This window comes from Pomacea canaliculata, linkage group LG12, assembly GCF_003073045.1.
Source record: "Pomacea canaliculata isolate SZHN2017 linkage group LG12, ASM307304v1, whole genome shotgun sequence".
Classification (NCBI taxonomy): Eukaryota; Metazoa; Mollusca; class Gastropoda; order Architaenioglossa; family Ampullariidae; genus Pomacea; species Pomacea canaliculata.
The window spans coordinates 12,787,937-12,854,896 of record NC_037601.1 but is presented as its reverse complement, the minus strand read 5'-3'; the positions used below and the strand labels follow the sequence as shown (position 1 = coordinate 12,854,896).

The following is a 66,960-nucleotide window of genomic DNA, read 5'->3' as shown; positions in this document are numbered from 1 at the left end:
TATTTTTTCGGGGCGGCAACGTAAGACAGGCCCACCATGGGACCAAGAGTTCTTTCAAAAATGTGTTGGTCTAGGAAGGGGTTGGGCAGCACCTTGTGGTACTGTCAGCAATCAACCTGTCTACATCGAAACGATACATTATCAATACAGGGGGGGCCAAAAGCATATAATCTTGCCCTCCTTCATTTTTACAGGTGTGGGCATGTTCAGACACAAGGGGTAGCAATTAAACAAAAAAGGTAGGCAAACACGAGGCCTGATTTTATTAGCAAACTTGCCAGCAGCTCTCGGAAAGTACTTTCTCCATACTACTCCAAGCTAAAGGAATGGGATGTCAATTGCATAAGGACAGCAATATACTGGCTCAAGGGAATCATACCTTGATGTGCGTAAAGTTGCCCTTGATGACCATTTGGTAAGTGTGTGGATTTTAAGACTGTCACAAAACAAGAAACAAGGTGTGGAGTGGCTCAAGGTGCTGCAAGCTTCATTACCAAAGTACTGAGACACCAGGGTAATGAACTCACAGCATGCTCTTTTAATCCTCAACCTCAAAGGGCAGCAAAATTAACTCAGGACTAAAACAAGCATCATTGAAATATATATAAACAAGGTATTTTGAATTTAGTATATGTTACTATATATGTGAATTTATATCGAGATTCAAAAGCTTAATTTAAAATAGGGAAAGTTTCTTAAGCGTATGAAGAATAACTGTACCTTCTGAGACATGTTGCAAGAGAAAGGTTGTGACTATAAAGAACGTACTGTTGAAGAGGCTCGGTGGCGACATATTTTCGTTCCATTGTTCCGCTAACAGCGACAATGTGTTCATGGCAAAGGAAGTGAGAGCAGGGGGGGGGGGGGGGGAGGAAAAACAGACAAAAAACAGTGGAGCTTTTACATGGATTTTCATGTGACTGATTAGTTTTAAATGTGCTCTTTTCAATAATTAGGCATGTTTTTTTGCTATTAATTTACCTGCATTCCCTCCAACTCCTAGCATACATAAGGCATGATACGCACATGCACACTGAATGCAGCAATAAATCCAAACGCTTCAACTTTAAGCCAAGAACACTAAAATCCAGGCCACTTACGTCAATGAGGGAAAAAGAAAGTAGTAAGACTGACCACGGAGAACTGAATAACATCCCACTGTTCTTAAAGTCGCACCAACCATCAGAAAGAAACAGATGATACGATAGTCTTTAGAAGGCTCATAGCTTGGTGGTACCAGTGGATGCAGTTGCAGCTCTGCTGCGCTCTGCATTGGAGCCTGTGAAGCCTGAGCCTGAGATCAGACACCTGACAGGAGCAGACAGGGCTGCAGCAAGGGGCCACCAAGGACCTTGGGCCCAGCTGCCTGTGCAGAGTAGACCTCGATGCCCGATGGTCAATTGGGGGGGGGGGGGGGGGGGGGTCGCGTGGAGGTGATCTGACAGACCCGCCGGAAGCCATGGAAGCTGGATGGCCGCATCTGTGAAGTGCCTGAGGTGCGTCTTGTCCTAGCTCATATTCAAAATGTACGAAAAGTCAGGCAGGATATAGTCTCACGCTGCACAAACTAAGACAGTACACTACAAAAAATAAGTGAGCGTGAAACCTCAAGCAATCTAAAATATAAGGTTCTAACCACTTAGTAGTGTCGGGTGGAAAAAATACATTAGCCCACATCTTCTGAACTCATTCATAAAAAGGGTCTTGCAATCTGCAGAAGCCAAGAGTTAGTTTTAAGTGTAGGAAACAAAAAAGAAACAAAAAAGACAAAGCAAGAAGTAACAAAGAAGTCATAGCGGATTTGAAGAACAGAATCTACTCAACAGTGACAGGAAACTGTTAAAGATGGCTGAGATGCTGAAAGAAATGTGATCCTCTCAACCTAAATCATTCATAATGTAGAAATAAATTTGTAATCTTCCAGCTTCCTCAGGCTACTATTACAGAATATGTCGGTTCTATCTCTTTCCTACCAGTCTTTAAATGATGATGATAATTTCACTATACCTCAAAGTGTAATGCTCGCTTTAGTCCACTTACGGCCGCATGTTAACCAATAATATTTTAGACTATTTTTTAATATTCTTGCGTCATATGATAGCATCAACTTAGTTGTGACCGTCCAAGAGCATAATCGCAAAAAATACATGTTGCTTCCAGGTTTCTACGGCAGATGCTCCAAAATTACCGTAAGCATACCAGATCCAGTCGATAACAATCAGGAATCCAGCTTAAAGGACAGAATGCTTTCAATTTATACGACCTTAATGAAAAATACACCATTAGCCTGTCGTATAGAACTTTCCCACTTTCACATTCTTGGTTCAACCCAATGCCAAAAATAAGAAATAAGTTGATCATTGAGGAGTACGAACGCTTTTGCTAACATTGGTGAATCCAAGCATTTGTATTTCTGTTGCTTTAGTGGGCGAGGCACAAGTGTTTATAACAGTGATTAGTAACGGGAACTTTTCTCTTGCTGTGAGAAATTATAGGGACAGCAATGGTTGAAATGTGCAGATGAAGGTCAATCTGCAAATACAACTTTGTATTGATAAAATATTCCTACTGAATATTTTGAACAAATCATGGTCACCAAGTATCCTGTTTATGTTCAGTGCCCACCGCAAGCAAAGTTTCCGACTTCTCTGGAATGTGTGAAAGTTATATGGAGAGCATCTGATATCAAATTTAAGACAATCATTAGACTGGATGCAAGAGACGGGTAACAATAGTGACTTCAAGCTCAAAGTCGTTCTGTCCTGATACATGATATTGTTACAACCAACATGCATGGTGATTCCCAGACCAAACGTTAAAGAACAATTTGCAAAAGCCTTTGCATTACCATAAACAAGTATATTTTTGAAATGTCATAACAATATAATACCATACTCCACTTTTTAAGGCAGAACAGATTACAGTAATGTTAGGCACTTTGTAAACTGTGTCTTTGTACCGTTCACATTATGCTGCGGGGAGGAAAAGGAAATAATGTGGCCCAAACAACTTAATTATAACTCAAAATAAACTACACACATAGATTTGCTACTCTGAATAAAGCAAGGTGTTTCACAATGATAAAGAATTACAACAAATGGTACAAGATCTTAATTTTACCCCTTAAGCTGTTCAAAACAAAAGCTGGACTTACGTGACAATCCTTGGGCTAAATGCCCCAAACAAAAGCTTAATTTGAAGTCACGCAGGATAATTGGTAAGAAACGAACTCTTTCAAACATGCGCAGCAGCATGCGATACCACCTGTAAGAAAAATTCAGTACACAGCACGAAAAATGATTCATCAAATAACTCACTATTCTTCTCATTATAATAGTCATAAAAGAGCTATAGCAGATAATATTAGGAGACACATTAACGACAGCTATTAACACCCTGCGACCGCATACTATATATACTAAGAGCAATATGTTTAAGTGTCCTTACCTTTCCATCTGTCTGGGTCTTGAAGCGACTAAGCATTTCAAGAACTTGTCAAGGATTGGAGATGAGGCTGTTATAATTGTTGAAAATAAGCTATGCCCCGATTCTCACTCTATACTGAGCTGCTGCAGTTCTGGGAAAATGCGACATATCTCTGCTGATTGTGTGTAAAAAAAGTCACAAAAAAATGCAAGAGCTGAAAATATATAGTACCTGCTGATGGTGTTTTGTGGCAAGAAAAAGTCAGACATGTCATTGTAACATGAAGTAACGCAACAGCACGAGAGATTCACGAAGCCACTGTCGAGTGCCAAGAGCGCATTAGGAACAGGAGTCTGAGGCAACCTGAAGCTTATACGTAGCAAGGAGTTGACAGGATTTCGTGGTGGTCCCATGCTTGATGTATTTTGAAACAAGTTCACAAATAATAAAAGACTTGTGATAAAGAACAAAGCAAGCTCAGTCTCAAACAAGTATACTCGACCATAAAACAAAAAAATTGTTAATAAAAACGATAGATATGGCAGGATGTTTAAACAGGGCTCTCTTGACGCAAAAATGTCGTACTACGCACTAAAAGTTCGGAGGGACTTCAATTTGTCAATGGGATCCTCAAATTGGGCGAAGAAAGGACCTTAAAAAAATCTGAAAAGGTCCCTCGGACCCAAAGAATTTAGCCTTACAAACCCTGTTAAAGTGAATAAAAACGTTTTAAAACCTTCGCTTACCTGAACTGGGAACTTAAAGCTGGCATGTTAGCGGTTGACCAATTGGCCTGGAGGCATCCTGGAAAGAGGGCAGTACCAGGGTGCTGGATAAGGATGGCACATTTTGTAGAAACCCTCCCCAGGTGAGCAGACCCCCACAACAGAGGTTGCTGCGGCCTATGAAGGTCCATGTTCATGCTCGTCTTCAAACAAAAATCCACAACATTCCTCAGACATTACTAATGGTTAATAATTAAAAATTTGAAACATACCACATGCATAAAATTAATGCAAAAATACTAGATTCCAGACTTTAACAGCAAAAAACCATATAACAAAATGTGGACACCAAACAGCCTCCTACTTGAAGAGTTTTTGTCGAGGGATCGCCACTTAAAGTACACACCATAATCAGCAATCATAATATAATCGCATAGAAATAGATCAACAACAGCAAGCAGTTCTTTCTACCTGTAACCAGCTAGGAAAGCTGGTGGTGTTGCTACCCGAAGCCCAGAAGGCTTCGATCTTGAAATGTACCTGGTGCATTGTGTAACATCGGTGAATAGGTTCCGAAAGTTTGTGACATGACTAAACAGATCAAATCCTGCATGACCACAGTGCAAGAGGGAGGCTATTATCTCTCACCCACTCCAAAAAAAAACTAATATAAAAAATTCAACCAAAATCATCTTAAATGCAGCAAAAACGAGCTGCATATAAGTGCCAGCAAAAATCCACAGTAATTAAAAATTGTTTATGAATATACCATCAATAAGTCTTCACTGCTGCACCAATAAAGAAACAGCCAAAGATAGATATAAGCAAGCTAATAGGTCTGCCAACAGCAGCTGCATAAGATGAAAAAGGTCTTGACTTCTTTCCAAACCCAAAGTTTTAAATGGGCAAGTTGAGAATGATTATATCTCATGGAAGAAACAAGATTTTTGGCACTCTCTCTATTAATTACATTCATGCAGACACATACCCAACAAAGGCTTTAGACAGATTGTACAGATGATGAAGTTGGGTGCAGTTTGACCTGCTGGTTGCTCTTTCTTTACCCATGCCCTATCAGCTGTGGACACGCTTAAGGAAAACACATGCTGGATGAAAGTCCGAAATATAAACTCAAATTAGTCAAATGTCACAACCCATAAATATTTGCCAGGCATTTCTTTTTTTCACTCATTGATACAACTGCAGCTACCATAGTCATCATCTTTATAATTTTTGAGGTAAAGTACTCCACTTCCTTTGATAATACATCCTATAAATTCTCAACAAGCAAGAGTGGGGTGGTGGGGTGAATATCAATTTTTTGGAAAACACAATGTTTCTTTGCCAGGTATTTTGTTTTTTTCCATCCATTTGATACATGCTGTTCAGTCACCATTAGTTAACACTTTTTTTAATGGGCCAATGAAGGTGAATAATTATATCTCACCTTTGAAGCTCTTAATTTCCACAGAAACATGATATGGGAGTGTGGGGAGTTGGGGTGGAATTATTGATTTTCTTCAAAACACTTTTAATTTCTTGGATTATAGTTGGCAGGACATGTGGAAGAGATTGCGAACCTACAGAGAGATGACAGTGATAACAGGTATGATTGTAGTGCGGTCGTAAACAACGAGAACTGGAATTGTGGATGAACAGGAGAGATGTGAGGATTGGTAAATCCTATAATGTGAGTATTTGACTAAGATGAGGAATCGGAGCGCGCTAGGTAACAAGTATGTAGTAAGCGTGTGCGCGATAGAGATTGTGTTGAGTGCGAGTTAATTATTGATGCATAGGTTTTGTAATTTGTAAAGTCTGAGCCAATTCAACCCTTATACATGATGGGCACCTCAGGCATCGTTTCTGTGCTTGAAGAAGGCGTTATTGTTTGTGTGGTTGGACAGACCAGAGCCGGGAAAATACAACAGCAAAAAAAAAATGTAAGAACATGCAGTCCGCACACATTCATACCTTATGCTCATTGATTTTGTCGCCCAGCCACTTGTCTAGCTTCAGATATTCACGACGTGACGCAGACAGCAAGGGAAGGTCACCCCAAAGTCTATGGGGGTGTAGAATTCAACAACATGGACAGAGACTGGAATAAACAAATAATTATTATAAAGGTGAATGTTTAAAGTCCTGACTCATTGCTTGCATTGGTAAGCATAGATGCTTTTCTCTCGCATCAACAATTGGAAAGAAGCATTGCTTAGCTCTCTTCTTCCATTTAAGACAATCTAGATGCATGAGGTAAAAAGAAGGGAAAATCAAGGACAGTCACAAGTGACACGAACTTTGTGGATCTTGCGCTACAGTCAGATGCGAGGAGAGGCGCTGGCAGGGGGCTCTCCGCATGTACCACTCAGCCATGGAGTGCATAATCAGGGTGCGAATGGTGGAGGAGTGACCCTAAAATTCACCAAGAATTAAACGTCAAAACTTGTCCTACATGAAATCTCCAGACACTAACCTGCAAGACGACTAAATGGGAACGTTTTGTGGCGTTTTTAAAATGTTTCACTGTGCGAGGGAAGGAGGAGTACACGGTGCTGACTTTTAAGAGTTGGCAGTTCTCCGCTAGATTGCTGTGGCTGATCCCATTGAGGCAGGGTGGAGATACGGATGAAAAATAACAAGTAATAAATGTTTTCTCTGCCAAGTACTGCTGCGCGTTTAAAGCTGAGTTTAAACGGTTGCAGTGAACATACTTCAGGGTTAGGATGACAATGAATGTAGTCTCATAAACAGGAGAGAACCATAGGAGGAAAAAGATGACAGAAATGACTATAGGTCTTCTTTATCCTAAGGGATGATAAGCAACGATTTTCAGTTCATGTGGATGTCCTCTGGTGACTGACATAAAGTACATCTGTGTGGGTGCAAGTTGGTACTTACAAAATGGGCAGAATTCACGTGTATGACACGGGCCATTACACATCTATCAATAGCGACCCTACGGTCATGTTGTGGTTGGTTGAGCAGAAAAGGTGAAGGACATTGTAGATCGTTCAAATCCGTGCACTCTCTTCACCAAGTGAAGATTCCAAAAATGGGTGGATATGTTGCTGATCAGTCTGGGTTTTGTAAGGACATCATATAGTGTATCAGTAACTGGCTGCGCGATCGTATATAAGAAATTTGCTAGTTGCCAATTGTAGGACATTAATGAGGTACGTATTTGAGAAAATGAAACGGCGGATCTGCAGTCATTGACTTCTTGAGCACGAGTTCGTTCGGCTAGTTACTGAAGAACGTTTCCTCTGACGGTGGGGATCATGTGATGAAGATGCAAAGGCATCGCATTGTCTATGCCGTCTTGTGAAGTGAATATAATCAAATCATGTATGCTGGTTTACTGAGAAAGAAGATATGAGTATCTAGAGTAAGAAAACAGCATAAATATTGAAGTTGAAGCATTCAAGTTGTGTTATGTGTGTGTCATTCACGCTGTTCATGGCCTTCTCTCCTTAGGAATTAGTTGTTTTGTTTGTTTGGTAAGATAATAGGTCGTACGACATGAATTATGGTCGATTGAAGTCGTTACACTCACTTCAAGAATCTATCAGCAAGGTTTCTGGTTGGGAGAGGGAAGAATTCTTTGCAAGTCAGTGCCGTGTGCTGGATGTTACCCCGATTGTCTGGGGTATAATGGTAGACGACTGGTGCTAGCAGTGTCTGCACTTGGTATACTCACCGTTCTGTTGCACGTGCGATTACTATTGCGCTTATGCAGGAGGAAAACATGTCAGCTTTTGTAGGAACATTAAGTATTAGATATCAGCAAAGAGACAATCATCTATCTAATCGATGAAATCGAAGAGTCAATGGTGGCAGAGTATATCGGTGACCTATTGGCCATTCACTTCACTCAAACAGCTTACTTGATGATGGCTATCGATGTATGAAGGCCCAGCGAGAATGTGGGGTTGGCTGTCCAAAAACAGACAGGATCAAGCTGGAGATTCACTCGCTGCTCATGTTTCCAGGTGGGCTAAACAATGTGAAAATAAAGATACAGTAATATTTGGCTCTAGAAAAATGTGAGAAATGAACATCATAAATATAACTTTAAAAATGCTGTTGCAAAGAAAGTTAGGTGCAGAAAGACAAGAGGGCTTTCATGCATGCATGCTTGTGTGCACACACACACACACATATAACCCATCACACAAGCACAGAGCAGTTAGGAAACGCTACACCACTGTTACTTACTTTTGACTGCAGTAATGCCAACACCAAAATGTCTGGGCATCTATTCTAAGGCACTTAATGTTCGTACTACTGTTGTAGTGAAAGGACCTCGACGTACGCAACATAAAACTCCATTGGTTGTCTAACAGATGATTTCCTGGGAGGTAAAACAGATGATGAACAAAAGGTGCTATGTCTATTTTATAGTGTGTGTGTGAAATCCTATTTGCAAGGACACATTCTAGCTGGACAAATGAACAGATTTGTAGGTAGTACAAATTAGCTGAATCTATGCTTGATGTCCATTATTCCATCACATAATACCCACTAGTAAGAAAGATGATAATTTTTACCAAGTAGCCACCTCCCTGTCTTCGTCATTAGATGAGATAAAGCTCTGTAATACAGTTAGATAATCAAGCAAAACACATCATTGTGTGTTAGGAATTAAATGAAAATGACGCTAAAAAGGAAAGATTTGGCAGACATAAATAAGCAGTTTTATCACACATGTCCTACGTCAATAGGAAATCCACTGCTCTAAATTGCGTTCGACCAATATTCGTTTGAAGTAGCAAAAGGTTAAAATAGATAAACTATTTTTAGCACGGCCTTTTATACTCAGTAGGTTGAGTTGGGAGAGAATGCTGATTCCAATGGTGTTAAACATGTTGGGATTAGCGCATTCCTCATAAGCTTAACCAAGATTTAAACGAGCCATTTTCTGTTTTAGCAAGAGGCACCAAATTAGGCAAGGGTAGGTGTGAAAATGATTTTATTCAGCATCAAAACACACACTTTTAACAAAAAATACATTGGAACCTGTTCTATTTTGTCAAAGTATGCAAATCTGGCATTAACTCAAAGTGACCATGCTCCCCAAAATCGATATTTTCCTGAGCCTAAGAACATCTTAATCGCCACAGACATAAGAGAAGCTTGTACACTGACCTGTCCCTCTGTGTTATTCCAGGTCTGGAAAATATTCTGAATGGGAAAAGGTTCCTGTTGAAGACCCCGGAACAAGGCCTGAACAAGCAGCTGTAGCCCCTTCTTGCCAACAATATGGAATCCTGGGTGATCCAACTGCTGTACCACTTCCTTCCAGTTCAAACTAGGTACCTACGAAAAAGACAATTTCATTCACAAGAAATTTTTACAATTCATTCTGCCAAAAATACAGGTTGGGAGAAAGTCCAAAAAATGTCTAGTATGTTGTAAAACAAGTGTACTCTCTCTGTGTGTGTGTTTTTGGGTGAGTGGGAGGGAGGGGAAATAAGTAAAAGCATTTAAGGACTTATCACACAGTCTGTCACATCGCTTTTACAATCATGAATTTTAAAGAATATGTAGATTGAATATTTTGCATTATTTTTACAAAAATCATTAGGAACAGTTGTTACTAGCACATTATCTCACCATTCAAATGCATAAAATTTTCCAAACACTAGCTTTTTGTTTTTGTTTTTTGTTTTTTTTTTGGGGGGGGGGAAGGGGCTATGTAGTCACTGCATATTGATTTTGCAACTTCTGAAAAAATTTCCAAGCAAGATTTATTCTTTTCACTCATAAATCAACAAATTTTAACCACTTTGCTGATGACTGAAGTTCTCACTACTAGAGGTATGAGCCAATCAAATCACATTTCAAAATTTTAACTGGAAACTACCCAGTAAATCAACAGCCATGAATTTGAATAAAGCTGATGCAGGAGACCTGAAAACAGATTCATAACTATTAACACCTAGGTCTTCACACATACAGCGAGGTGGGGGAAAGAACGACGATTCCAACAATTGCGCTTTGCACATTCATCGCACATGTAGCTAAAGCTTAAATAAAAGTCCCTTCTGCGACTGGTGTAAGGCTTTACAAGAAAAATGGTGAGGTTAGGTGTGAAGAAAGGTTCTTCATCACAATACATACTTTTTAAAAGCAGAAGAGCTTTATTCATATATCAAAGTATTTAAATTTATTTCATATTTGACCAGGCAACCCCATATTTTCTTGACTCTCTTTTTTTGCCTTACAGATACAATTTTTTTCATGACTTGCATTTCATAAAATGTGACTTGTGATCCCTGATAAATTGGAGATGTAGAAGGGAGCATAATACCACAACTTACCATCTCTTGAATTGTCTGAACAAACACTTCCACATTCCATGTCGACACTCCAGGAGTTTCTGGCCTGTCTCCCCATCCACCACTCTGAAAATGAAGTCAATTTTACTTCACAAGCATATCTTTTCCTTAATGCATCTATTTTTACACATATTGTCCTAGACAGCTCTGTCTAAAGGGTATGATTGCATTCCATAGACGGTAAGGGATTGCTCAAAAAGACAAATATTTTCCAACAGTCAAACTATTATTAAGAAGTAGATATAAAGAAAGAAATGTAAAATTAAAAAAGAGAAACTATGAATGAAAAGCAGAAATGCCGAAAAAACATATCAAGTACCTATCTGAATACACTTAAAAAAAGAAAATGTTTTGCTAATCACACATATTGTTAAACATTAAGAAAAGTTATTACCTGGGCCTGCTGGTTTTGATCTCCAACGCCTGTAGGTGTTTTGGCCATCATGCCAATGACGAAGGCAACCGATGAAGTGGTAAGCTCTCGTATCCCAACTTGTCCTACCACACCACGGCATTCTTCCAAACTGTTACAGAAAATATGAGTTGTCCTCTTATATTTTTTTACGTTACAGGATGTGCAAGGTTGTGTTTTACCCCCTACCAGCAGCTAAGCCTATATCATGCACAAACGGTATAACAAACATTGAACCCTGCTGCAAGTGCCCTAAAAACGCGAATGTACAAATTAAATGTCAAGCATGATGAAGAAGTTAGTCTAAAATACAATTATCAGTTTCTAAGGATGCAACAGAAATGGTACAGACAAGACAAATTGACTGTGAAAATATCAGACTCATGCACATAAACAGAGAAAATCAAAGATGAAAAATATGGGAAATATATCACACCAGTTAATAATTAGGATTTGTGTATGGCAGAATCCCAGCACGGAAAAATGTAGTCCCCTACCCCAAGCTTTCACAATGCCTGCACTCACAATTTCTCACATTAACACACCCAGTCACACACATCTTAACCACAAGCAGTGCAGATAGGTTTTACTGAAGCAGCTATTTCCAGAGCTTTATGAGTTCTCCTCTTTATTGTATGAAGCATGAAATTGACTAGAATCATATGAACAGAGAATACTGTAAGTTCCAGCATATAAGAACACTCACTTGTCAAAACTTTTGGTTAAGAGGGCTGGTTTAATGCAAGTGTAAGAAAATTGAGATACACATCACTCACATGGGAGGGGGACAACCCACCATTCTAATGAGATTTTACCTGGAGGTACAGCTATAGCCAGCTTCCAGCAACAGGTCTGCCAAAGAAGTCTCCATCTGAAAAATAAAATCAAATGACAGAGATCAAATCTGCCCAGCTCAAAATCTAGACATGCAATCTGTTGTTTTATACATATAAATATAAAAATTCAGTATTGACATATCTAAATTGATGAGTCAGCTCAACGTTTTGAAAAAAGACGTGTTTTTGCTTTTGGAAGCTCAACTCTATTTTTTAGTAAAATAATTAAATACATTAACTTACAAGTGAGTGAGGCATGTTGGTAAAATCTGTCAGTTTGGACAGAGGAATGTCTTCAATTTCCGAGTAGAGAAAAGGGCTTAAAACTGCAGGCACACGATTTGGTGGAAAGTCTGCAAAGGACACTTCAAGTTCTGAAATTTCAACATCATGTAAAAAGCTACAAAACCTCCAATTCACCCATGTGCATATTCAATCATAAAAATTAGCATCCACGATGCAATAGTGCAAAATTTTACATCATAATAATAAGATTGTGCAAGATATTAAAAAAGTTGTTGAAGTTAAGAACTTCAACATAAGGAAGCATTCACAAGTGTACAACAGGTGATAGATAAATGAGGGACAAGACTTCTTGTAGCTTGTCCTTTTCGATCATTAGCTATACTTCATTCAAAATCCAAATGATGCACTTTTGTGATTAAAATCTAAATGTTTCCTTACGAAGTGAAAACTGCTACAATCTACCTCGTCGAAGGGTCTTAAGAAGTGCTTCCTTTTGCTCCTTGCCAATGCCAAATGTATCACGACCGTGGAAAAGGTGGGACAAAAGAAGGTGAAGTGCCTCTATACCTGCATCTTGCAGGCCTCCCTCCTGCCGTGCTGTGGTGTCTAGAAGAAAAATTATTGTCTAAAGTTGGTTGATTTTTACAAAATATCAAACGATTAAATTTATAAAGTGCATTTTCTGAAAAAGTGGCAAGCTGAGCTCTGCTACCAACACTCAATTAAGTCAACAGTTTAACATACAATAAAGCACACAATCAAAACTTATGCAACAGCTGTGCAAAAAATAACAGGACAATGGTGGGGAAGTGAAGTGGGGTGAGCAGATGAGCTTGCTAGTTCAACAAAGGTTGTGCAAACAATGTCATTTTCACAAAATATTACACAGCAATTCCCCAGTTCTTTTTAAATAAAATCTTTATCACTAGTTTAATTTGCCTGCCAATGCACATACATTACAGAGAAGGAAGCAGCGATTCCATCACCAAAATGTGATAAAATGGAAAGGAAACTAATAGCTGATCCTAAAATAACACTTTATCTTACCGGCATCAACGTAGGAGTGTAAAATATCTGGAAGCTTCTGCTTGAGAAACTGTGAGGAGTACTGTCGAGTTTCCGAGTTGGACGAGTTTAACAGTGCAAAGGCAAAAACAACCTCCTGCACTCTGCTCAGTTTTAAAACTTTGCTCAGCTGGGGTAGAAGCTGAGCTGAAGGTCTCAGGCTCTGATGATAAAAAAAAAATATTTTATTTTACTGCTCTAGAAGTATGGATTCAAAGACTGAAAAGGTAACAATGGTGATGAAGAAAGGGTCATTTTTTCAGTCATGTATTTTTATACAGGTATCCCAAGCTGAGGCCTGTCAATGGTAAGCCATTTTGATTCTGGTTCTACTTGTTGAATTGCATTAATGAGAAATAAAAGTATATAAAAACAATTTATCATTTTTTAATGGAAAAAATTAATGTATTTATCATCAAAACACATCTGAACCTTATCAAAATTTGATGTTATATCAAATCTGAGCACATCACCATTTTCAAGCCCCCCCCCCCACCTTAAATTTAGATACCCGTTTTCAATGACTCTTTTACCTTTTGCTGGAGAAGTGGGTTGTCGACGGCGTAGCAAAGTATAGAGATGAAATTGGGCTTGCTTAATAATCCTGTACACTCTTGCACCAGAAACTGAATCTGATTGGGGAAAAAAAAAAAAGAGGAACAAGTGTAAAGTATTAATCAGAACGCTATATCGTTTGCAAGGGAAAAAAAAAAATCACGACTGACCAAGCTTATTACAGATACTGTGGAACCTTGGCTAGCCAACGCCTCCGATAGCGAACATTTCAAATAACGATAAAAAATTTCGTTAAAAATTTGCACCGGATACCAAAAAGCGCCGCCACCAACACGTGACTGACCTGTATATCAGACCAAGCATCATTTTCTTTCGAGACACAGTTACAATCGGTCGTTCGTTATCTTTATCTGTGCACATCCTTCTTATGTAGTGATTTTTGTGATTAAAGAAATGTATGCAAAGTGGGGGGAATTGCAATTGTTTGTAGAAAATTCTTTCCCTAACAATGCGATAGGTAATAGGAGCCTAAACATATTCCATGATAATGTGATGTCGTATTACCGAAAAGTGTTACAAAAAAGGCAGAAGCAGCAGACACTGGACAAGTTTTTTCCTTCAGCCTTAAAAGGTCGATGTTCTGTTTTTTAAAAAATAGTTTCGCCTGTGCTAGGGAAGGTAAGAGAACACACGGTGCCGACAGCTAGGGGTCAATTTCCTCCAGTTACTACATCGACAGGTGGATGGGTAGAGGTACACAACCGACTGCCCTTAGCAATAAAAGGCCCTTCTCAGCTGACTAGTACTTGCTGTAGGGTCTGAGAAAAGTGAGGCGAAATGGCTTTTATCTGAACATTCTGTCATGGTTAGGACTGACAAATGTTTTCTCCATGAAATAAACAAAGACAAAGAAAAATAAAAATGAGAAAGATGAACAGCGGAAATGAGACAATCATACAGATAACTGATTTTAAAAATAAGCAATATTCATTGTTTTTATCTCTTTATCTTTCTCTCCATCTTTCTTTACTCTTAAGAGGGGATAATATTTAAAATTTTCAGTTCATTCTTCCCGATGACTGACCTAAAGTACACCTCGGTTTGAGTGAAATGTTCATACTTTTACAAATCGCCAACATAGTGTCCCCATGGTCTTTTCTTCGCTTATCTAACTCGACAATTATGCCGGGTGGAGGTCATCAGTGCTTGCCTCTTCCTGAGTTGAGAAAACTGAAAACTGGACAAGGAGAAGACATGTACAATAAAAAGGGTTAGGACCAGTTTAGCACCAGTAGTTTTGTTTGTGTTCTTCCTTGTAAGAAGAGAGAGAGAGAACAAGAAAGGAGACAAAGGCAAGACATTTTATTGCCAGACTAGTTGGCGGTGCCTGTTATCTCTACCCCGCCTATTGTCCGGGTAGTAATTGGTGACAACTGGCCAATAGCAGTCCGCACTGAGTGTACTCCTACCTTCTCTTGCACAGGAGATACCATTTGATTTTCGCAGGAGGGAAGATATCAGCCTTTAAAGCGTCAGAAAAGGGAAGTCACCCCTGATTTTACAATGCCACATGTTCTCATAGAGGGGGATTCCCCTCCAAGCAATAATTCCACCCCTTCCTCTCCACACTGTCAAAACGGCAAGTTTTCTTATGTTTAAATGCTTTCTTTAATGTTTTTATGTTTCTTTAGCTCCATTTACATTGTATTTTAACTGTTCTCATTAAAAAAAATACCTATAGAGCCTGTGACTTTCAAATATGAATGAGTCAGCAGGGGCTGGGAACCAATTAAATCTATATTCTATAATTCTTATAAGGGAAAATTGTTTCGGAGACTGAACACTTCGGATACTGACCTACTTTCCAGAATGGGCATTAACCAAGGTTCCACGGTATATAAATTTTATACACAGAAAAATATCATGCTGTGGTGCATCCTTGTGCTATCATGATTTTCATCTAAATAAACACAATTTCTTCAAAAAGATAAGATTTTAAATACACTTTACTCAAATGAAAACTCCAAGTATAATACAATGAAAAAGAACACCAAGACACACACACAAAACAATGAAATGATGAAATCCAGAAACAAGACACAAATCATAAAAAAACTAAAAGGAAAGAAAAATTCATCAATTAGCAAACCTGATGGAAATCTTTGCCACTGCTTTTACCATCCCCACTGAAATCAATGTGAGAAAAAAGGCACCTAAAAAGATGCCTGTCAGCTTCAGCCCCGTGTTGTTTGACAAGCTGTTAATAGACAAACATAAAATATCAGTGAAAGACTAATGTAAACATAAAACCACTATGCAAATTAAGCCATGACCAATAAAAGTGTTCCGTTATTCTGACTTTTTGAATGAGATTACATAAGCATGTCGATGCATGTGTTTAGTGGATCAGTGGAGGAGATTCGCACCAGAGGGAAGCCATCAAAACTGAGAAAATGGTTGTTAACCACTTAAACCTTCAAGCCCTTGCCTAACAATGACAAAAAAAAAAGCAAAAATGAATATGAATAAATTTATTGCAACTTTTATATTTTGATTCAATACTGGTTGGCGATAAAGATGACTGAAATATGTTTGTAAAACTACCTTCTAGCTCATTCTGCAAGGGGGATAAACATCTTTACATATTGTTCTTTGTCAGGTATAGCTTTAATGTATAAGAATAAGAAACAAAATTATTCATTACTGTGTCACTGGTTTAAGCGTAATAATGATTTAAAATATATGTGTACTGCGTTTTTAACAAGTGTTTATTTTTCAACGGTTTCAGCAGAATACAAAAACTAGGGTCGACCTAGATTTTCAAATCTTGTTTTTCAAGCTACAATATTGTTTCTCTATTCTCAATGACATGATACGCAATATATTCGCTGAAAACATATAGCTTTTTTTCAATCCATATGCTATCTGAAACGATTCAAAAGCATAACCACCGACTATAGCAAAGCAAGTATTTCTTTTGACTACTGCCTCATGTCTCAAGGCCAACTAGGGGAGTCTCGTGATATTAATGATGGCGGTCGGTCACAAAACTCTATATAAAATACAAACTGACATAACTGCAGACATGTATTTACGATCAACTTGTCAGATACACGTAAACATGATACTCACGTGGTTTATTTCAGTGACACTTGTTTTGTAGTTTTTCTTTGTGAGATTGGCCACTGAATAACTTATCTCTGCCAAGGCAAAGGAAAGCGGATCAAGATTCATATTAATCCATAAACAATGAAACGAAAGCCCCAAATTAAATTCAAGGCTTTCTCAAAACAAAAATATTTACAAAACGCTGAAACTCTTGCTGGTAGGAAACGGGGCCGTGCGGGGTCCAACATGAGGAAAGTTCCTGCGTTCACCGCATCATCACAATCCTCGACATGGCGTCTCAGCGGCCATCATTAATTGTACTCACGTCTAAAAATATAATGTTTTTAAAGCTCTTTTTTATAATAACTTATTTTTATTTAAGAATAATATGACATATTGGAGATCAACTTTGACTTATGTTTTAATTATTTATGTTCAGGAATTTTCCCAGAATCATTTTAATATCATGTGACCAGTCACATGACTCAAACCAACTGTAGGGGAGGCCATCTATAAGCCACATTTACTGACTTCAGTTTTGAAGAAGTTAGCGAAGGCCATAATAAACCATGCAGTTCACTCTGCATAAAGTTGTGTATTGAACAGCTGTACTGCTATATTAACAACAAAAAAATATTGACCGACAAACACGCATGAAAAGGAAAAAAGATTATCCTAACTGATGTATCATACTTCCGACTGTATTCGAACTCTGAAGTTTATTTATTTTTTTTTTGAAAATGAAATTGTTGACGAGTACCCTCATTTCAATAATTAATGGAGAACCCTTGATCAGTTCTCTAGTCAGAAATTCAGCAAATTTGAAGCTGTTTATAAATATTGAGAAAAGAATAGATTTAAAGGGTGGGATGGGGGATGCTGCCAACTGCAATGTTTTTAGACCTATATATGCACAAAAACAAGTTCATTGTGCTAGCCCTTAAGTAACTTTATGTTTAAAAACATATTATTTTTAATATGTCTACAGTGATTTCCTGTCTGAGAAAGTTTTATTTTAGGTACATGCCTCTTAAGATAGTCAACGACTTCTATAAAAGAAGATGCAGTTTATGTGATGCTTATCAAAGCAGCGTAACTACATCCATGATCAGCAAAGTTAATAAGTGAACTGGTGTTAGGAGTAATGCTTAAGGAAGAGGTGCATTTTCAATGCACATTTGAAGGATTTAATAGTGGGTAGGTGGATATGGAAAGGGAGCAAGTTCCATTGTTTCACTACACAGTAACTAAAAATCCTGTGACTAGATGTTGTTCTGGTGACAGGAATAGTTAGAAGATGGTTGTTGAAGAGTGGACATTTACTTAATTTTTTTGTTGTTGTTGTTATATTTTTGTCCATATTAAGGTGCTACTGAAATTGAAGTGCATTTTGTTCTGGTTTATACAAGTGATAAATTGTTTTGAAAACATTTTATATCTAGAAATTAGAAAGTACAGATCTTCCTTTTTCATTTTGAATTAGTACTTCACAAAGGATGTCCTGTAACTATGCCCACTGCACAGAGCTGTGGCCGCAGGAGCCACACTAGAAGGGAAGCTATGGTGCATCAAAGAGAACTTAAAAATGACAACTCTCTTCATCACAAAAGAAAAGATTGAGGTTTGATAAGCATGGTCACAAAGAAAGGAAGAGATAGTACTGTTGTATATCAAAGGCAGTTAATGTTCACTGCCTCATTCGAGATCTAGACATAAAAATATACACTTCCTTCATCATTATCAATATATTCGCTTGTTTAAAGTTGTGTGCTATCTTTGGCACTGTGAAAGACTATTTTTCCGTATTTTGTAATGTACAAATGAAATAGCGGGGAATAGTGCTGATTAAACTGTATTTTAAGCCTTTATTGTCTCCCTATGCAATTCAAAGAAATATATAGCTGAGCTGTAGCATGATGTTCACACAAGAATGTGTATATGTCGATCTGTCAGTGAAGTTCAGCGTTTTTCCATCAAAGATAAAGCTGGTTTAATAAGGATAGTCAATATTGCCAGCAAGATTATCAGCTTTCCACAGACACCTACACATGAAAGGACAGTGATCACTGATGTCCGTTTCCACCTACTTTAAGAAAGGTTAAAACTGTTAATTATATATGTCTGATATCCCGTTCTACTAACAGCAGACATAAGCCGTGTGACTGAAGCAGAAGTCCACTCCAAATAAAATCTTGTCTTGATAACACGTGCGGTTACACCGCCACAGAACCTTATAGACGTCTGTGATCGAGAGGCGCGGAAACCCGTCCATGTCTCCGAACACACCTGTTAAACCATCTAGTGATTAAAAATAAACACTACGATAATGCAAACAAACACAGTGTGCAACAGTAAAAACAGGAAATAAACTTTGCTGAGCAATAAAACCGTAAAAGAAAATCAGCGTCGACACAAATTCATCAAAATAGGAAAATGTAAGACGTGTAAACAAGGGGAGCTACTTCCATTCACACCAAGATACACCGAGGAGTGCTGTCCCATGGATATCGAAAACACGAGGAGTCTTCCAGAATGGCCGAAATCTTAGAGGGAGACCCTTCAGTCATTCCACCAGTGACAATATCATCACTGGGGGGTGTAAAAGGTCAGTGAACCATTTATAACATAAGCAAGCAAATAAAGCATAGTTTTAGTATAGCCAAATTTAGTAAAACATTTGTTTATTGTTTCGTTTCCTACAGGTATTTGGTGAGGGTAATGACAAAAGTTTGTTCTGCCACAAAGAGATGAGTCTAGATATGTAAAAAAGCTCAGTTAGGAACTTTTTGTATGCATGCACTGTTCCAGCAAGAGCAGTTACCATGGGCATACAGGCCAGACATATTTGGATTTTCCATGCCTATAGATTGGTCATAATTCATTTATATTTATTTTTCAGTAAGCACTCTCTCAGAGATTACCAATACTCAGCAATGTGCCACCCCTCCAAAGGAGCAAGAGCAGCAAAGAAAGCCTATGGAGACTCCTGTGTGCAGGAAACGGAAGAGACAATCGTCAGAGCCACTTCAGAGTTGTCATGTAAGGAACATGGCAATGCAGGAAGAGATAATGGCGGAGGAGAGGAAAAGAACAGAATTGGATAGACAAAGAACAGAAATGGATAGAGAAAGACTAGAATTAATGAGAAACATTGAAAGAGAAAGAACAGAATTTATGAGAACCATGGAGACACAAAGAACAGAATTGGATAGACAAAGAACAGAACTGGATAGACAAAGAACAGAATTCATGAGAAACACGGAGACACGAAGAACAGAATTATTAGAAAAATTAGTCAACCACCTAACAAAGAGTTAGAAAAATTTTTTTTTATAGATTTTTCCATATCTTTAGTTTGTCTGTTCATTTTAGAAGTTTGTGATTCCTTTTAGTTTACAAATTATTCACTACACAAATTTAATTCTTCTGAATGAAATGCTTTTTGAATGCGACAGCAAAAACTCCAAATGGAATGATTTACAGTGAATGTATATCCATTGTAAATGTTTATGTGAGATGTATTGCATACAGGCTGAAAGTTGTAAATTCTAACTCCCTTCCCATTACATTTCCAAAATAAGTGTAACTATGTTGTAAGTATGCACGGTAATCACAATGCCACTTGGGTTAATATTGTGTTAGCAACATGAGTTTAGATGTGTTTGGGGTGGGCAAGTTGAGGCATTCTTAAGAGATTTCAAGCTGAGACTTGTATAGACTGTTTACTACAGCTTTTTGTCTTCTTATACTTGATTGACAGTAATGGCACTATATGTATTTTGTACTTTAACTCAATTCCGCCTGCTATCCCAACATTGGTTACGGGCACGACCCTACCAAATAAAGGACATTGCCTTGATTTTAGTACTCATTAAAAACTTACACGCCTTTACAAATGTCATCTTTTTTTTTTTTTTTTTTAACTGAGATGGTGAAAAATAAAAAAATCCTGATTTACCTGATAATCATGTTTTATGTACACACTGAAGCACAGTTGTTTCCACCATGGATTAGTAAAATCAAATGAAAAAAGATTGCATGAATAATCAAATGAGCAATTATAACTGGAAAAGTGGTGCATCAAAGTTAAACATAAACTCACAATCTGGTCCATTTGAAAGGAACACAATATATGCAACTGATGACAAAGCAAATTATAAGGGATGGTGACACAAATTATAGACATGCACACTCCTCAATTTAAATGAATAAAAACATGATAGTGGTGATGCAAATGCAAGAGATACGTATACATAATCCAAAATATTCAAATTATGTAATGGAAATAAAAAAGGTTGCTGGGAGAGAACTGTACACAGTGATGAAAAATAGGCAAGAGTTATATGGTGCAATGCAATACTTTGCTGCTGCTGTCAACTTCAATGTCTGCAGACAACCTAATTACAACTGTAAAGTCATACCAATCATAAATATAAATGTACACATCATATAATGTATGCACATAGTGGAAAATTCATTAATGATGGTGACACAAAGACATAAACACCTCGATTTGCATAGGGCAAAAAAAAATTTACACGCTGGTGACACAAATGCAAAATATTAAAATTATATAATGCAAATAACAAATGTTGGTGGAAGAGAAATGCAGATACTGATGAAAGATGGTATAGACGTGGCATGGCAAATATAGGTAAATATATACTGGAAGGTGGTTTTGGTGCTCTTTACTGGTTCATTAGTATGTTTGCAATCTCATATCGCTTCGCATTACCTGCTCCTATATTTACCCCATCAAGAGGACCCACCTGATTGCCACCGTCTTCATCATTCATGTCTATATCATCTTCATCAACACCGCTTTGTCTCAAAATAAAGTTGTGGAGAACACATGCAGCAGTTATAACATATGGAATTTCATGAAAACAATACATATCTAATTGCTTCAATCTTCTGAATTTTCCTTTTAACAACCCAATCGAACGCTCCACTTCAACACATGTGGAAGAATGTACTTTATTATATAAAATTTCTAAAGGGCTGAGATGTCCATTGTCTCGAAATGGTACCATCAAAAATTCCCTTAAGGGGTATGCAGAATCACCAAGAAGGTGAAACTGATGTGGCAGTCGTCCTTCTGGTGATTCTAAATGGTGGTACAGATCGCATGTCCTGAAGGCACAGGCTGTCGTGAACTGACCCTACATTACCAGTCTGAACATATAAAAATTTTAGGCTGCTGTCACAGACAACCTGCACACATAAAAAAATAAAGCATGAAAAATTTACAAAATAGTTTCCATCTGCAAAATGAATGATCAAGAATAGTAACAGTTACTAAATAACCAAACAGTTTGAACACAAGACAAAAGTTAAATATGAACTAGACAGAGAAAGCATCAGTGTCATCTAGATTCCTGTTCCTTGATTTTAGTGCATAATTTAGAAAACTTTATACTTATCCTTTCCTGTAGTATGTTACATTTCAAATTTCTTATCTTATTGCACATTATTTATGAAAAAACTTGATGATGCGGATGGAAACATCACACAGCATGATATGAAAAATAATTATAAAAAATACAAGCATTTTTCTTTATCCATCTTTGGGTTGTGATTTTTTTTTTGGTTTACAATCACACTTGAATTTTGACTTGCTATAGAGTATAGTATAGATGTCAATTTCAATTCTAACCTGAAGATGCATAGCCGGAAAGCCCTTTCTGCATATATAGCTTTCCCGTCTTGGCCCTGAAGTTCCAAGAATGGGGATATAGGTGCCATCAAGAGCACCTACAACTCCCGGCATACCAGCTTTCTGCTGCCATTTTTCAGCCAGCTTTTCAAGGGCATCCCTTTCTGGCCATTGGATGACCTCGCCTTGATTGGCCACGAGTGTCCTGCAGATCATCATCACACATCTGTGAAGGGAGCCCTTGTTCATGGCAAACCGATCTGCCACACTGCGAAATGTCTCCTTGTTTGCCAGTAACCACAAGGTGGCAAGAAGTTTTGTTCTGTTACTGAAACCTCGTTCTTGCGGTAAATGAGGTTCAATCCAAGCCTGGAGAACCTGAAAAAATTCACAAAAGATCTCTATGAAAGTTTGTGTTTATCTTGTGTGTGTGAGCATCATTGTAGATAAGTTTAGTACATGCATTTATGCATATATATGTATAAAAGACGTTCACATTCCCTATAATTGATCTTGGTATTTTTATTTATATTTTATTAATTTTATTACCTTTTACTTGATTTAAATTTTATGTATATTTTATTACCTTTTACTTGATTTAAATTTTATGTATATTTTATTACATTTTACTTGATTTAAATTTTATTACAATAACTTACATCAAAGGCCTCCGGGAACATTCGAAAATGTGACTTGAACTGATACGTCGAGTATCGTGGGATGGTGACTTCCACGAAATCGACCACATGGGAGTTCGAGTTTTCCCTTTTCTCATTTGTGGAGGGCGCAAGCTCGATATTTAGTTGCGCCAGTTTGGCTAAGCCTTTGAAACATCTCTCAGCACCTCGGGGTCTAGCTTCCGAAACACGGAAAGCACTCAAATCTCGCCTCATGTCTGCCATCTTGAAACTCTGACTTCCGGCTACACTGCGTTGCACAGGGACCGCTAGCTTTCGCTAACCGCTAGATTCGCTAGGCTAGCTTCGCTCGATTCGCTACGTGCTATGCAACACGCCACTGGCTGTTCAGAACTACAGAAGAGAATAGGAAAGTTTTGTATCAGCAATGGCGTAGGAAGATGCTCGGCTTGGGTTGGGAGGGAAGAAGGGATGGTACTCCATGCTGATAGTGAACGACGTTCGTTTTCACTCACTACGAGAGAGAGAGAAGAAAAAAGGAGGTGCGCGAGCGCAGCCATTCACACACTATTGTAAACGGTGGTAGCATTACAACATATATTCTGCTTTCGGTGTTAATTGTTAAATGACGAATCAGCACTTAACAATAAGCAAATCTCGTTGAGAAATGACTCACCCGATTATCAAGAAATTATGTAATATTTAGAATAAGAAAAACATTATAATCATATTAATCACATTCAAGTTTTGCAGGTCAGTGTGACAAAACAAAATAAAAACAACACTCTTAATTCTTTGTTGTAGTCAAGTACATAGTACTTCTTTAACCTTTCTTTAAATCAAGGGCTAGATATAAAGAAAGCATAACGTTTGCTTAAACTGTAACCCTCTTAAATAAAGAAAGATCTGCCCTTTCTTTCTCTCTCTCTGCCCCACTCTCTCTAGCTGTTCTTTTTTTTTTTTTTTTTTTTTGTTATTTTGTGAGGAATCGAATTTCAAACATTGGGTCAGGTGGGAACAAAAATATATTCTTGCCCCTTCAGAATCTTTTTTTTTTATTTTTTTATTTATTTATTTTTTTTGAGGGGACGGCTGCCCTCACCCCTTTACCCCTGGTTCCTACACCATTGATTATAGCTGCAGAAAGGGATAGAAAGGCACCAGTTAGAATATCAGGAAACGATAGATACATATAAGAATTCTAGAACTCAAAGTATATTCAAGAAAAAATGACTTTCAGCTAGACAATGCTGATCAAAGGTGATCCTTCTCTCTTGAAACTTTTTCTAGTTCACCCATATTTGAAGAAACTTTGAGAGAGAAATGCTGAAGGACACAATGGTTTATTTTGAAAGAAAAACTTTTTTCCTTTCTCTTTTTTTCCCAAAGTCCGGTGGTCCCGAGTTTACTCAGTGAAAAGGGAGAACCTTGCTTTTTTTTTGTTTTGGGAGCGCATAACGACATGGCCCTTGACATCCATGCCAAGCATGCGCAAGGTTGGCTGTGCGCGGGAATGTGCAGATGCACAAAAGAACAAGACTAGTAGCTGCCGCAAGCTCGTGACGAAACACCTGATGGCCTCCAAAGCTATTTACGAATATTTTGATAGAAAATTGCGGAGATAAGTTTACACTAAGTAGGAAAGGGCTGTCGAGGGAGGAAATATCGAAAGTACCCAAAGTACTAGCTGCCCGACTCGCAAACAGGGGTCACAATCAGAAACGATAGCATTCGGTTTTAACGAGGTTCACAGCGTAAGGAAGAATTAAGCTTTTAAAGACTAACCTAAATTTCAGCCTCCAAAACCGATACGTTAATTATTCGTTAGCAAAGTAGGCGACTCGCACCTCAACGATCAACGAGCGCCGCTAACAGTGTACTACGTCACGTTGGTACACCGTTCACAACATTGTCAGCCGTCAACCAGCGTGAAGTAGTACACTGTTAGCGACGCTCGTTGATCACAGGTGTGAATAGTAGCGGATAATTAATTAACTGATGGTTTTATATCCCATGTATCTACCGATATCTGAAAAAAAAAAATGAAAACCGTTCAGGTTGGTCTTTAATTTAGCCTTCGTCTCTAAGAGTGAAAATGATTTGTTAAACAAGAAAATATCAAATAGCATCATGCATGATTCCCCAAGGTTAAAAAAAATACAAGACTGTAATTTTAATATTGTCACATGTTTCTAAAAGTTGATACACGTAATCTCCTGACGTAAGAAAGTGATTGAAACACTCGCTTGTCACCACTACAGTGAGCGGCTCAAGGTTCAGATCTCGTCTCGGGACACTGTATGTGACACCTGTCCACAGGCCTGTGGGTACTCCGGTTTCCTTACCTCTTCCTCTTCCCCATAGTGCTAAATCGCCTCAAGCTGGAAGCACGTTCCTACTAAATAAACTTGACCAATCAACTAAGCCACAGACTTGAGAGGTCGACTGATAATCTATAGAAGTCCATGTCTTGTGTTTAACAGCTATGGGAGCAGAAGGCGAGATCCATGGCTACAGATATTGAATGGAAGTAAAGCCTATCAGGCGGCAGGAACATATCTCTGGTTACTGCCTATGGAATCTAGCTTTGTAAAAATGCTTAAAACTCCTTCCTTGGAAGGCAGAATACCCATCTTATGATGCCCGAAGACAGTACTCAAAACGCCTCTACAGTAGATCATATTTTGCCTCAAGTAATTTTCTGAGTAACATCCATACCCTCCCCCTTTGCCCCCTGCTTTATCAGTAAATAAATAAATAAATAAGAGGGTGATTATTCCACTGAGTTGTAGAGCAATAATGTATTAGTGAGAAAGGTGAGGTGTGTACGTGTTGAGAGGTAAGTAAACGCGCAAATTCTGACTCCCTGTTACCCTCCCCAAATTAAAAATCTAGCTCTCCATACCACACTCCAAATAAAAGAAAAGTAAGAGTGAGAGGTAGACCGATGTAGACAAAAGATGAACGGACAATGAGCAAGTTTAAGTTTTTTTGTTTTTGTTTTTGTTTTTGTTTTTGCTTAGCAAACATTGTCCTGCAGCTTGCGTGGGTGTTTAAAAAGTGTCGAAAGACGTTTACGAGATTTATTTAAGATACCTCGAGGAGACAATGTATATTTTTTAGTTTACACCCCCAACCCCATCTTTCACTCGTTCGCTTTATCTTTCTCAGTCACTTCTCTCTCTCTCTCTCACACACACACACACAGACTTTAAAAAAAAAGAGGCGAGGTATTCAAACAGAACGAGACAAACAGCACGGTAAAATCCCCAATAAACAACACTGAACAGACAGTGCTTTAGTTAGAGAGGAAATAAATATTTGCAGGTTTAAACCATGTTTAGCCTGGATATTTCAATTTGCTAAAAGCACATGGAGTTGGCAAAAAGAGGCAAAAATGCAAGCGTCAAGCATATGCCAAAGAAAACAATACAGGAGAAAATGCTTTGTAGGAAATGGTTTCCTTTCACACTTTCTCGCTGGAAAAAAAATCTGACAGCCTCTGTGCCTACACTTCAAGTAATGTTCGTAGTTTGATTCCTACCCGAGTCATCAGCCGCGTTGAACTGTTTTCTGGCGGGCTTAGCTTCCAGAAGACAAGGACGATGAGTTTGTTCTGATCAGAATACATCTGCCATAAAAATTTGTTTATTCTTTCCTCTTCATAAAAGTGGACTTCCACTCAGTTAACACTCACCAACAATGGATTATTTTTAAAGATATAAAAATTATTAAAAAGAAATATACAGAATGGACTTTAGATGTTGTTAAGTTACATATGCCAGCAATGTAAGCTCAATTTGTTGTTATGGATGATTTTACAATCCATCAATAAATAAATAATGCAATCTCTCCCTCAATTAATGTATCAGTCCGATGAATTATAAAGTACTACGTACAGTGAGTGTTTGTGTGTTAATGCTTGCAAAGAATTGTTATTATCCTAATATAAGCTGTAACTGTAAGTTGTAGGTGCTTTTTGGTCAGTTTCTTGATCAATCATTTTCCCTATTATTTTATATTAAAAATTACAGCAAGAAGTGAAATAATGATTTTGTTCAACACCTTTCTTGTCAGAATACCATCCACACTCGGACTCTGAAAGGACATCGACACGCCAATCACTGACCGGTCCTTACGACTCAGGGGATAGGCGGGGGGAGGAAGTGGACTTTGCAAAGAAGGAAGAGCAGGTTTAGCAACGTTCAAACGGAAGGGCGAAAAAAATGTTCACAGGCAGCTCTAAAACCGAGGACAGTTTCTTTCCTTCACTACCTCCCAACCTCCACCCCCGGGCGTCTGGTAAGAACCTTGTATTTGCAGCGGCGAAATCTTATTGACCCAAGGCAAGGACGAGAACCGGAGTGCTCAGACCTGAGCCTCCACCCACAGTCTAACTCCCTGCTTTATAAAACAGTTGCCAGGCACTCCTGCTGCGACATAGGACGAGAGAAACTCTGTCGACTCTCCTTCACATACACAGCCTGAAATACTACACAAAAAGCGGTTGGATTCCGAGAACGAAAAATCTTCGAGCATCCGCGAGTTTGCTGGTCTTTGGTGTAGAGGACATTGCCATTTTTTGTTCGCGAACAATAGTTTATCCAAGGCGACAGCATTCTGCAACTGTTACTCTGAAGCTGTTAGGTTGGTTGGTGTTCATAAAGAATATCTTCTTAAACACTGAGAAAAATCCGTCTTCCAATTTTAAAAGAAAAAAAATGCAGCTGAGTGTGAGCCGCTTTTTTGGAAGACCAGCGCTCTCCGTGGTTTCCATCTTCGCGGTGCTGTCGCTTCTGATTGGTCAATCTCATGGCTACGATGACGACGAAATGGAGCCGATGCCAGTGCTGTACAATTCTTGGATGGCAGGTTCCAACAACTGCACGTGCGTGCGGGAGCTAACTGCAATCCGAAAAGAGTTGCAGGAGGAAATCACGTTAAGACGAGAGCTGAAGGGGGCGCTGGAGACATATGTCTCTGAACTGTATGAGCTCCGAGCAGTCGTGAGGGCTTTGAGAAACAACTCTAAGAGTGGCACTCCAGAGCCAGAGAAATACAGTAAGTTTTCGTCATTTTTATTTTATTCATTTTGACGCTAGAAATAACTCGATTTCATTTCTATTTTTTTCTTTCGCGTTTAAATTTTCCCCTCCAAGTATTATTCCACAAGAACTTCACGGTAAAAATGTGTAAAAGTCATTATTTGAATGATAGATATGTTAGCATAAAACGGTCTGGGGTGTGCACAAGCCATACCCTTCTACCCCCCCCCCCTCTCCACTCCGTCATCCTTTTTTGCAAAAGCACTGTTAGTTTCCCATCAACTGAACGAGCCAACAAACTCACAGACAGAAACATTACGATTTTCGTGAGTAAAATAATATTATTCTCCTTAATACTCCCTTTACATTATTTCAGAGATTGTTTAAGCTAGCTGTAGTCATCGATCGTCAATCTTCCTCTCGTCATCATCCTCAATCGTTTAGCTCTGCTGGGAGCAAGAGAGCGCTGAACATCTAACCTCTTTAGCTCTTGCCATGAAACTATCCATTGTGCTTAGATAATGCAAATGAACGAAAAAAGACATCATGAAAATGGACAGTGATTTTTTTTAAGTCATTCTCAACAAAGCATTTTTACGTGGTAGCTAATGCGAAGGTACTGAATAATCGATGAAGAATAATTCCTCGCCTCTTGTTCAGCATTTTATAAGCATCAGTATTTTAACACGATATGAGGACCTTGTTAACCAAGGACTGCCCAAACTGTGGCCATATTTGGAAAAGGTTTTTATCATCATCTAGTCCTCTGGTTAAGATCAGACTCATCGAGTTTTACAAAGACCGATACTTTTTTTTACAAACAAACAAAAAACTACCGTTCACCAGCCATCTCAATAACGTTCTGGAATTTTGTTTTCAGGTCCAAACGCCCTGGCCACATCCAAAACTGCTCCGGCCATCTCTTTCTCCGCCAAACTGAGCTACAACCGAGAGCTCAAGCCCCTGGATACCGTGGTGTTCGACACCATCATCACCAACAACGGCGAGGGCTACAGCGCCGAGACTGGCAAGTTCACGGCGCCCCTGCCAGGCACCTACATCTTCCTCTCCACCATCCTCTCCGGCTACAACACCAAGGTGGAGACAGCTCTCATTATCAACGAGAAGGAGGTAGCCCGCATGTACTCCGGAGCACACGATGCGCACGGAAGCGGAAGTAACGCGGCCATCGTGAACCTGCGCAGTGGGGACAACGTCTGGGTTCGTTTGCTGTACCAAGGCGGGAACCACGTCCACGGATACTACAGCACCTTCTCCGGGGCCATCCTGACGGAGTTAGAGCAGTGAGGCGATGTCAATGAAAAGAACACTTTCGTCACAGATTAAAAAAGTGATGCAAAGTAGTTGAACTCTGCCCAGAGGGACGGGGTGAGTGGGGGTGGGGTAGACTGTAAAGAGATGAACATGCCGACAGCATTTCGAGTTTGGTTTTTTTTTTGTCATTTATTTTAGCCCCACTTCTTTGGAAACTTTTATCTTATCACATACTACAAGAGTGCGGTAGCAGAAGTTTTCAGCAATGTTCGTCTTCGCCGAATCCACTAAAGTTTTCTCTACTTAGTACGATAGAGGCAATGGAGTGTGACAATGTCGATACTTTGCATTGCTCTGTTCGCTAAATTTTGAGAGAAGAAGCTTTCTCCCTTCTCGCACATTAATATTGTATGGAAAAAACATTGGTCTCAAGTTATGTTTTGAATGAACTTCATGAGGCACATGTTTATCAATTCCTGGCACTGAAGACAAAAGGAGAAACAGGAAAATAGTCTAGAAAGTTCGTATAGCATTGTGGAATGGCACATTTTATCTCAAGTTCAGCCATTTGCGTGCAAACATTCAAAATATGATCTTTGCAAAATGTAGTGTGAAATACATGGCCCATAGAAAAAAAAACCCCAAAGACTTCATGGTCGGTAGATCAGAAAAAGTTAAATTAGAAGTGAAAGACAGACCCTGTAAAGCAAAAATAATATTAAAATTAAGGTCAAGACAAACAATCATGCATATTTCATAAATTAAATATATTTTTCATTAGGCTATTCGTCCTGTCCCCAAAGTTTTCTTCTAATTGTTACCAAAGGAATGAAAGTTTTTAAAATTTCGATGTTATTGTTGTCTAGGAGGTAAGAAGCTTTGGTTGATTTCGGGAAAATGGTCTTTGAGCCGAGCAGTTAATTTTTATGACAGAAGAAAAAGCGAATACAATCCCCCAACAAATTCAGAACACTCTGTGCTTAATTGTGCATGAATATTCTTTCCCTTGTTGTATTGACGACGAGACAATATGTCGAGGGAGAGTAAATAAATAAACGATCAATGTTGAAGGAAAGTTCTGTAATTTACAAAAATGAATTCATTTACGGTTGCTAAACAAATTAGCCTTATCCTATATGTTAACCTGAAACTATCTGCGGTATATGCACAGACTGTATCCCACTTCTTCATTCAGACAAACAAACAATAGGACCCATTCAGTGGGACTGAATGTACCGACCTAAAGCAGCAAAAGTACCAGTCCCTGAACACTTTGATATTGGAGGTAATTATTGGGCAATCACTTGCACAATCGCTTATAGAGGTGGGTCTAACAGTTTTATTTTGTAAATGATCGTGGTTGTGAGGTATCTACTTAGAAAATAATGCATATTTCTACCTTTGTATGACTTAAGTTTGTATTTTAATAATAAAAAAAGGAAAATGAGATGGGTTTTTGTTTACATTTTTAGGAATTTTTTCTCATGCGCTTGTATTGATCCTTCACATTATGACTATACGTCTGTCGTTTCTTGTATTTGTGTTTATTGTATATATTTTGTGTATTCACTGTCATGTATGTTTGTTCGCGAGCATAACTGTTTGACTGACTAAATAAATAAATCTGCCGCTAGCTGAATACATGACCCACAGAGCAAACAGATACCACACACACATAAAAATTAAGTTGACAAACTAAAGGATTGACCACTGAGTGAAAAAATAAATTTATAATGAATGAAATATAATAGCTAGAGAAATGAATGAATGAGCAAAAGAGAGAGAACACCTTTTTCTTCTTATCTGGCCTTTACACACTGTCCAAAGACTAACTCGTGGTTATAAACATGGAAGGAGATTTAAAGATGGTTTTCTTGAAGCACCACAAGATATGCTGACATGGTATGGACACCCAAGTGTAACTAGCAACCACCAGGAAGTCTATTTGGATAAATACTGCGATGTGTGTATAGAGAATAGCTATGTTTTTGTTTGTTTTATTTATATATATATGGTAGTAGATGGGCTCCTTTATCTAACCACTCAGTATCTCATGACAGCTTTTAAAACTCTCTAAAAAATGTGTTCTTACTTCGTTTTCCTTGTTTGTCTCTATTTTTAAATTGTCTTTTTTTTTTCAATCCTTCGTTTTCTTACTTCCTTCTTGTGCGTTTCCTTTCTTGTGTTTACTTCTTTCTTTCCTCGTTATCGTCCTTAATTTGTACTTAATTTTTTAATTCTTTCTTTTTTTTTCTTTATAGAAATGAGGTTAAATGAACTTTTTAAAATTTGCATTGTCTTAGAATTTCCTGTTCACTTCTACCATTAATGATAGAGCTGGCATTTCTGCTGGAACCTGAACATCAAGGTATAATACCATTAAAAATCTGCATTATATACTTGCTGAAGGGCGTATTACAATACTTCTTTAGAAGCGATTTCGTGCGATTTTGAATGCCAAAGAAGAAAGATGGTCACGTGAGGCAAGCTGTGAGCATCTTCGAAATATTAGGAGTGTAGATCCTCACAGTGTTCTGACCCGTTTATGCAAAGATCTTTGTCACAGCAAAGCTTGTGACAAGATACGATAAACTGTTGATCGAGAAAAAACAGCCAGCAATCGGGAGAGACAAATTGGTTATGTATGATATTATCAATAATCCAGTCTCATCACAAATGTGGGGTGGGGGGTCATCAGCAATTGAAATCAGAAAGTAAACAGGTATAGTATTTAACTATGCTTAACTATGAATATATAAATTATTGGTATCATGGCAATCACAGCAGCTTTCGCTTGAGCGAGAGAGAAAAAAATAGAGAGAAAAATAAAAATAGTTAAACCACTGTAAAGGGATAGTTCATTCATGGAAGATGAGAAAATGAAATGAAGAGGAAATATTGACAATGAAAACCAGAAAAACTTGGAAATGGTTAAAAACATGCCATACATAAAGACAATTTCCTTGATCTCTTTTTTTCCATGAGCTGTTTTATTTCAAAATTTGTTACCTCATTACGAATCCAAAATTTCATGAGCAAATAAATTGACTAAACAATAATTTACAAACTTCAAAGAGGAAGAAAAGCAAAGAAGCAAAGCTCACCGGGGAAAAGAATCGAACAATGTAGGGACAAAGGAAAGAATAGAGAAACTAGAAAAGGAATATGTTAACAGTAAATAAAGCACTCAAATAAAAATATGAAGGAGAAAAAGTAACAGCGATTTAGAAATAAGATAGGGAGAGAAGGATAGGCTATGAGTCAAAAAGAGGAACAAACTTGCAACGGTTACATAAGACAAAAACCTCAGTCGTCATTGGCCACGTGGTACGTGACAGTTGCAACTCTTTCCCTCCGTGACAACAAAGAGCTAATCTTTAGCCCTACTCTTCCAGGATTATGGATTACCTTCGTAAGCAAGCCGCAAAGAATCTTTGTCGAAGCTCTTTCAGAGACATTTTTAAAAATATTTTTTCTGTGTGAAAACGCAACAACCATAATCTACGGGAAGTCAGAGAACACACAGGAGGCTTTGTAACTTTCCTGCCGAGTCCTCTCCAAGGAAGAAAAGTCACACAAGAAGGGTGATTTATCCCCACATGCCCCCAAAAAGAGGACATCAGGGAAACGAATGTTGACTGAGGTTAGGTCAGATAAACGTACCCATTCATTCAGACATCTACAATGTATACGAGCAATGGGGTCAGAACAGAACAAACAACATAAACATAATATTCTAACCCTTAACAACAACCTCTACTGAGTGAAAAACTCTCGTTCAAGACTTACACAACAAACAAATTGTTTTTCAAAAGAAGACTTCTTTTAAAGAAGATGTTTGCAGTATGTTGAATGTATTTGCACAGACTTAAACAGTCTTCGTATACAAGAGCATAGAGTCAAGTAGGCTAGGTGTGGACTTTAAAAAATACAGGTGCGCATGTCAATATGACAGATGACTTAGATATTGATTTATTTCATGTGGGAAAACCCATAACACCACGTATTACTCTCACATAAAAACAATGTAGTCAAAACATGCTGAGGAGTTCAACTTGCTGCAGTCGAAAGGAGTACTCCTCGGCCCTCTCGGCCTCCTTTCCTCTCGTCGAAGCTCAAGCCGTCTGTTTGCGAGTAAACAGAACAACAGCAAAAGTCGCCCTCCACAAGGACTTGTCAAGACAGCCCGCCTCAAAGGCAGCACGTGTCAGCTGATCCTCTGCCAAGGTCACCCACTCTTCATCGGTGATGGAGTCGACTTCGTCTTAAAGAAAAAAAAAGACACGCCGGTAGAGAGGGGGAGTGGACTCTCTCGTGAGTGAGGGATAAACAAAGGATAAGACAGAGAAACAGCAAAGCGGAACAGAAAGCTCAAGAAAAAGAGAGAAAAATATTTTCCCCCCTCGTCTTCTAAAGTAGGTATATAAAGAGATTTTGCTTCGCTTCGCCTTCAAAGCTACAAAGAGCTCCTTCCTTTGATTCCTTAACGATCACCTCAAAACGAGAAAGTTTCTGGCAATATTCCATTTTTTTTATTCGTTTGCTTTGGTAGTTTGGATTCATTATTGTTTTAGTGAGAGGAGAAAACGTCCACACTGATAATCGAGTGAGTGCGGTGTTTTCGTCATGGCGGTAGTAAGTGGAAATGACATGAGAGTGACCGTTCTTGCTCTTCTATTTGTGGCCACTACTGCCAGCGCCGCCTTCTGGTCAGCATCTCCCAGCGAGACTAACAAAGGAAACGAAATGGCAGCGGCCTCAGGTGGCGACAACCAGTACCGCGCTGTTGCACAAGGGCCGACAACCAAGGCTGTAACTCGTAACGAAGTGAGTTATCTTGTTTTTGTTGCTCACTAAACGGTAATTATTTACTACAACTTTATGTTATTGATATTTGAAAAAAATGGATGTCACCTGCATGACATTCGCTGTGTCGTGAATAGTTTTCTCCGTTCAGACCTTTCTATCTGTGGCAACATTTTTACGTGAGGGTTAGTAAATATTTGACCATTACAGGACTAAAATGTTGTGCAAGTTAACACCGTATAGCTGATTATTACAAGTTGTCCGATCTTTGACGTCAGATTGTCACAACCGGCACCATAAGTACCACCCCTGCCGTCTGCACGTGCACAACCGAACTGCACAGTCTGGAGCTGCGCGTGCGGAGCAACACTGAGCGACTGGAGAAGCTGCACAAGCAGATGTCGGGTCTTCTGGAGGAGATGATCACCTTAGAGAATGGAATGACAGTCATGGGGCTGGAAGGTAAGGGTCAGTTTACGTGGTATTTGGATTTTGTTGTGCCCTAGAGACAATGTAGCACTGTGGTAGAGGGGTTTCCAAAGATGAGAGAGGGGAGTAAGGATTATCTATTGTTTTGATAACATTGTCTTGTTCGTTTCTGTGTAGCCTGTAATATGAAAGTTCGTTAATAAGTTCGTAAGAAGTTGGACCACGAGTGAAAGGCCACCATATGGCACAGATCCTCGGCCGACCGACGAGGGTTCAACCGCAAAACGATCTACTACTTCGGAGACAATCTAAGGGGCAACGTACACCCTGATTTTAGAGTTTTTTTGTTCTGAAAGTGCAAGGCACGGCTTTAGAGGGACAGACGACAGAGGCACCTGTCTGAGTTAAGCACGCACTTAAAAGACTCATTGCAGGTTATATCTAAGACATAGGGACGATATGCATGACCAAACATGATTGTCATCACTTGATTAGTCTCCATTATTACGCACGCGATCGTGCACCATTACCACACAATCGCTATCACACACAAACGATAGGCAACACAACTACAGGACCCCTTCGCCCCCTTACACACACATATATGTACAGGATCCCCATCGGAGCTACACGAAACCATCTCTGCAACATCATCATCTATGTTGCCGCCACTGCTCCATTTGTGGTTCCATTTTTGCAGGAAAATCAGGGACCTCGCAAAACTTCAACGTCGCTTTCTCAGCTAGAGTCGGTTACAACCGTCCTTTCCTCAGTGAAACTGAGGTCATCGTCTTCGACGAGATCGTCATCAACAATGCCAACGCCTACGACCCGTCGACCGGTAAGTTTCGGGGAGAACCCTTGTTTCTATGACGTTACGGTTGAGATATATCTTCTTATTCCTTTAATCTTATAGAGGAACATAGGGATGCAACTGGCGGATGTATATGGTGCCATGGATATTTGTGTGAATAACAAAAATTTTCGTGTGTATGAGAGGGCGGTGGGTAAAGAAAAATTTCAAATTCATAAATAAGCAATTTGGCGGACGAATGTCAGTAAATTGAGCGAGTTGGCGAGAGCTAGGTCGACGACGACGACGACCTCGATGATGATGATGATGATGATGACGACGACGACGATGATGATGATGATAATGATGATGATGATGATGGCCAAATGATTTCTATGTTTTGATCGCCTTTTGAAGGTAAATTCACCAGCCCACTACCCGGCGTGTATCACTTCGAGGCGACCATTCTGTCTGGCTTCAACACCAGCATCGAGACGATGATAGTCCACAATGGCGACGAGGTGTCGCGGCTGTACTCGGGTGCCTTCAACAACCGGGGCGTGGGCTCCAACAGTGTGGTGCTCAACATGAGGCAAGGTGACGACGTGTGGGTTAGTGTCTTCTTCGGCAACGGCGACTACGTGCACGGACAGTGGAGCACTTTTACTGGGCATCTTGTGCACGGCCTAGCTTGATGCGGGCCCTGGTGTGTCATTGACCTTTCTCTCGCTCGCTCAATATATATATAAAACACAAAAACATATTTCAACAAAATAATGAGCCAACAAAACAACAAACAACAAAATAAAAAAATCAAACATAATAACAAAAGGAACATGTCAACTTAAAAATAATAACCGTAATGCAAATCTGTAGAATATTTTTTTTACTAAAAAAAAAGTATGATGCGTAACAGAAAAGCTCATTATTTTCAATTACGTGGAAAGATAATACCAAATGTATCATTTTCGTAGCGTCTGATGTGCATATTTGTTCATTTTTGTTACTTATATATTTAATCTTATATTCTCTTGATGTGAACGAATAAGCTTTTTATTGGTTGGTCTATGATCAAGAAAGATTTTTTTTTTTTTTTTTTTGCACGGAAAAGATTATTTCCTTAATTGTAAACCTACATGTATTTATTTGAGTGGAACCACGGACATCATGCTTTCTATAAAGAGAACACGTTCGTATACAAATTCAGAATCAGGTAGACATTCACCTGAGACGGGATTGGTTTGGTAAGAAATGAAGCAAGGTATGAAACCAGAAGTTTGCGATGTCTCACCTGATTAGTTGCATTTAAAATTTTTAATTGAGAATGTAGCTTAGTTAGCACTTTATTTATTGCCAGTCCTTTATACTGTTGCTTAAAAATTAAAGCAATATAAATAATAGCTACTGATTTTGTAATTCTTACATGCACAAAGAGAGAGGCAGCATGAGACTTGCTGTTTTCGATTCAAGGGAGGGAACGCAACCATGTTGTTGATGTACAGGAGCTGCTTCCCCTGCTTGGGAACGCAGACGACGCACTATGTTACACCAAACAGCAAACAAGATAGAGATCCTTTCCTACCGAACCCCCATCAACATTAATTAAGCAAGTTACCTCCAATCCACGACACTAACTTTTTAACTTATTTAAACCTATACTTAAGACTTTATTTTAAAAAAATTAATGATTTTTCTCTTCCGGACTGTGTGCTTGGTAATGTATGATCTCTTGCTCTGTGTGTGTGTGTGTGCGCGCGCGCGCGTGTGTACGAGAGAAAACGAGATAGAGGAAAGTAAATATTTTTTATATAAAGGGTTAAGTTTGTATTGGTTGTTTCTCCTATTTGTAAAACGCTAAAAGCATATATTTGAGAAATGTTCATTCATTCATTAATTCTTCTTCTTGAAGGGAATGGAAGTCTCGATTTCGACCAGACTAGTAAACTACTTGGGTACTTTTCCAAATGATTAAACCTGTCATGGTCCTGTCTTTGTTTTTCTTTTAAGTTATTCAACAGTTTGTTCCACAGTCACATAATAAAACAGCTGAGATATACGCTTGCAAAAAAAATACTTGAATGACACTCGTATCGCGCCGTAGTATGTCTCTATGAAGTGAACATACAAAGCCAGGCAGAACAGCAAGAAATATTACAAAATGTGAAGAAGATGAGATAAGGCTAAGCGTGGGGTTTGGTTGTAATTCGCCTAGCCTGGAAGGCAGCTGTTGGTTGCGGGCCTCCTCCTGACCTGTTTATTTAAGTAATGGGCGCTAGGCAAACCACCACTGAGACATTGCGGATCACTATACGAGTGCTGTATATGAAGAAAGCGGGTGGAGTATGGGGTGGGAGGAAACGGACGTGGTTGAGATTTGTTGGATCGGACTCGGAAATGAAAATTCAAGCATATCACACCACGTTCACGCCCAGTTAGCAAACATCCATGTACATAAATATAAAAGTTAGTGTTTATTAACCCTGAAGTGCTGAAAAAAATCATCTGTAAGATAGACTTTTTTTAAAAAAAACTATTAATTTTTTTTTCTCGGAAAGATTGTAAATGTAAAAATTGTAAAAAAATTAAGCAGGTATTTAAAAGTTCTTGGAAACGAGGACTATTTACTGTGTTCTTACATACATTTAGGTGGGTGTATCTAAATACTCAAATGTATATTTCTCACATAAGCATGTACACTCGCACGAGGTAGGATATTACAGACCTATCCCACATTCTGGAGGAATTGTTGTTGCAAGGAGGGTGGTACCTGGCATCCAAGACCAAATCACAGCGGTGGCACGATGGAGGAGTCCTTACCACTCGATTGTTTCCAAATCGGATGCGGATCCCATACAAAGCACGTGCTGACATAGTAAGCTGACATTATCCTTCCCCTAGCAGCTGCTTTCCCCTTGATCACGTGAGAATCCGGCATCCCAAGCCAGATTAAAAAACTGAGAACTACATAGCGCGGCGGTTCATTTCTCTGTTAAGATGGCGGGGAGTGAAAGTCTCTTTCTTCATCGCGAGATAGGAGATTTTTTTTTGTTTTTTTTTGCGCTTATCGTTTGGAGACAGAGGAGATAGGTCTGGAGGGAGCAAAGCCATCAACACTGCATTTCTATTTTATTCTACATCTGTCAGCTGCTTGATACTGAAACATCTGTCGTGGAAACGACACGCTTTGCAAGACAAAGCAGCCAACAAACTGTCCGACAGCTAAGAGCAGACAGCATGCAACCAGAAAGCAATATTTAAAAAAAACATTTCTCTGTGCTTCTCTCTTACTCTCTGTATACTATAGAAACAAGTAAATACATACCTGTATGTCTTGTTTCACACCTCATTTCCAATTGTTTATATGCTGTCGTGAAAAAGAATTTTAAAAATGAGGGTCACATTTGAGCTCCGACTATTAACATTCTCCGAGTATGTTTTAATTGTAAAAGCCAACCTTATTTCGGAGTTTTTGTGTTTTGCATGTTGTTGATAGTTCTCAGTTTTGGAAGTTGGTTCGTCAGGAGAAACCCTTCTTAATATGAAAATGTTTTAAGCAAAAAAATACATTTAATAAGTACAATCTACAGAACATTATAGAAATGTTTTATGACATATTTTAAAAGCTCATGGGATTTTCAGACAAAATTTTTGTAGACAAGCTGTGCTAGATGTGAGATTACTATTCAGTCAAATTTGTTTCTGCTTCGACTTTTGGGTATTCCAGCCGCTGTATACTTAAAGTCAGTATCAATCAGATTAAAGATTATCATGAGCATAGATAAATACTCAAGTTGATGTTTGCCTTCAAGATGGCGTCTCAAGCTGTCTCAGCTACAGCATACACCTTGGTCTCCGTAATCAGGTTCAGAACACCTACATTAGCCTACAGCTAGGTAAAGCCATCCGACACAAAGTGTACTTTATAATAAAATGTTGGATATCTCATGTAATTTATTGAATTCTGGACTGAAATAGGAAGAATGTTTTCTACGGAATGCTTGTCGCTTTCGCACCACCTATCGTAAATTCAAAAAACAGCAAGTCAAACCGTCTGTAAATTTTGGAACATATAATCGAAACAGAAAACGAAGGCAGGTGCAAAATCTTACAAACAGCAGAGAGGTCGCACACACGATTCCCATTTTACGCGCAGCTTCTCACGTGAGTAAAACCTCTCGTTAGATCAAAGCCCTCGGCGGCCATCTTACCCTGTAGATGGGACACAACTCTAAACACTCGCGGCCAGTGGCTTTTTGAAGTGCGTGTCAGGGCTCGCTGACATCAGCATACAGCACAGTGTCGAGCGGCCTGAGTCAACAAACTGATTAGTTTTGATGGTCTTCAAGTCACCGTGGGTGGTGCGGTCCTTTGCTATCCTCCGCCTCTGACTTTCTACCCCTCTCTCTCTCTTGTCCCACATCTTTTACTATCATTACCTCCCCCTCTCTCTGTGTGTGATTATTGATAGAGGAACAGAACTATAGAAAAAGCGGGAAAAAAAGGGAAAAAGTGTAAGAGAAGTGAAGAAGTGGGACTTGAACTTCGTCCACTTGATTTCATTCGCTTTGATTAGACCCCCATCCTCAACCCCTTTCAGCTCTCTAGAACTGGAGCATTGTAAATCCCGTTTTGTCTGTTTTCCTAAATAAATTTAAATCGTATGGAACTTACACATGCATTAAGTTTAAATTTGTATTTTAAAAAATGGAAGGCAAACTAAAAGAGTTATCAAGAGACAGAAAGTGAGTGATGGAGACAGACGGAGAAATGGGGGATGGGGGAGAGAGAGAAGGAAGGGTGGAAGCTATAGGTGAACGTTGGGAACTCATCATCCCCCATCATGCACTGCAAGTGTACGAGGAATAGTGGGAAGAAAGAGTCAAAGAGTGAGCGCGTTAAAGGTGGATCCGTGTTGGTTTATTTTTCTTCTCTCAGGGCAAGAAACAAACAGCGGGGCTGACAGCTTGCAAACTATTGCGAGGGTAGCGGGGCTGTCAGGCTCACTGAACTCTGTGCCCACAGCTCGTGGCGTCAATGGAGAGAAAAAGTCTGTCATTTCATCAAACTGTTTTCTCTTGGTAAGCGTGAGAAACAGATAGCATCTAGCTCGCTCCAGTTCTTTTTCAAACCTGCTGGTTTGTTTTACTTCGGAGATTTTTTTCTCTCGATAATTTCTCTTTCAACTTTCTTTTGTATACCGTAAATGGTTCTATCGATCTATCGATAGATTGATTGTAATCATTCATTCACTCATATACTTCGTTTGTCCTTTCTCTCTTTATTTCGAACTCATTGCCATTGCTGTAACGACACTCATAACAAATTTGTCACTACCGTGACACAACTCAGTACAGACTTGCTCACCCTTGTAATACAACTTCATTTCTCCCTGTATGCTGTACAAAGATGGCACTGACCCCTAATCCTTTGTTTTTAAAAATAAAATTAGCTCCCGCTTTGACCTAAGTTACTAAATAATTATACATCAACATTCGGTAGTCCTTGTAAGAAAAAGATATTTTTTCTTTCAGAAGATGAAGTGAAACAGTCCACATTATTGCTGTTGTGACCGGCGGTGGTGATGGTGGTGATGGCTTTCTTGTTTTTGTTGTTGACTTTGTTCTCGGGATTGCTTCTTGTAAAGCATCTCAAACATTTCACCTCCTGGATTATTCAGCTGACCTTCCCAGAAGACGGAAACAACCCCCTTCCAAGCAGACTCTGTTCAGAAGGTTGGAGACGATGTGGGTCTCGCCGAACCATCAGCAGCCGCGCGCAGGCTTGGCCCGCACGTGCAGGAGGGGCCCGGGCTTTGGCGGCAAGGTGGTGAACACGGTACAGCACGTGCTTGTGTGCGCTAATCAGGACGTGAGCACGGGAAGGAAATCACGCACGTGCATGTGATCGCCAGAACGATCACAGAAGTGCTGCTAGCCTTATTGCAAGAAAGTCTGTGTGGTGGCTTTCTCCTCCGACAGACGATACGTGGACCGAGCATGAATTTATTTTGCATCCTGGGAAGCGAAAGATTTATTTTAAATAATGTTGGTGGCAAATATCATTCATGAGAATGAAGTTTTTTATTTTAATTAGTTGACTAAAACTAAAAATATCCAAAATTTATTATATGTTGTAAAAAAAATCTGACATTGTTCTGAGAAATTCCTACATTTCATTAGAATGTATAATTTATAAATTGTTTCCAATGGAAGGTCAAAATTCTAATTGCGTGAAAGATTTGTTGTCTCATACAATATAAATAAAATCACTTGTTAATTTTTGAAGTATATATATGTATACACACTTAAAAAAATTCCCTCATCTTTAATACTTCACTTTGTCAAGTGGCTATTTTTCCATAAGATAGTAAACATTTTGATGGAAGTGTTTTGACCTCGTTTGACTCAATGGCTTAATTTGTTTTATTATTAGAAGACCTTTTGGTATGAGGTTATTCTAATTCTGGAAGTCTATCTAAACAACTTATCATTTTCTTTTTGATGAGTGATCACTTCTCTCTCTCTCCCCCTCTTGAGACAAAACTATATCAAAACAAGGAAAAAAACACAAGTTAAAAAATCAGGTTGTTAAGGTAATTCAACTTTGAAGTTTCGTCTTCCCCAATCGCAAATAATAAAAGTAGCTCACTTTCCTTTCAACAACGTGCAGACAGTATAATTTCTTAATTTTTTTTTTCTCCAAAATAGTTTTTTCCTCTTCGTTCTTAATGAAAGACAAGCAAGACCGAAATAAAATCTCGCCTGAAGCAGTTTCTAGTCAAATCTGTGCACGCTTCAAGCGTAAATACTTAATTTGACCGTGTTACCCTTTGGGGAACCAAAGGCGATGAAAATGCAGATGTGAGATGAGTACCAAAAAAAAAAAAAAGACGCACGAAGCACTTGTCTCCTGAGTGTTACATACCAAGGGGCAAAGGAGGAAAGAAGGGGAGGCAATGCATTAAGTGCAGCTCTCGCACGTGCAGCGTTTTATCTTCCTTTCGCTATTTTTTCTCTCCCTTGACAAAGTTTCCCTTGTTATGTTGGTGGAAAAAAGAAAAGTGACCGTGATTGCGACAAGGGAAAGAGACTAGTTCCACTTGTACCGCAAGTATCACTTATACTGCCTGACATTTTTTCCCCTAAGAAGCCACGAGAGACGCCGGTGAGAAAACAACCTTTGTCGCAAGCATGCGATCAGATGGCCTCGTAACAGCAGCGCAAGAATCCGAACTGAAAGACACACCGCCGGGTACCTTTGCAAAATAAAAGAACTACGAATCCATTAAACTGTTCCTGATAGCTGTGCACCCTGTTTTCAGAACACACACAGTAACAGATACAGTAAACTTAGGGTGAGTGTGGGGGTAGGTGAGCGATGTTGGCTTTGGAGTTCCCATCTGAAGCGGTTTTTTGAAGAGAGAGGGAGAGAAGAGAACTTGAAAAGGGAGTTAAGCAATGTTGACAAGCAGAAGATAGCTGTCAGAAGTGTGTACGAAGTCGCAGTTTCTCTACCCGATAATGTTTCGTTTGTCTTGTAAGAAGGGTCGAGTTTGCAGGTGTACGTGTCGGCTTCTACATGCAAACCTACCATACTTACCCGACATTCGAGAGTCGAGTATTTGTTCCTCCCTCAACTTGGGTTACCTGCCCTTAGCGTCAGATCGGGGGGCCTTGGAGTGCTCTTAGCTAAATTAGCCCGAAAGTACTACTCGAGGGACAACAAGTTTCAATTTCCAGTTTTTCGTTCTTTCTTTTCTCTTTTTCTTGTCTGTCCGTCCGTCCGTCCGTTTATTCGTTCGTTATTCATTCTTCTCTTGTTTTGTTTGTTTGTTCTGTTCGTCTGTCCCTCGTTCGGATGAATAAACGAAGGAATGAATAATTTTATTTTTTAGGCCATCGTCACATATTACGAGAGAGCGGTAGTCACTCATGTAGTTATTTACAAAACATACGATAAAGCAGACATAATATAATAACAAACCACAGTTAATTACAAATAATTGTTGCATATCACTCACACCTTCGACCTATAAAGAGTATCAGATAAAATCAAACTTTGACCTCCTGTTACGTCACAGAGAAGAGAAAGCCCGTATGTTATTCGTATTATCGGAACATTCAGCTTCTTCTCCTCCCCATCTGGGTCCAGCCGGTTCAACGCACCTTGCGACACCTCTCCCATTAAAACATCGCCCGCCAAAAAAACTATACTTCCGCTTGAGTTACCTCCCCTTCAACAACCACAAGGATAATGTTTAGCATGGGTAAGTCTCGGTGCACAAGGTAATAGCGCTATTAAACTAAGGATATGATTAACATAATATCAACAATCAATGCCAGGTGTCTTATTTGGACTGCAAACATGCTCCCAGAAATGTTTTTCTTTACGGTCTTGGAAAAATTCTGCGTGCGATGTAAACAACTGTTCACGAGTGTCCTGAAACTGGGAAGCATTTGATTAAATTGATCCTCATGGCGTTTAATTTGTGCAATATGGAAGACCTGCATTTCCTGTCAGATTTTCGGAAATGGGTACCATAGTATATTAGGTTTGTCGATTCTGTTCATTTAATATAATTTTTCTGAGTATTGTTTCTTTGTCAAGGCTGACTTTTAGGTTTTTAAAGACGGTGACTATGTTTGCTTAGGTTGTTGAGTTTGATTATGTTACCTACTAATCTACTATACAGGTAAAGGCTGATGACTAAGTGATTCAGAGATGTGCAAAATGAAGGAGAATTTGACAGAGATAGAGGTTTAATGATCTACATTGATGATTGCATTGAGTGCAATGAGACATACGAGAGCGAGAGAGAGAGAGAGAGGAGACACGAGAGGACAGATATTTGATGCAGATGGTTGTTGTTACTAAAAGAAAGCTAAATGTTACTGGTAACCAGATCCATGGCTGATAATGTATGTGGATAAAAGAGTTATTAGGTTGACAAAGAGAAGATAAGGGATTTAGGATTTACAAAAGGAATATGTGCGGGTATAAAGATAAATATAGGTAGATAGAAAAGAAACAATGAGAAAATGATAATAAGATGGAGCATGAAAGGTATAGGAAGGTAAAAAAGACTGATAAATTACAAAAAGATAAAAAAAGTACCCGAACAGACAGCCACATACCAACGGATTGGCTGACTGGCTATGAGTAGACGTTTATATAATTTTACTGGTTAATAAAAAGACAGACAGACAGACAGACAGACAGACAGACAGACAGACAGACAGACAGACAGACAGACAGACAGACAGACAGACAGACAGACAGACAGACAGAAGGAAGGACTGCCACATGGCCAGGTTCATTACAGCCAATGGAGTTGTAACCATTATACTTGGCCCCCTCAGCCTCATGATCTCATAAGAGGCGGGTCTTGAGAAATAGGGAAGAGTGTGGGGGATGTTACCCCTTGAGCACTTGACGTGCGCGATACCCCGTCTCCTTCACAAATAAGCAGAAACTTAGCCTCACAAACACCCGGCCCTGACGCACTTCGCCCAGAGAATTCGACCTTTAAGAGGTGCACACACAGTAAGAGAGGTAACTTTTGCATCCTCGACCCTAAGAGAAGGCTGCATGTCACATACTTGACATTCTGCACAAGATGAGGCCATTAGAAACCCACAAACATGCGCCCGTAAATGTGAGATAGCTGTATATATAGATAGTAGCATTGACGATTATAACTCTTCGCCTATTCCGACCACCCCAATCAACAAGAGAAAATAGGAAATTTTCGTGTCAGGTGTTGCAAAATGCAAGTCGTTGGAAATTTCTATGTTGAGGGCTACAATACCCATAGGGATTCGCGGGAATAATTTTCTGTGTGATGTTGCAACATTTAGGGCTGTTTCTGTCTAAGTGTCACATAACGCACGCGAAGAAATTTCGGTGTTGGAGCCACACTCTTAATTAAATAATAGGAACCTAGCCAGCCGATACTTGCAAGAACAAGCAAAATGAAAAGAACAAGAGAAATATAAAAAATGGTGTGACAGAAGTAGCACGAAATGAGGTAAGGTGAGAGGAACGCGTGACATAAGTAACGTGACACACGTGTGAAGAGACTCAACTTGAGAAAGAAAGAAAAAAAAAAAGAAAGCGGACGTGAAGTAAGAGAAGTGGGAAGTGGCTTAAGACACAGAATCAAGGAACAAAAGAAAAGAAAAAATCAATGATACAGAACAAACTCAAAGGAGGTAAGAGGGAATGAAAAAGGAAAGAAAAAAAAAAAAAAAGGAGGAAAAGAGCAGATTTGTGTAGGAGAAGGTAACCTAAACTCAGCGCAGCGGAGCGGCCGTGGGGTGGGCTCTAACGAGCTTGACATTACCCTGGTTTGTACGAGGACCGTCTGGGACCGGGGCTGACACTTGTAATGCTGTGTGGATGAGCTCTCCTGATGTCATGGACACGTGGCTCGTGCCTCTCAGTGTTAGCGCGACCTTTATGGAAGAGTAGTCAAAATAATTCTAACACAACAAATCCCTAAATCATAGCCTGTGGGAACACACACACACTAACACACACACACGTATTTATTTGCCTTTATCGTTGGACTGAGTGCGAGTTAGGGTTAAAGTTAGGGTATGATGTTTGGGACAGAATGAGAACATAAAAATTGACCAGTAAGTTATTATCGTTGATAATTTGCGTTGACCATGCCATCGATAGACAGATAAGAACTGCAACATAAAACAGTATATTTAAGAGTACCAAAGTCAGTGAGGACAAAAAGTCGAGAACGTGCTAATAGAAAGTTGCAATAGAATTGGAGTTATCTCCCTTTGACCGCCGTTTCCCCAGCCGCCAGCCTCCCCCGACGTCGGGGTGCGGGGGAAACGAGGGGAGGCGGACAGATCGGTCAACAGCCAACTCGATACGGCCGTTTTGACCTCGACAGATCGACAAGATCAAATCGAGCGAATTATGAAATAAAGACCCTCCCCCCTCCAATCCAAAACAAAACGAAACAACAAAAAACGAACGACAGGCTGCTCGTCACATTTAATGCTTCCAACAAAATGTTGGAGAACTGAACATAAGTATGGATTACAAATTAGTAATATGACTACACAAAGTTCAGGAAAAATTAAAAAAAAACCGCATTTTTGAAAAAAATACCAGCAAAGCAAAAATAGTAATACCAATCAAACTAAGCAGCTATAGCCTAATACATTCAAATTGTTTCTCTAGATTTTTCTCGGTCAGATTTTCCATCAAATCGTGATCGGCGTGGCTACATTATTAGACGGACTAGCTTTGTAGCAATGAAACCGCCACTAACACAATCAGAAGTATAAGGTCAGAGGTTCAAATCTCAGGAGTCACAGGTTTGTTTCTCTGTGTGGGGCACGCGTTCATCCTTAACTCTTTCATGACACTCCTTTATCTCACTCCTCCGCATGGTAGTTTCCAGTAGTTGGAAAAACTCTTCGATTCAAGCAGTCAACAATCTCGATCCAGTATGGATTCATTGACCAATATGGCGCAGTTCATTGTCGTTATTAAGACCCATCGTTCTTGCAGGAAATTTTGATATAAATGTATTAACTATTCTGGAGTAGCGCTGCTACCAAGGTAATGCTTTAAAAATATTTTTTCATTGAGTCGATATGAACATTTCTCTTTAGTTTATTAACAACCCCCAAAATACATTCTCTCGTAAAGAGATTCTGGCATGAAGGAGGACATAATATGGAGTAAGGATGAGCACTTTCTTGCCTTACTTACCGATGTAACTAGTCAAAACTCCCTTCACTCTCAGACCCTAAAGCACGTCCGCGCCTAAAGGATGGTCAAGAAAACTTCTTGCTCTCAAAACCCCGAACTCCGTCACCCGGGAAAGGGTCACAACCGGTGCAAGGCCTGCCAGATTAGTTACGTCCCTTACAAAACAACTTCTCGCTCAATTTTTTCCCAAGGGAGACAAAACGAGCGAAGCCCTTTGGTCATTGAATCAAAGAGGCGTAAAACCGAACACGCATTCAAGTAAAGCGAAGCAAGGCAAGCACACCCAAAACGAGAGAGAGACAGAGACAGAACAGTGCGAGCGTCGCCACCAGCCCGAGACATCTGGAACCACGGAGGCCTTGGCCAAACAAACGGGTGGGCCACCTGCTAGCTTTGGGTGCCGGGTCGCCACCCGTCAGAACAGCAAACAGGGATGGAGACAGCTGCGGACCTTGGTACCTTTAGTGCGAGCGGTATATACCATGAACGATCCCCGGCTAGCTTTTCCCTTTTGGGAACTTTTTTTCCCCGGGGGTTGGGGTGGGTTGGGGTGGGCCCGTAAATCAAGAACGATCCTTTTGAACTGTAGTTTTAACTGTCAGCTTGTCAGCCCTCGCTGTTGCCGCCGATTCGTGCAGAATCGCTTTGGCCTTTTGACATTGGTCTCCTCTTTTATGCGAGGGTCTGGCGTGACCGCTAGCCTTTTGATTGCCGGAGTTATAATCTCCATGGTCAAAGCCGGCAATCTTAGTAATCTTTTGACAGGGAGAGGGGAAACTTTTTTTTTTTAAATGTGGTTGGATGCTAGAGTGAGGATCGGGAAGAGAATCACACACACACACGTCCTAAGGATGACTGTTTCGCCGGGTGGGTACATGTTGTTTCATGCAAGGCGTGAGAACGCTTCCATGTGACAAAAGCACGAGCTGGAGGCGAAGGACCACTGAAGGGTTTCAACCCAGCAGTTCGTTAACTGTTGTGGATTGTCACTTCCAGAGGAACGCGAGTCATGGGTGTAGGCAAACATGGCAGGAGAGACTTTGTGTTCCCACCCGCATTCCGTGGGTTGGGGGAGGGCATCTCTTTAGCGGCGCTCCACGCGGCTTCTCGCAACAGCTTCGGCTGCTTTGCGAATCTGTAAAGATGCTTTTCAAAGAGCGAGGTGACAGATGAATTCGCCGATAGCCACCGTGCAGGCGTGCCGATGCAGATTGCCAGGGAAACGTGTTCGTAAGGGGAAGCCGGCGTTCAAGAGAAGCGAGCAGAATAACAATCGGATCGTGACTCCGCAAAATAATAGAAATAGCAGTTGTGTGCATAGATGGAAAAACACGAAGCCGAAAAGGACCAAGCAAACTAATAAATCTGTTTTAAATGAGAAGTATGAGGAGAAAGAATGAAAAGAGTAAGAAAAAGTAGCGAAAGAACGACGAAGATTAACGAGAAAGAAAGCAATACAAGTAAAGAAAGAGGTAAAGAAATTAAAAACAAACAAAAGAAAATTTTGAAACAACTACTTCTTGAGCGTATTTTTTATTCACACGGTATGACACATTACAAATATCTTTTACATTGATTGGGAAACATTGATGCAATAAGTTCTCACGATGACAATAAAAGTCAAATTTTTCTGGGACATGATGAAGAACGCCAATATCTATCAAATAAGCACAACTTGCCATTTAACTTTCCTTTCCATTTAAGCAACAACTCTATAAATCCCGTGATCATCTGGATAGTTTAAAGAAGGTAAGAAAAGGGGAGTTAACGTAACTTTTCTTTCTCTCCCATTTCCATGTCGACTTACACCCACCAGTGCTCCCATCACAAAGAAAGCCGAAATTGTTAGCATTTAAAAAATAAGTAAAAACCATATCATCATACGGGATAATTTAAAAGAAAAAAAGTTACTTTGACTGGGCTAGAATTTCTCCTCCTCTCTCTCTCCGTCTTCTGAAACAGACACCCATCTGGATAGCAACACATTGTCGGAAAATGTCGAAAAAAAGATGTTTTGACACACAAACACCAAAGACTTATTTGGAAAAGACCCATTATTTCGCCTACTCATTTCCACAACACGGCTTTGACAACTGTGGGAAAAGTACTTGCTTGTGCTCCCGACCTCGGAGTGACGGCGACCCAGAGCCGAACTGCTCCTTAATTTTCTCTAGACAAATCAATCGTACGACAAACCAAAGAACCAAGATTTTTTTCCCCGTCACCACTCTCCTCCTTCTCCATCTCCCCCAGACTCTGTCTAGCACCGAGGTCTCTCACGCTGGCTAGAAGATCGAATAGCCTGGAGTAGGAGATAAAACGCAGGGCGGAACGCATCCTAGGGTGACGGCGTTGAGAGGTGATATAATAATATGTCGGGGAGTTCTGCAAGTTCCACCATCAATCCCCTTCCCGAACCCTCACAGTTCCGCTCCCCTCCCATCCACACACATTTTTTTTAGCCTCCGGTGTTAAAGTTGAAAGCTAGTTGAGTCCAACCGTCACGGCGAGACGTCCATGAACTCCCGCGATGACCTTGCACTCGGTGGTGTGTCCTGTTAAGTGCAGGAGAAGAGGCGTGGGTGGGATGGTGGAGGAGGGAGAGCGGGTACTTGCTTCTACCCCGCTACACGGAGCAACTGCCGTCACGGCCGGTGTAGAGCACATTGTGGGAGAGAGGTAGTTACACTAGTACGAAGTCTTCGTCCTGGACGGTCAAAACAATCGCCGTATGTTTCACGCACTTGCTCATGCTCGCAACGTGTGAGGACGAACATTCATGTGCATCCATGCATGCCCTCTCTCTCTCGCAGCCTTTCGCCATCTCTTCTCCCAGCAGCCTTTCTTCGGAACAACAGAAAAAAATCCATACAATTGTTATAAGTCATCGCCATATTTCTTGTTTCAAGAAAATATAACAATGAGAATTTGTATATGTGTGAGCGTGCGCGTGCACGGGGTCGAAAGAGAGAGATAGGGCAGAGATAAATAAAGACAGAAAGAAATTGAAGGTAGCAAAAGACATCAAAAGGCCACGCCACTTCTTGAAGAGAACAAAAGTGACGGAGAGAATAAAAAACGAACTCAAACAGAAAAGTGATCAGTCGAACTGAAATCAGATGTGATAACAGTAATGAGAATACTGTCCGTTACCAACGGGGAAAAAATAAAAGTAGACGGAATCGCGGGAAATAAATCCAAAACGCTCAATATTCTACGCACAGACATTATAGTGATACTACACAGTAAATTAATAAATAATTAATTTATAAAAGAGGCTGAGACAAAGACAAAAGCCTAATTATTTCAGGATTTCATGTTTATTGTTAGTAGAAGCACCAAACTGTACGTAGACTCTGTCTTTCTGGGATTATTTATTTTTTATTCTCTCTAAGGGGACTTTTTTTATTGTCACGGTTACCACCAAAGAAGGTTCAAACCAGAGCGAAAAAAAAAACCCCGGTTGCACACAAACATAGAACGAAAGATAAAATTAAAACATAACAACGACAAAACTAAGCATACCAAGTAAGGATTATAAAGGAGAAAAACACAGACAAAACCACTTAAATCAGATAATGTATTAGATGGCAAAAAACTGAAGGAAAATAACTGGCAAGACAGAATGCTAAATATAAGATAATAAAAAATAAAAAGATAGAGAAAAAAAAGCTAGAATATAAAATAGTAGACAATAAAGTAATCAGATATAAAAAAGAAGGTAGATGTACAGACCAATGCATAGAACAATTCTTAACACTTAATTTTTTTTCCTAAGCAGATCTGCCCATTAGTATGCCCCGTGGCCGTGCCCATCCATTTCTTTGGTGACTGATCAGGGAAGAGGGAGGTGGGTGGTGCTGCACCCCGTGCCACATTTCCGCACGCAAAGATGAAGTAAACGCATTTCCAGAAGTGACAGCCCCGTTAGGGTGTGAATGCTGGGCGTCGAGCCCCTAGTGAAGTTCCTCGGAAGCCAGTCCGAGCTGAAAAATGTAAACAGAAGACCAGCCCTTATTAGTAAATGAATTTCCCATGCCAACCTGCTACGGTGCTTTGCTGTAGTCTCCTTTTTGTGGTTTTTTTTCTGACTTTTTTTTTTCAAGGACCTGTTACATCGGGTGTCAAACACGGGTACAATCAAGCCTGTACCTTTAACCTCACTGCTAGGTTAAGTTACACTGAAATAGTTTCTCTCGTTTACACTTAAGAAATGCTAAATTTTAAAACATTGATTTATTTCCCCTTTATTTCTTGTTTCTCTCTTTACCAAAAAAAAAAAAAAAAATCCAATATTTTACAAATCCTAAATTGTTCCAGTTAGTTTCTACTTTTAAAAAAAATTTCATAGAAAATACAAAAGAGAATAGATGGAAAAGTGTGAATTCAAGAAACAGCAAAACATCATTTGCAGGTTCATCAAGAAGTAACGGGTTGGGGGTCGGGAGGTTAGTACCAGCGGAGGACACATAACTCTTCCGACTAAAAGATCGTCTTACACCGGTACGGCAGGCCTGACATGGATGCAACTAGGCACCTCCAAAATAGGTTTGTGTCGAAGACAACGTAGTAACGGTTTTCGTGGGAAAAGGTTCGGAGCTTTTTTCTCAAAATACGTGACCCGACTCTCACTGAGTCGCTTGCGCCCCTTCGGGCGTGCAATGTAGGTCCCCTGGTTGCTAACCATGCCGAACATTTCATAATATCGTTTGAAGGAACAATGTCTGACTTTGGTAAATGGCCCGGCGGTTGCTGGAGCTTCCAATATGTGCACTTTTATTGCAGAATTCCAACCGTTTCCCATTCCTTCTGGTTGACGATGAAAAACGAGTATTCTCTACTTTTCTGTTATAGCTTTTGTTGCTTAAAAAAAAAAAGACGGACTTTCGCAGAAGCATCGAGTTCAGAATGCATCTTAGCGTTTATTGCAAAATTTTCAGGCGAAATTCTCAAGGGAACTTTCCGATGAGTTCGGTGAGAACATATCCAAATTCCTTTCCTAGCCTCCTTTCGACAACTTTCAGATTCTCTTCTTTTTTCCACGAGACAGTCTATCAATTAAGTCTGGCGTCTTTTAATCATTCTCAGAAGAATTAGCTGGATACCATGCTCAGAATTGTGAGGATTTCTCGAAATTTTCCCTTATGATATTAACAGGCGTGCGACTCATGGCGGGGTGGAAAATGGTCCAGTTTTGTCATAATCAGTTTAAAAAATGGATTTCAGACCTCGTTGGGAATTAGTGATGCGTGGTCCAGGGCCAGACGGGACCTTGGGAAAAAGGAGCCTGCTGACATCCTTCTCACCCGTATTTCTTACATGGCGCTCTGCTTCTGCCACGTGTTCGCGCAAAGCTGCTTTGTTTTTACACACCCATTAAACTATCATAACTTGTTAGCATGGAAACCAGTCCTGGTGCCAGCAAGCCAGTGAGTGATAGAAAGAGAGATTGAAAAGAGAGAGAGAGAGAGAGAGCAAAGAGAGAAGAAAGAAAAGAGAGAGAAGAAAGAAGAGAAAAAAGAGTGACAAAAATAGAAACGAATTCAAGATTTTATAATAACCGGTGAAAGAAAATTATGCTCTTATGAACATAAACTAATGCGTGTGTGCATGTGTCTTTATATTAGTGCGAGAATAGATCGAATGTTGGAAAATATTGTTAAATTAAAATTATAATATTGTGAAATAACATTATATTATATTATTAATATTATTATCGAAAATAATCATGTATAATAACTGCTTTAAAGAAATAAGATTTAAAAAAAATAAATATACATTAATGGTGTAGCTATGCACGCAATAGTGTATACCTCTAGATGTTTATGTGTGCACGATGATGATGATGATGATGATTAATCTCCCACGTAAAATCGAAATTCAGTATGAACATGAGCAAGCATGGACAAGATCAACCCAGCACGGAGAGAAATCTCTTAGGTAGGCTATTTACTTATAATGAACTATGCCCTTCCACCTTTACCCTCTCGCATCACCAACTCATTCCCAGTGCTTTATTAAATGCCGTGATATGCTAATTGTCTGAAAAGACACGTGTACAATATGTTTTCTTACTTTTTTTCCTTCGTTCTTTCTTTCTTGTATAAATATGCTACACAGAGTACATCAGCGTTAATCGATGTCTTGAACAGGTGAAAGTAATGTGAACACACGTCTGCTGCACAACTTCAATAATACGAGGCTCCATCGTTACTGTAAGGTGATGACCGTCTGTACTCCAATTATACGCTCGATTGCAAAACTGTAATCTTTCGGATTATCTCCCATGTTCTCCAGCGCACACCAGCACTCGTCGTTCCTGGTTAAGAAGATTGAGAAAATTAATGAGCCAATAAAAGCTTACACTCACTGACTGAAACAAACAAACAAACAAACAAATAAAAAACAAAAAAAACCCCAAAACAACCAAAAAAAAAACAACAACCAAAAAACCCAACCCCAAAACAAAAACAAAACAAAAATGCTGTCGTGCGTGAAAACTTTTGCAGTCAACTGTCACAGCTCTTCTGTTGGCTGAAGCGGTTAACTTTTCATGAAATCCAACCACTCATTGATCTTCCAGTTCTTACATAACTGCGCAGTTTCCAATATTTCCAGCATTCAGTTCCCTTCTTTGGTGGTGGAGTCTTAAAACAAGGGAGATGACTCTACCTCCCTTTCCACTAGCGAGAGCAGCGGAGTATCTCTACGTGACTGCAACCTGGTAGCAGAGAGTCGATGGACGGAGACAATTCCCTTGTCCTGGTGTCTGGTTCCAATCAAAAGCAGAGGAAAAGGGAAGAAAGAATTATAAAATAGAAGGGAAATACTTAAAACTCTATCGTGTTTGTAGCCACATCGCTGACATATTTGAAATCAGTGCAATCATGATTTCACTCTGAAAGCTCTAAATTGCAATTCACTGTATTTCAACTGACTAATGCGATCTCGATTTTCTTTTTAAAAATATGAGCTGGAAATTCGCTTTTGAAAATACGAGATCGCAAAGAAAAACTTGCCTCTTCCTGTTCTCGGGTACGAAAAATACATACGCCGTGAGAGTAAGCTCCCCTTACTTGTCGCCATCTTCGTTTTTAGCCGAGCTAACACCTGTCGCTACTTGCTGTAAGGAGCTCGGCATGTTTAGACAGGAAACAGCAGCAGGCTGGATCAGGAAATAGAGTAAATAAAGCTTAGAGATAATTTGCAAACACTTTTCCTTACCAATGAACCTCTTCATTTTTTTAAACTTAGAAAAGAGGAATCAGGAGATGCACCATGCTCAGTGTTAATTCCATTCCTCTCACTCCTCTCCATTACCTCCCCCTCGTCTCCTAAAAAAGATATAAAACAAGCCCAGGTGCAAACAATGGTGCAGGAGGACGTAAGAAGAGAGAAAATAAAATAAGAGAAGTGCAAGGGAAATTCTCATCCACGGTCTAGAACAACCAAATAAAATACTGGAGACAGAGAATTCCGCATAAGTTCTTTTTTCACGTTTTTTATGACAATCTCAATCATTCAGCGAGGTCATGAGTCAAAAGGAGTGAAGAGCCATCAAAGGTTATAACAAATTTTAATTTTGCAAACCTCGAGTTTTAGCCTATTTCTAAATTTCTTCGATTTCCCTTCCCAGCCCAAAGAGAGTAAAACAACCAAAATACCTTATTGCGTATATGCGATTTTTTTATTTAATAAGTTGGATAAGCTATTTATTTGGTACAGATATTTAGTTACTGCGTGAGTCGTCTTAGTTTTATACTGTTGCTTTAACTTCTTCCTTCTTTTTTTTCATCCCTTCCAGTCTTCTTCGATATTTGTCTCTCTTTTTATCCATTCCTTCCTTCCGTTTTACAATTATGATTAATTAAATTCTATTGAAAGGAAAACTAAACCCTTTTTTAAATTGTCATTCATATTAAGTGATTGCTTAGAAGTTTGATAATGTTTCAATTATTTATCTCCGGCCACCACTTTACAACTCAGTAGACAGGAGGCGGCAAAGCTGCTATACAAAAACGTATAGGATCTGGAAAAAAAGTTTTATGAGAAGAAAAATACATAACAACCGTTCGAATTAAAAAATAAATTGAAACCTATTGGGTTGAACAAAAGGTAGTCATGTGACTACTTTGAGCAGTAAGTTGTGAGATAACTTCATTTTCTTGGGGGGCAGCTTTTTTCGTGAGAACGATGTTCATTTCTTCTCTCTCACTCCTTTAATTTCTCTGGGAAATCTGCAGTCAGGTACCCACCCCACAGTTGGGGCAACTGGAGGAGAAGCACACTGTCACTAACTAGACTGAGCCTTCAGGTGTGGACGACATTGTTCTGACTAGTCTCCATCTCCACCCCTTGTAGAATAGAAACAACAGCTCATAACACAAAATAAGACACTAGAAAGAACATTTTCAAATAATTGTGAGCAGCGAGAAAACAATTTCTCTGATTGGTAAGGAAGTCTGTGGGAAGGTTGTAGCAAGAGATGATGTTGAGGTCTACACCAGACAGAAAGCTGTAAAAGATGTCTGAACCAATATGATTTACACTACATATTCTTGATCTATTATATAATATGATTATATTACACACGCTTACTATATACTCTGCTTACTCTTTATCTGTTCCTCACGACTATGCACCTTCATACAGAGAGAGAGACAACAAATACAAACACAAATACGAAGATTTCTTAATCTCGCTTTGTTTTCTAAAATACTTTCAACGAAGGACAGAAAATCTCGGACAACTTTAAGAAATCTCGTCAACTCTCAGCCAATCTCGTAGTGTCAGCAAAAGTCCCAGCCTCCAAAGTATACATCCGCGATCAGGTCACCCGCTGCAAGAATGTCTGTAAGACGTCTATCTCACACCCACAACCCACCCGGGACCCAAGCAGCCGGCTGGGCCGCGCGGTTGCTTCAAAAGAAGACAAGATCGGATCTAAAGGAGAAGAGAGAAAGTAAGAAGGGCGAGAGGAAGGAAGTGCCCAAAAAAGAAAAAAAAAAAGAAATAAAAAAAGGGGGAACCTAATCGACTCAGTAGGAGGGGGCCGGTGACAGCCCGTGTCAACTGGAAAAACACATCTTGGCTTTGCCGTCCGATCACTATATGTCTTCATCGACACACGATGTCGGTGAGAAGAGGTGCACATAAACACCTCCCCCCGGCAGTGTTTGTAATCGTTCTCGGCGTGCCAAGCCTGCCGCAAAGCATTGTGGTCCAGGTGCGAATCGTAGACTTCACACCCAGCGAGGAAATCTGCAAATGATTAGGTGTGACCTGGAAAAACGCTGGCATCTATCTATCTATGTATTTAATTCGTGGGTATATACATCCTGTTGTACATTATTTCTAAGATTTTCATAATGGGAGAACCTCCAGCTACATTAATTAGTTTTAATCTCTAGCTATTCTCTTTTTCCCCCTCCACACACACACATACATAAAAAGATATCAGTTGGCTGAAAATTTACTTTTATATCATATGATTCTCGCAGACCTGTCATATAGTTGTTTAGGTAGTGTATTGTGACTATTATGATTTCATCCTTTAGAAAAAAAATGTGAAGGAAAAGAAAGTAGAGGAGGAAGGAATGACCGCAGGACTGTCATGTCGTTTATTAGCAGACGGTATCGTGAAGATCACAAAGAAAGCTTTTCATAACAAAACATACAAGGGTAGTAGACATCCTATCTTCTAGTGTAGCTGGCTACCTCATTGCTAGCAAGTAAGTATAAGAAATGTGAACATTTCAAGAAAATACCAGAAGCAGTCTTGGAACCTTCAACGAAATTTTGAATTCGATAGGGGAAACGACCGGCATGTAGATAAAAACTGCAATAATAATAATAATCGTTATCATAATCATCATAATAATCAAAATAATAATAAATTACAACGCATCGACTATTCATGTGTCTTTAATTCATTTTTGGTAAATTACAATTAAAGAAAATTATTTCCTTCTGCACAAAACTGTCCTCTAAAGGCAGGAGGTGGGGAAGGAAGGCGCGGCGGGGGCAGCGGAAGAAGTAAATCTTTGAAAAGAAAGAAAAGAAGAGTACAAGGAAAGACGGAATTAATGATGAAGGAAAAGAAAGAGTGATACGGGTAAGGCAGAGATTTCGGCCAGTAAATAAGCGTACTGCATGCATATTTCATTCACACGAGATCAAAGTTCCTCCTATGTAGCGAGGGGATGTTGGCACATCAAAACCTGCCGGGAGTTTGCCTGCTCTTTGATCAGAACAGAGGGAAGGAATTACATTTCTAATTCTGTGTCGCACGTGCATGGCCTGTGCCTTACATCTTGCTGTCGGGTCCGGAAGGCAAGTGTCTATAATGCTTTTGCGCCTTAGCCGACTTTTGCCTCTCCTGTTTTCCTCCCGACCATTCCGGCCTCCGAGATTTCTTTTTTATGCCAGAAAAATACCATCCGGCAAGTGTTAAATTCTGCTGTGTCTTTTACACTTCATCTCCCAGGAAAATGTAGTGGTGAGGAAGTGGCTAATTGGCAGACAGCTTAATTGGGCCCGAGGGGGGGGCAAACACCCTCTAAACCCTAACACCATCTTCCCGTCCCTATGATGGCAAAGGATCAAGATACTACTTCCCAGAGGTAAGCGTAGGCGAGATAAAGAAAACGATTGAAATTTGCAAGGCTCGTGGCAAGCAGCTGCCTGGGGGCAAATTCGCGGGGGTCGACTTACAGCGCCGGACAAAGTACACCAGATTTTCTTCTTTACCTTAAAAAAAAAAAAATTATGCCCACCTCTTCATCGCTCCCCTCTCGACCCCATCCCATAATATCTCTACATCCGAGCCCCTTCTCAAGGTTTCTCGTAGCCAATGCCCAACTTGGGTGGCATCGAGGCTTCACGCAGGGCAGTAGCGGGATTTTCTCATAGAGACAGCTGAACAAAACATCACACAACGATGCCATGCGCGGCATGGAGGCATCGAGGAAGGAAGGAAAAAAAAATTGTGGGAAATGAATCGCGAAGGAAAAACCTATGTAATACTCGTTATCTGTCTCGAGCTTGAATTTGAGAGACCAGCGTGCAAAATATTTATTTCTGCTGATCTTGTTGATTGTAAGGAGCAGTCAATTAGGAAAAAAAAAAAGCAACCAACCAATAATGTCATTTGTCTTCTTCCTTCTCTCAAATTCTAAAAGTGGAAAAGGTAGACAGTAAGTAGACACAATAATAAGACATAAAAAGTATCATTCTGATATCTCTGAACGAAAAAGAGATGGGGATAAATTATAACAAAGAGGAAAACGCAGGCTATAAATCGTAAGCATCGTGACTAACCGCTGGACCTCCATAGAGAGAAGGGGAGGTAATTTTCAAGGAATAAATGATTATAAAAACACGTCGCGCCTCATCTTAGCGGGTGCGAGGTGATCGAAATTTACATCAAATTAAATAATTATTTCCAACGATATTGATAATACAATAATGCAAATCCCCGTCTAGCTACCGGCATTTTGCTAGTTTGATTCAAGTCGAAAGAGACGTCGCCTTCTCAGGTTTCAAACCTCGGTCAGGACAGGAAACCGATCACGCAAGGGTGAAGGGGAGGAAGAAGACGAGATCGTTAAATGCAGGGTGGGTTTTCTTGTGAGGCGAAAAAAGCCGTATTAAATGGAATGGTACACTGCCACTGACACGCCTGACACGATAGGATGCCCCGGGTGTTGTGAAAGATTTCGGTTCCCGCCATCCTCCACACGGGAAGTGAAAGGGGTAAGGGTGGGGAAATGGGAGCCTTTGGGGTGGGAAAGAAATGCTAGGAGTCTAGTTAACGGAAATAAGTCGTCAGCGGCAAATGCAGTTATCTACAGCAGAAGAGATAAGAGGTGGAGGTAGGAGGTTGTGTGTATGTGTATGTGAACGAATATTTTATGCATTAATATTAATTATCTTTAAAGAAAATTTCAAGGTATATAAATAGTTCATAACAATGCTATTCGATGACGAAAGGAATTATATAACAGCCAAGAGGACAGCAATGTCTTGAGGTTACGACACTGGCAGACATATAACAAACTGAAAATATCAGGAAGGAATAATAGAAGATAAGAAAGGACGATGGTATGATAAAGAAAACAAGAAATAATGGCAATGGACAATGAACAAATGAACAGATAAAGGAATGAAAAATGACTCCCTGTGAAAGACTCAACGATGAGGAAATTTTCGAGACATGTTCGAGAAAGCAAAGCAAGAAGAAAAGAAAGAAAGAATGCAAAGAGGAAGAAATAAAGAAAACTGCACTCTTCTTCATCCGCTCCGTTCGCAACTACATCCGCCTTCGTTGTTTTATAAACATCGTAAAGATCTCTCAAAGCGTCTGTGTAAGCGCGGGTCTCGCACATTAAATTGAAAATGGAAAACATGCTCACATTTATGACCGACGGTCTGGAAGCTGTACTCTCTTGATTTCGACACTTAATGCATGGAATATTTTCGGTGGCGGAAAGCCGAACGACTTATCTGTCTTTCAATATTTTGATTGCGCCCCTTGATAAGGGCCTGTGAGGGCAGCACGTGAAACACGTGGCTTCCTACACAGGAAGTGACTGCTAGGGGGCTAGGCAAGCAATGACGGCGAGGGTAGGGAGCGGGAAAGTCGTTAATTTTTTGTTCCTTGGATCTTTATTTATTTTACTTGTTTATATTTATATATGTTTGGTCAATCGAGTATGCTCGATGTGTTACAGAGTTTGCATTTCAAGTTTCTGTTTACATGTCACCTAATACTCGTGTCATTGCAGCGAAGACGAGCCACCCAGATGTCACGTGCCTCATTAAAGCAGTGAACTCTGTATTTTAGGCATTAGAGTGACGGATACAATGGTCGACGTGATATGTAATGTATATATCTTATAATATTGAAGCTAACACTTGTTTTATTGCAGTGAAGACGAGTCGCTGTTGCCTGACATTTACTTTTCAAGCGCAGGACATTGTGTAGACAGAGGGCAAGGAAAGATTCCGTAGGGTCCGGAAAAGGTTTTGGTATCAATGGATTCAGCTTGTCGAACACAGTTTAGCAATTGCATTCACTTTATTTCACATCAAACAATGTTGTGTTATGTTTTGATGTATGTTTTTCAAAAAATGACAAATATTAGCCAACATCAGAAGTACAGTTTCAGGAAGAAAACAATTTTCTTAGTCATTTCCATTCACCAACAGTTTTTCAAGTTTAGATTTTCCAGAGCCAGAATTAAAGAGGAAGTCACATGACCACAAATTGCGATGTTTCTCATAATCAGTGCGGCATCAGAATTTTTTTTTTTGTCAAGTTGTCAAGTAAAGTATGAAAGTATGACCGCAGTAGTGCGCCAACTAAATCCTCTGTACCAGTCTGTATCTGTGTATTTCGAGAACACAGGGATTGTCTTCGCTGAGATTATGGGCAATATTACTTGTATGGAGTTTTATCCACTCCCACTTAAATAATTTACTCCCAACCCTTTAAAGAAGAAAGGGGAGCAAGCCCATTCCATAAAGCCCCTTCCAGAAACGCTTATAAAAAGTCAAAGGTGAAATAAAAAATACACGTAAAAACTTAGAAAATTTAGTAGGAAAATAAGACGGTTTTCCGCAGAATTTCCAAGCAGTGTGCTCAAACTGTCGAATATTCAGGTGCAACGCTTTATATTTAAAACAGAGCACTAAACTATTCACATGAAAGCCAAATAAATTTTTAAGAAACCTCTGAATATTTTCTGTTTTCACAGAGCAATAAAAGGCACCATGACCCCCAAAACCAAAAGTATAACAGAGTAATAACACAATTAATTAACATTTATTTAGGTACACGCAAGCCAATCCAAAAAAAAAAAAAAAAAAAAAGTCTGAGCTCTTACTCACATTTATGTCTATCAACAACTGATTGAATGTTTTAGGAACATTAAGTTACAAACAGCAACACGTACTAATGCACACACATGCAAACCATTCTTTGACTCAGATGTGCACATCTTTGTCTGTAAAAAAAAAAAAAAAAAAATGTCGAAGGCCGGAGTGAGGAGGACAGAAGCTGCTGCATGGCCAGCGAGCTCTGAATTTGTGCGCCATGTGTGGCAGATGAAGAGTTAGCGAAGGGAGAAGACTCGCGGGATAACTGTAACTTTCTCTCCATAAATCCCTCCGCAGACGCTCATCTGGGCGACCACTTGACGTCACGTTTGTCATGCAAATGAGCACGTGCTTTTTTTTGTCCATGCGTGCTCGTTATTTCCAGCCCATTTGGCGCCCAATTTGGCGAATAATTTAAATTGGATTTAAATCTCATTCAAGGCCTTAGGCTAGACAAACACTCCGCGCCGAGCGCTTGTTTGCTCGCGGATTACATCGCGAGGCGGAAGAAGAAAAGCGGCCTTAGACCAGCGCTACGTAGGTTTTTTTTCCGACTTCCGCCCAGCGTCATCAGCGCTGGCCCCCGTTGGCTGTTGGCGCTGTATCATATTGTACATCAGGCTCCGACATCTCATTATCTGTCATAAATCACAAACAGTTCACGACCTTGTGTTATCACTCCAGCTGTCTAGCGCGAGATAAAAAAAAAAAAAAAATCTGATGAACACCACGGCCCTGATGACGAAACAGTACTTGGTGTGCAGGAGTTAGCGTTCTTGACTGGCTGAGCTCCCCTTGTCACGACGCCTTACGTTTATTCAGCCATAGAGGGAAGAAATACAAAGAAAATGAAAGAAAAAATGCATTAATAAAATAAAAATAAATGAATAAAAATAGTTGTCTTTGGTTTTTTTTCAATTGATTAAAAGAGATGACGAAGCCGGATTACACATTAAAGTGGTTTTGACAGACATACAACTCTTGAAGATGCAGTCTATACTATTATCATTCCTTCCATTAGCTACATCCTCTTATTACGCTTGCATATGACCGCGTGCTCACGTACGTGTGTGTGTGTATTTTATTTTTTTGAGGAAGAAAAGTCTTCTGTATCTGTTCTTGCTAGAAGCACCATTACCAAAAGGGTTACATAGCAGGCCAAATCTCCTGTAACTGCTTCTGTTACTGTTGCTATTCCTGTTACTGTCACTACAACTACTTTGATCTGTCGACAAAATATATTTAATTACATGTGATTCAATCTGTCTATTTATAGAGGAAGAATAATTAGTATTGCTTCTGACCTGTCGACTTTTGGGCAGAAAGATTGACTGTTAAACAGATTCGTCCGATGCTCTTTTTAGCAGTAGATTTACCTGGGGGCCAAAAACACAAAGATGATGATGATGATGATAATAATAATAATAATAATAATAAAATAAAACAACTAAGAGCACTATCCATTTGACACAGACATACCTGAATTTTATTACTTTAACTGATAACCAGGACTAGCATCCTTCCCCGCAACAGAATGACAGGTGTGTGGATACCACAGCTCGTCCTGGCCACGCGGCAACAATAAACATCGCCTTAGGACAGGTGGGGTGCGCGCGTGAAGTGGACGTGCGTGCAGTTCAGTCAACCGTGACCTGACAGCGCGATAGGTCGGGGTCCAGCCAGTCCGACCATAAAGGTTGGATCGCCGATAGCCCCACGACGGTCATTCGCTTCTGCTTGACAAAGTCGTTGCAGTGGACGATAGGAGGAGAGGTCAGGAAGTGAATGTAAAGGTTTAGTGCTGGGGAAGGGGATTTTTTTTAAAGAAATAATAAAGTGGCTAGGCCAAAGGTCAACCGATACCACAAGGCTCCTCGCAGGTGCGTTTTGTCGGCTTCGTCCAGAAGGTGGACATTAGTCTGTCAGGGCCCGTTACCCATCGCCTACACCCCGATTCCCGCTCTCCACTCTCCTGTCCAGCAGGGGAATCTTTGTCGGCTAGTCAGCACCACCCCATCCTGATCCCGACCCCCATCAACATCCCTCCTGTATCTCTAGCTAAAAGTGTGCGAATTCTTTCTCCTTTGTAACGCTTACCGTTTTCACGCCTGTCTGGCCATGCCCACCCCTTCCCCCAAACCCCGCAGGTGTGAAGGTCAAGCCCCGGGTGCTGCTCGCAGGTGCTGGAGACAGGTGAGTTATGGGAAGGGATCGCATCATATATGTTGCGCCACTTGTAACAAATTTACTGCTGACTCGGTTTTCAAGATCGATTTAAGGGAAACCCTGTATGTCACTTTCAGCCACAGAAAAGATGCATTTCAACTTTTACCAAATGAAAAGAAGAAAAAATAAAACCCTAAAAAAACGACAGTAGAAACGCGACAGAACTGGGAAGAGACGTGCTACATTCATCTCCAAGAAAAGAAATATAGAAAGATTCAAAGAAGGAAACAAAATAAAAATAAGTAAATATGTAAGCCACCTACGTAGACTCATTAATGTACGTTGTTCACACATAAATTTTTGTCTACAAAAAGAAAGGTTTTACAGTGGTGTTGGCGGGCGACAGTGCCTTGACTCCTTGTCTAGGAATTTAATATCATTAACCTTTCGATGTGAACCATATTTCAAACCACAATACTTTTAAATTTGGAACTAATAGCAAAGGATCATAAATATGTTACAATGAAGACCTGGAAAAGGAAGATAGATTGTAATAAAATAAATAGGATGTCTCGTTTTTGAAAACAAACCCACAGGAGAAAAATTGCAGAAATTTCTGTGGAAGGAGACCTGCGGTCACCTGGGACACCTAAGAATGTAAAGAATCTGCAAAACCAAACAGTAGATTGAAAGAAAAATAGAAAAGAGAAAAAAAAATAAATAAAAGGGAAACCGAAGCGAGACCGAGCTTCCGTTGAGAGCGAAGTGCAAGGCTCGCAACTGTAGGACACTACACGCTACAGCAGTCAGCAGCTTGGCAAGCGCCGGCGTCGTTGTCTATCATCGGCCGACGAAAGCGTGAATTGGAGAATCTTCTGACAGACGATGTTGCTGGCCCGTGGACGTTCTTGCAGCAAGGGACCTTGGTGTAAGACAGTTCTGACAGACCTTGCGTATGAATCACAACGGCGGAAGTCGACGGATTTGGCAAAAAAAAGATGTTAAGCTTGCGAAACTTTAATAAAGCGTTGCCAGGCGTTCCGGCCGCTGAGTATGTGTGAATAAATTGAGGAGAAAGGAGAGGTCCATGGAAAAGATGAGAAGGAAATGGGTGGGGCCAAAAGAAGAAGGGAACAAAGAAAAATAAAAAGTTAAAAAGAAAACAAGAAATAAGGAGAGAGGAAAATATTTGGGCAAAAAAATTAGAAAAGTAAAAGCAAGGTATATGATTGTAACTGGCGTTCAATGTTTTTCTCTCAAAATGGTTGGTATTTAGCTTTGGTAAAATCGACTGTGTGTCATTTTGTTCTTGCTTTATTTCGCCATCAGCTTAATAATTTATTCAAAGTAGGTTATTGCCTGCCTGTAATTATATCTTGTATAAGAATATTAATAGCCGTTCTTTCCTCGCCTTTTTAAAACATAATTCAAACATTCCCATCCGAAGTTTGTTTTCCATTATCCAATTAAACTTACAAGCTTTTCCATACGTACTCCTCGAAAGCTTGATGCCAATCACTTCTCTCGATGATCTGATGAACCTCATAGAAATATGCATCTTAGATACTGAGAGAGTGGAAACAAACAGCGCAGTAAGGGACGCAATAATTTATTCGTTTATAAGCGCCTTCCATCCATCTCCGTGCCGCCTCGCTAGCTAGGCTGGCGAAAGGAGAAGCCAGCACTTTTGGTTATCGAGTGTATCTAGAATCAACAAGCAGTCGACTGCGCAGGCTCGGCTGACATGCGCACTTGCAGTCACCGGAAGCATGACCTCTGCAACAGTCGCATGAAGCGCAAGTGGGCATGAAATAACTGCCAAGATAACACAATCCGGAAGCCAGCCGACTTTTCTGCACCCCACCCACTTTTTATGTTCGGTTCCAAACCGACGTTTCAGATCAGCTGTTGTTGCCCGTTAGTTTTATTTAAACCACATCTCAGAAATAGATAGCTTTCTATAAATGAAAAGAAAAGTGAAAAAAGAACGTTAAAAACTACTCTGCAACGTAGAAAGGACGTAAATAAAATGGCAGACGAGAGAAAAATCTGTGCAACGCGTCTGTCTTCGAAGTTGAAAGTTGGTTCAGACGTTTTGAGCGAAAGAAGACTAACAGCCTGTATAATAGTACATATTTTAAAGTAAATACCATACAAAATAATTATTACAAAAAAAACCAACAAAAACAAAAACAAAACAACAACAAAAAAAAAACAACCAAAAAAACCCCAAACCAAACCAAAACAAACAAAAACCCCCTGAAATTTATCAAAACGAGGCGATGAATGTGTAAGTTAATAACATTTACTCCATGGACTTATTTTATCATTTATCACTGATCTGCTTTAACACCTCCGATGGTGGGTTCACACTCATTTCATGTTATCATTTTTATTAAAAATACAGTCACATACACTTCGTAAGGTCACGTGACCAAGAATGAGATTTTGTTGCAGCAGACGAAATTCAAAACGAGGCTAAATATACACACATACACCCCTCTCTCTCTCTCCTCATGACAGACTGCCCTTCGGCCAGCGCAAGAGACCCTATCAATATGAAAGGTGATGCATCAGTTCGCACTGTGAACCGTTATGACCCCGAGGTCACAGCTCGCCTGGCCATTTCCAACAGACCTGGGTTCGCGTGCAAACATTATTAATCAGAGCCTAGTCAGCTTTGTTGATGATGCAATGATGATGTTCGGCGGTTGTGTCCATGGTCCATGAGTTACTGCGCCTTGTCATTTTCTGCGTTGTGAGCTGGGGACGCAGAGAATAGAGTGCGCATGCGCGTATCTCTCTTTGTGTTTGTTTGTGTGTGTGTGTGAGAGAGAGAGAGAGGTCACTTTGGGTGCTTTCACTGTTCACCAGATTATGTTAAGAAAAGAAGTGAAAACCCTGAAGTGAGAAAAATACTCATATTCAAACACACAAGCAGCTGCGCATGCGCACACAGTTTGGTATTCGTTAATGGTCTGATACCATTACAAAATGCCAAACTAGAGAGACGAACATGAAAGAGATGGAGGACAAGAAGGAGGAGAACTTTGTTAACCTGTAAAAGAGTTGTCACTTCTTTCATTCAGGATTCAGCAGGTGAGAGCAGGAGGGGGACAATCGATGCGGTTTTCATTTCACAAGCAGTGACCGCAATACGTCACTGGTGTACCATCGAATGAAGCAGTCACGTGTAGCATCATACGTCACACAGCCCTGTCTGGCCCGGGAAAACCTCTCTTGACGTTGTCTGTCGTGTCGCCACCAACTGCACACCCACAACGACCTCACATAAAAGAAAAGCAAAGCAAAAGGTTCAAGAGTCACCAGCAATCACATTGAGGTCACTTCGTTTGAAATCCCCTTGTATGTCTAGTTCTTTGTGTTATCATTGACTTCATTACTTTCGAAGGATCGTCGTTTTTCTCCTATCAAATCTATCATGGTGGTCAATTTGTTTTTCCAGACTGGAATGAGCTTTCAACTACTGTCCTTTCTTGTCAATATTATATTGTTCTGACCTCGACTCCCTTGGTGACGACCGCCAAGTCAAAGTCATCGTGAGGCTGACCCCTGTCGCACCTGGTCACCCCTCCCAATCTTGTCAAGCTGCTTCTGTTTTCACTTGACCACACCTGGTTGCACGCTGAGAACTTGCTCTCCTCCCCTGAACACAGCCTCGTCCTTTGGCATCGCAGGTAAAAGTATGTCATAGTCAAATAACTACACCGCAAAGAGGTCACCAGAAGACAACCGGAAGTTAACATTATAAAACAACTATACATAACGAAGACACCTACACAATAAAACAGATTTACAAAACATATAGGAAGATTAAATGAACTGAAGATATTTCG

General features: G+C 39.8%; 3 protein-coding genes and 1 long non-coding RNA gene across 4 annotated transcripts; 2 read left to right on the top strand and 2 right to left on the bottom strand.

Annotated features, from left to right (window-relative positions):
* Positions 1-9,209: 9,209 nt before the first annotated feature.
* On the bottom strand, positions 9,210-17,008 carry LOC112577379 (CCR4-NOT transcription complex subunit 1-like). The gene is made up of 10 exons (XM_025260442.1): positions 16,700-17,008; positions 15,717-15,824; positions 13,585-13,683; positions 13,034-13,214; positions 12,449-12,592; positions 11,984-12,114; positions 11,720-11,775; positions 10,887-11,016; positions 10,475-10,558; positions 9,210-9,470 (listed from the first exon to the last, which is right to left on the bottom strand). The coding sequence occupies exons 1-10, from the start codon at positions 16,799-16,801 to the stop codon at positions 9,210-9,212; spliced, it is 1,296 nt and encodes a 431-aa protein (XP_025116227.1). The 5' UTR covers positions 16,802-17,008.
* Positions 17,009-18,039: 1,031 nt separating this feature from the next.
* Positions 18,040-19,923, top strand: LOC112553232. The gene is made up of 2 exons (XR_003096995.1): positions 18,040-19,280; positions 19,575-19,923. It is a non-coding gene; the product is annotated as an uncharacterized LOC112553232 (long non-coding RNA).
* Positions 19,924-21,595: 1,672 nt separating this feature from the next.
* LOC112553231 (putative nuclease HARBI1) lies at positions 21,596-23,340 on the bottom strand. Its single transcript, XM_025220320.1, has 3 exons — positions 22,991-23,340; positions 22,332-22,709; positions 21,596-21,889 (listed from the first exon to the last, which is right to left on the bottom strand). The coding sequence occupies exons 1-3, from the start codon at positions 23,231-23,233 to the stop codon at positions 21,737-21,739; spliced, it is 774 nt and encodes a 257-aa protein (XP_025076105.1). The 5' UTR covers positions 23,234-23,340; the 3' UTR covers positions 21,596-21,736.
* Positions 23,341-27,164: 3,824 nt separating this feature from the next.
* LOC112577378 lies at positions 27,165-36,717 on the top strand. The gene is made up of 6 exons (XM_025260441.1): positions 27,165-28,030; positions 28,895-29,318; positions 33,897-34,116; positions 34,374-34,557; positions 35,225-35,365; positions 35,735-36,717. The coding sequence occupies exons 1-6, from the start codon at positions 27,691-27,693 to the stop codon at positions 36,010-36,012; spliced, it is 1,587 nt and encodes a 528-aa protein (XP_025116226.1). The 5' UTR covers positions 27,165-27,690; the 3' UTR covers positions 36,013-36,717.
* The last annotated feature ends 30,243 nt before the right edge of the window (positions 36,718-66,960 follow it).

Excerpts from the sequence above, each read along its gene's own strand:
- LOC112577379 (XM_025260442.1), bottom strand. The coding sequence starts at position 16,801 with ATGAATCTTGATCCGCTTTCCTTTGCCTTGGCAGAGATAAGTTATTCA. Across the intron at positions 13,215-13,584 it reads ACCCACTTCTCCAGCAAAAG|AGCCTGAGACCTTCAGCTCA; the intron begins GTAAAAGAGTCA and ends TTTTATCATCAG. Across the intron at positions 12,593-13,033 it reads ACACTCCTACGTTGATGCCG|ACACCACAGCACGGCAGGAG; the intron begins GTAAGATAAAGT and ends TTTTTCTTCTAG.
- LOC112553231 (XM_025220320.1), bottom strand. The coding sequence starts at position 23,233 with ATGGCAGACATGAGGCGAGATTTGAGTGCTTTCCGTGTTTCGGAAGCT. Across the intron at positions 22,710-22,990 it reads TGTTCCCGGAGGCCTTTGAT|GTTCTCCAGGCTTGGATTGA; the intron begins GTAAGTTATTGT and ends GAATTTTTTCAG. Across the intron at positions 21,890-22,331 it reads TTCCGGCTATGCATCTTCAG|GTTGTCTGTGACAGCAGCCT; the intron begins GTTAGAATTGAA and ends TTATGTGTGCAG.
- LOC112577378 (XM_025260441.1), top strand. The coding sequence starts at position 27,691 with ATGCAGCTGAGTGTGAGCCGCTTTTTTGGAAGACCAGCGCTCTCCGTG. Across the intron at positions 34,558-35,224 it reads GACAGTCATGGGGCTGGAAG|GAAAATCAGGGACCTCGCAA; the intron begins GTAAGGGTCAGT and ends CCATTTTTGCAG. Across the intron at positions 35,366-35,734 it reads CGCCTACGACCCGTCGACCG|GTAAATTCACCAGCCCACTA; the intron begins GTAAGTTTCGGG and ends CGCCTTTTGAAG.